This window comes from Cryptomeria japonica, chromosome 1 (assembly GCF_030272615.1).
Source record: "Cryptomeria japonica chromosome 1, Sugi_1.0, whole genome shotgun sequence".
Lineage (NCBI taxonomy): Eukaryota > Viridiplantae > Streptophyta > Pinopsida > Cupressales > Cupressaceae > Cryptomeria > Cryptomeria japonica.
The window spans coordinates 212,267,857-212,339,945 of NC_081405.1; the positions used below are offsets into that span (position 1 = coordinate 212,267,857).

The following is a 72,089-nucleotide window of genomic DNA, read 5'->3' on the forward strand; positions in this document are numbered from 1 at the left end:
CTCCATATGGGCTTAAAAAGTGAGTAGAGTGTACATTAGCACACTCCAATATTGTGCGTCTTCTCACAAGATTTTCAATGATGTATGATGATAAAAGATCTGACAGTTAGTTTGAAAGTTATAGCCTATTGAGCTTCACCTACTATAAATTCAATTAAATATTTTCTTAAGTCAAAAGTTGGTTGGTTATGGCTTTAACACTAAAAAATAGTAGATTTTACTTTCTAGAATATTCTATGGTGGTTATACATTCTAGATAAAGAAGCTAAACAAGGGGACAAAAGAACAACTCGAGTAGTGTGCATTGTGGCTCTGGTTTGCAAATTATTGCAATAAGAAAGCTCATGTGTTTGTAGCATGTTATTTTCTAAATGTTATAATTTTATTTCATTGAGATAATAGAAATCAAGTGTCTCCTTTCTTGTTTTTCTTGTTTATATGTGTATCGTTGTTGTGTGTTTGGGTTTGCGATGGGGGCACCTTCAATAATAGGTTCAAAGAGAATCATATAAGAGATATAAATAGTTATAATTGTATTCCTTTGTTGTAATAGGATTGAGATTGTGAACTGTGTGTAAAAGAAATAGGTTCAATGATAGGAAATAATAACTTTTACCATAAAAATTAAAATATAGAACATAAAATGAACACAGTAGCTCAAATTTGAAAATATGATAAAGAGAGGAGTTAATGTGGCTAAAGTCTAGAGCCAAAAGTGCCACACATGGTTGAAGAGTGCACTAGTATTAAGGATGTCCAAAATGATAGAAAGGAGTAGATTTATAGATAAGAGGTTCTCTAGGCCTATTTCATATAACTTCAACTAAAACATCTTAAATACAATTGAGCATGGCCTAGTCCAGGGGTTTTCACCTATTTAAAATCTAGAACTATTTGTCTCAATCTACTTTTCACACTTCTAACATCTTATGTTATTAGCTCTAAGCATGCACACATGAAAATATGAAAAATGGTTGTGATGTATATGGGATTTGCTAAGTCAAATCCCATGTTAGCCTTCCCACCTCCACAATAGCTATGATTTGATAAAAAGAGATTTTATGTGCAAGGAAAATAGAGGCTAAATAATAATTTATAAAATTTTAAAATTATTATACATCAATAATGAAAATAGTACTGATGAAATTGTCCTTAGACAAGTCATCCAAGTGTTAATTTAACACAATATGACAAACATACATCGCAAAAATGAAATCATAATTGAATGTAGCTTGTTGCTCAATATATTGAATGCTTAGATTTGAAATTATTGCTTGATGATGCTAGATCAATTGGATTTTAGCTTAGAATTTCTTAGAATATATGAATGATAACAAATTTATTTATATAAGGTTCACAAGTTATTTTTGAATATAGATCAATAACCAACGGTCAATTGATAAAATCAAGACCGGATCACGAATAATGAAGGTTGACTCTTAAATGCATTTGAAGTTGGCTCCTTTTAAGAGGGAATAGAAAATTGGATTCCCTAGTACAGGAAAATATAGATCATTAAAAAGGGTGGTGGTATATTGGGATCCAAAACATAGGACCTAGTATCAAAATTAACATATGATGTCAATTAAGTTATAGTTTTATTGATTAAATTAAAAATTAGGATAGGGCCCAAATAGGCTTAAAATGATATAGGATAAAGTTCACTAATGTAGGGATCCATATAGAGTGTGAAATTATAAACAGATAAAATTTACTATAGTACATTTCTCCCCCACTTTAGCAGAAGCATGAACATACACTCATACTCACTACTAAAGTATATAAAGTAGCTAAGAGAAAGACATATAAGTAAGGAGATTTCACTAAGTCAATAGAAGCAAGCCCCAAGATTTATCTTCTTATCAACTCACACAAGAACATAAAAAGTAGGATACACAACATACAAGACAAGACAAATAAAAATAAAGCAAAACAAAAGGCAAACAAAAGCACACAAAAGGGGTTTAGTATAAAAAATAAAGGTTCTGAGTAATCTTATTGAAGAGGCCTTGATGTCAAAATTATCTCAACTATGAAGTATCATTCTTTAAATTTTATTAGAAAATCAAAAGTGGACTTTCAAAAAGAGATAAGAGCATAGACAAATTTGTGATGAGATAAGGGGTCTATGGTCCCACAACTAGCAAGTTGTGTTATGTTAGTGGTCCATAGTAAAACAATGAATTTCATTGGCTAACGTGTTGTTTTTTGTTGGGTGATTCATGTTTATGTCATGGATTCTCTTGGGTAGCAAGTTATGTTATGTTTGATGATCCATGCAAGGTATGGATTCGAGTATAAAACAAGTTGCATGTAATGTTATGTGATCCATGCATTGAAAGAAAATGAATATAATAGAAAACCTCACTATACTAGGTAATGAATTCCTGAAGATGTGTAAATAAGAATAATGATCATGTTAGCAAGTTGCATTATGTTATATGACCAATGCTTCAGGGATCATAATAAAAAATGATCAAAAAAGAAAGCCTCACTATACTAGTTAACAAACACCTTAGGGTCCATAACAATGCTCAATAAAGAATGAAAATAGCTAGTTGTGTTATGCTAGATGATCAAGATGAGCTATATGGATGCCACTAGCTAGCAGGTTGTGTTATGATAGGTGATCCATAGATCATCAATACTTCAAGGAACTAAACTAGAAAGCCATGATATACTAGATGATCAAAATAAAGGCTATATATCATGCACATTACTAGAGATAGATTGATAATTGTTCCTGGGGGGTATTATACTACACAACACCACCAATTTGGGGGTACATCAATGAACATAACAAATAATAAGAAGGCCTTATATGGCCCCTTAATATTCCAACATGATTCTATGTTGTTATCTTTAGGAAGATAGAGATCTATATCAAGGATAAACACATTCATCACCAAGGAGATATGTTTTAACAAGAGTGCACACATCCAAACTAAGAAGAAGATACTTTAAAGAATACCAAATTTTAAAGAATGGAAGATATTATTATAAAGGAAACATCTTGTAACTAGGGTAAAGGGATCCTTGTCAAGGATACATTAATATCAAAGAGTGATTAGAGATATTTGTCTAAGGATGTCTACCTCCATAAAGAAAGGAGATCTTTGAACAAATAGAGCATCTTCATGGTGCAGGAGCACCTAGGAGGTTGATGAGGACCTTTTTGTTTTGATTTTTTATGTTTCCATATGTCTTCTATTGTAATAAGGTCCATTGGACCATCCCATGATGTAATAGTTTTGATTGAATCATTTCACACTTTTATCGGGATAGCTTGTACTGTCGGGATAGCCCAAATCTTTTTAGCTGACTATGTATAGTTGTTCCGATATGACATATTCATTATACTATGATGCTGAAGTTCAATGTTTTTGTCATTTATAAGCCATATGCAGCCTATTTGAGACCTTTTCATGTATCTAGGTGAGTGGGATCGGTTGAAGGTCAATATTGTAAAATTTTCTCCAAAAGTTGCATTGCAAAAGAAAAGTTGCATATGCAACTTTTGCCAAAGTTGTCACCCAATGGTCATATGGTTCAAAAAGTGGTTATGGCTGGTTTGTAACTTGTAATTGGTCTATATAAGCCTCTCTCCAACTGAGGCAATGGTTGTTGATGTATTCTTGAAGGATTGGCAATACAATATCTTTGTCTCCCTTGAATTTTAATGCAAATCAAGTGTTTCAAACCTCTGTACTTTCTAGTATAGATTGGTGAATGCTAAAGATGTATGTGAAATGTTAGATAATTGATCTATCTTTCATTTCCAATTGGGTTGAGGAGTTTCAGTGCATATTTGAGAGAGATCCAATCAATTTTGTCTTACTGGGTTAAGAAAACCCCTAAACCTAGGGTTTTGAATCAAAATGCTAACAACTTGACATTCCCCTGTCTAAGATTCACACCATTTGGGGGAATATTAGGCCTACATATTTACTATGGTATTATCAAGGTTTCAGGGATGGCCATGAAGGGAGAAATAAGGTCCAAACAGTTTTAACTTGGCATCTCTATGTGACAGGTTATCATCTGACTACAAATTTATGGCCTGGGCAGAAACCTGAAGGGGTGGACCCCAAATGTTGTGGAATTTGGTGTTTTGGAGGTGTTCCAAGTGGTTTTTTGATTCTTTTATTTAATTGGAGGGTAGTTCCTTTGTAAAAGTGACCTAATTGGGGATTTAGGCTTAATAGGTCAAACTTCATTTCAAGAATGCATTCACGGTATCAAATTATGAGTTTGTAATATGTTTAGGGCCATGTTGAACAATTAATTTCATGTATGTAAGTTGGGTTCATGCAGCTTGTGGTTGTGTGTGTTGGTGTTGTCCAATGGTGAAGGGATACTAGGCCAAATTGAGGGTTTCATTGTGTCTAACCCCAGATTGAAGGGGGTGATCAATCTAGTCTCCTTTTGGGGTCCACAAAGGTTATCAAAAACATGTTCAAGGGTTTCCTATTCACTACCCAATGTCCACCATGGCGTACTCAAGTTGGTCTTGTGATTGAGTATTGAAGCCTAGAGGGAATTAGGCTTGGTGTTGTATGATGAGTTGTCCACCATACTTTGTATGCAGTCACTAATGTTTTGAGCCTTGTAAGGGGTTTGTGGTCTATTGAGGGTCTAATCCAAGTGGACCCAATCAGGTTTGGGAAGTTTTGTCCAAAGGTTGTCCTGATTTACTCAACCCTCTCAGGGCTCTGCATCACTTCAATACTAAGAGGGGAAGAAGATCCTTAACAAGAATAAAAACCTTTCAAAGATCTAGGAGAGGGTAAGGATGCACACTTTCAACATTAAGAAGAGATAATTTATTAAATATCTACACTTTCAACATCAAGTATGGACACCTCCAAGAAAAGAGGAAATCTTGATGAAGAGCATACAATTCTATGGAAGGAAAAATATATTTTATAAAAGGTACATCTCAAAAAATCCAAAGTGGATCCTTATGAAGTGTAAATGTTTCTAATCTTCTCTTTACCCTTATGTATGGAGAAATATATTAAGGCTGCTATGTTGCTACACAATTTTGATTGCACATAAAATTGTATCACCATGAGTGACAATGAGGCCCCAAAAGGTAAGCTACTAATGTCAACTTCTGATGAGAAACATAATGGATCAAAGATGTTATCCAATTATATGAGAAACTAAAATAAAAATGTCAATGTCATATGAAACACTAATTGGAGGTTTGATGTACCTCATAGTCACAAAGCCAAATATCATGTATCGAACTCACTTTGGCAATTTACAATGATAATATTGATATATATAGAAGGAATAATACAACACTGAATATTTTATTCGATAACTAATATTCATCAATTGGGGTTATACTAAGAGTGATTTAGTATGTAGCCTAGATGGTAGGAAGTGGTTTTTAGATATGTTTTCATTTTCAATTAAATATTGCTCATGGGCATTAAAGAAACAATCTATAGTGACAATTTCATCAACTAAAGTACAATATATAAGCAACATCAACATGTCTATAGTTTGTGTGAGGAGAGTATTAAGATGTTTATTGTAAGGATAAGAAGATGAAACACCAATATTTTTTATAATAAAACAATAGTTACATTATCAAAGAATCATGTTTTTTATAATAGAGGAAAATCAATACCATTTCATTATAGAGCTAGTGAAAAATGGATAAATCTATATGGACTTCTGTAGATTTGAAGATCAATTGATAAATATATTTATAAAGATATTAGAAAATAAAAATTTGAGCACCTAGGAATATGAGTGTTGAAGATGTTGAAATATTTGGTATGAAATTTGAAAAAGAAAGAATAAAATAAAATAATAAATATTATTATATATGTATTATATTTAATGAAAAACTTTATAATTTAAAAAAAATTCTATGAATAATTTGATGTATCTTTCTCAAAAACTGAATAAAAGTTTGTTTTTTTAATCTTAGTTTGAATGTCTGCCTCTATTCCCACATATTATTTGTACTCTTGAAGGATAAAAAGCTTCATATTGCATGTACCTATGTTCCACATTTATGAGTCTGGTACAACTGCTGAAATCCTCAACTTCATAGAGGCTCTTAATTTAAAAAGAAAACTAAACAATGATGCTACATATTATCTATAAAGGAGAGTTTGGTAGCCACTTTATAGAACATGTCACATTCTTGAATTCACATGTATATGTGCCCTATTGACTCATCAGGGTCAAAGCTATTTTGGCTCCAAAACAGATCTTTCATACAGTCTGATAGCGACATGCTAGTCAATCGCAGCCGTTTATTACAAAATCGACGGTATAAAATGCGTGACTAACACACGTGTTAGTCAATGCATAGAGAATAGATGCGTCCACTCATCAATATGAGAACAATTTAGGGTGAGAGAGATGTATGAAAGAAAAAATATCTACTTAAAAATAAAAAATCAGTTACATAGATAAGGGTGTCACAAATTGCTCATCAGTACATATAATCTATTTGTTTAGTCAATCCCAATCGAAACTTGATATCCATCACAGTTTGGAATTAGAAACATTAATTATTAAAATCTAAAGTAGTTGTACTCAGAAATTTATTTGTTTTCCTTATTATGAGAGGATAATGAGGGCAGTCGGCTTTTCCTCTCCTCAAGTCTTCTATTCCTCTCCTCCCACAACAATTTGGCAAATCTGCTAATTAGGAAGAAGAAGAAGTTGTGAGCAACAATCATTATAACATATAATTTTAATTCAAATAAAGTTGTTATAATTCACAAATGAAGATAAGAATCTGTTATGAGCATCAACCATTATAACATAAATAATTTTCAGTTCAAAAAGTTAAATTAAAAAGGTTATACTTAATAAATGAAATCAAAGAATAATTATAGATAGAACCTTGTCAATGCATCTTTGTTGGTACCCTCGTTTTCAACTTCCTGAAACAGACCAGTTTCTAAATCCACTTTGCTCACAGATTTATCCAATAACATCCTCCCAATCTTCACTAAATTTTCAAGGTTTTCTTTGGAGGAACAATCTATACTTGCTGCAGCTCCGCTTAAATTTGTTTCCTGATTAGAAATCAGATAGTTCAAACTTCGAAAACAATTTTGTTAAAATTTTAATCCCATCAATAAGAGAAACAAAAAAAAATAAGCTCTTAATAGTTGTTAAACCTTTAATTGGATAAACACAAGTTCCCCATAGGCTTATTTGAACATGAATAGTTCGCCCCATTTTTAAATGGTTAAGTTCTTTTCCACATTTTCTTCTTCGTTTTCATTGGAGATGGGTTTCTTTTCAATTAGTTGGCTATTACGGATACAGTACCTGGTTATTGTATTTAATTGTTTTAAGATACATATTTTAAATGAAAAGGATTCTTTTAGTAGAATCGCATTGTCAGTAAACCTTAAAATTTTAATAAGAAAGAGGTTATAGACATCTTTCTTCTTCTGGATAGAATGATCCAAATTTTGAAGATTATTATTCATGATATTCTTATGAAGAGGATGAGTCTAAATTTGGTTTAGATGAATTTGAGTATCTTGAACCATTGAGAAAAGATTGCACCCGGTACCTTTGATGAGAACGTCCAAGACATCGCTTTGATCTTTCATAATCTAGTTTCTTCTATCTTCTGTCATCTGCATTGTATATTTGATGAGAACTTTTTTCTATATATTTCATTATGTAATGGATGGTCATAGCAAAATCTGGTTTAACCTCTGCCATCTAGTATTCAATTTTTTTTTTTAAATCATATTCAATTTTGAAGGGAAGAAAATGTACTTTATCTTTGAATGACAAGAAAGCATACTTTTAGTGTGCCAATCTGAAGATAATCTTAATGAGAGGTGAATAAACGTCAATAAACATATTTTAAAGTATACATGATTGTATATCTAGTCAAACATATTATTTAAATATATTTTAGAAATTTTTTTCTTTTGTTTTGGGTAAAAGTTTTTTTTCTAATAATTAGTTATTGTTTTGTTTATGTGGTTTATTTGTAGAATAAATGGATGAAATTTAGATGTATATATACGTATGTATATAATTTGATAGTTTTTTTGTTTGGGGTGTAAAATTCTAAATATAGTAAATATTTTTCCTTGTTAATTATAAGGTCTAATTATAATAATATATGGAGGAATTTTAAAACTTTAAGGTTTTCTGTAGGAAAAAATGAATATAATAAAGAAGATATACATTACCTGAATTCTAAGATATTTCCCTTTGTATAAACTAGATTGGAACATATTAGCTATATATATATCCACCATATCTGCACTAGCATTTGTGAAGACTTCTACTATTGGAGTCCTATTCTTATTCTTAATCCATTTGAAATAACCCCATCTAGCAACATCTTTTGCATCATAGCTTGCACTTGTTGAATCTTCTTGTCCAGTTCCAAGTGAAAGAACTAACATTTTCCCATATTCCTAAGCAAGAAAACATCACTTTAACAACTTTTGTTCAAACACAAATTATTTGAGAATCAAAACATTTTTTTTATCTCTCAATTTTAATTACCTTAGGTCTAAAGGTTTTGAAAATTGGATCCTCCTTGACACACATTTCAATAATTTGATTCATTGCCAGCAAGGTCTGCATTAATAATTTTTATTAGAAATTACGATAACTAATGATGATATTTCATAAAGTAAAATTGATCTATTTTAAAAATTAATTTAGTAAACATGATGAAAAACTACCAACCATAATAGGAAGCACCATGCCAATAGTTAAGTAGAATAATTTAACGTCATGCTGCCTAGATAATTTAAATTGATAATTAATGATAAATAAAATAATTTTATTTTATTGAAGATCCATCTAATAAAAATAAAGGTAAAAGGAATTTTCTAAAACAAATTTTAGTTTGGGGATGATTTTTTATATCTAATGACTAATCAAACAACTTGATAATATACAAGGTAATGGATATTCATAACATTAGTCTAATGTTCACTTATATCAAATATAATTATTTTAAAAAATGTGACATCTAAATATTAAAGAGTGAAAAAACATAACAAAATAAGTTAGTGTACTTATTTCCATGATAGTTTATTGAAGAGGAAACACTAAGATAACAAATTTTTTCATGATGGAATAATCCTAAATAGAACCAAATGAATATGTGACAATAAGTCTAATTAAAAAAAACTTGAACAATATTGATCATTGTGGATGAAATACTAATCTAACAAAAGTCAAAAGATGGATTGAAATTATGATAGCACATCACACATAAACCAACATTTATGAAACTAACTATAGTTAAAAAATATAACAAAATGAAAATAAAATGCATCTTTTATGTAGGTTATTACTCATAGAATGTCCTATCATCAACCCTAAATACACAAAAAAAACACATTATATTTTCTGAAGTATATTGAGTATGCAAAAAATGAAAAATATTGTGGTTGCTACAAGTAACATACCCAACAACTACAAGTATTACTATTTCTAAAATTATGTATACTATGATACAACCTTACTATTTCAAGTGAAGACAGTGAAAACATGATATAACTTATAGATGTTCTAAGTGAATCAAAATAACAAAATAAGCCCTCTCTATTAACATTGCAAATAGAGCCACACTAAAACCCTTTCTTCACACATGGTTTTAAGCCTACTAAACCAACTTTATTTCTATTCTATATCAGCACATGAATAAACATAAATAATGGATTTTGAAATATATAATATCAATCTTTTCTTCTATTTACGAAGTAGAAAATAAAAGGTTTAATTTTTTTTACTTTAATAATAGATAGACAATACTATAATGGGTTGACTTTTATTTATTGGCATGAAAATTTAAGAGCCCTTCTACTTTATTAATAATTGAAATCTACACTTAAAGTACTCTTTATTACTTTTCTTTATTCTTTGTCTAATGCCTCAGTGTGTATAGATAGATAATATTCTATGTAGTTATCCTCTTGCTTTTAAACTTTATCTCACATTGTCATACTCTTCCATAGAGTGTCTACCTCCTATTTCCTTTCACAATCTCTTTCCTCCTCTACATTATAACCTATTTCTCTAACTTATCTATAATGTAATCTCTACTACCCTACATCCATTCCCCATCCCATTCTTCTCTTTGTACATATATTATTTGCACCTCTATTTTTCTTCCTCCTTTTTTGTTATTACTTTTCTCTAGGTTTTTTTTCTATATGGATCTCCTCATATCCCTTGTGATCATTTTATTTTACATTTTTTTCATTCTAATTCTATTTAAATTTTGTACCCATTATTGTCTTTGAATTCTCTATTTGCTTAAATGACAAAATATGATCCTAAGCCAATGAAAGATCACGCATCAACCAAAAATTAATTCCTTTTAGTTATTTTTATTTTATTGTATTCAAATTTTTTTATTTTTTTATTAAATATCCATTCAATCATTTGGCCCAATAGAATGGATCACCAACAGAACATGAAATTTTATTTATTTTAACTTGTAGTTTGATCTAAGATATTAGCTGAGTGGCACATAGCACATATATGTTTCACATTCTTTTATGCTTTTCTATTTAGCATTCTAACTTATATTGAACATGTCTAAACATTGTGTGCCCATTCCTATGGCATCAAACTAAATATTAATCATTTTAAAATTATTTTTGGTCCTAAAATGGTTTATATTTAAAACTATATTAAGTGTATATTTGTCTTACTACAAGGTAATGAAACCATTCTCATGGTTAATGAAAGGGAAATGATTGAATTTGGATCCATTTATACCTATCACCTTTATCTATACTTTTATAATATATTTTAATATGCAGTGCACTTCATGTCAACATTTTTTTATATAAGGATATGATTGATATAATTTGAGTTTACTTTAGATCTACTAGAATCAAAAATTATTTTGAAGATATATAAGGGTAAGAGGGGATTTGAGGAACAAGTAATGTTTACATAAATTAGTGTTAGAAATGAAAAATAAAGAATAGTCTAAGGAATATTTTTGTTATAATCACATTCATGTGAAATTTACAATTCTATGTTATTAAAAAAAATAAGGCATGATATGGTGTAATCCTACCATGACTGATATGGGCAATGTTAACTATATTTACAAATAGATGGGATAAAATGATGACTTATGAAAGAAAAATTAATTATTTAATATTTTACCTATAAATTAACTTTTTTATGTATATTCACTTTATTCAGAGTTAGTAAATAATTGGGTTGGCATACCTTTTTTCTAGCATGAATCCTTTTCACCCTTTTTCCTTTGGTGTAACATGGGATCCAAGCATAAATTCCACTTTCTAAATTTTCATGTCGCCCTTTTGGTGTCTATGTATAGACCTAGAAAATTATTTACACTTATATTCTCTAAAATTTGGACTATTGGTGGATTTTCCATCATTTTCCTCTAGAGTTTCCATTTACTACACCGTCATGTTGTTTATTTTATCCTCTATCATCTTACCATTAATGTTTTCCTCTTTGCCAAATCTCTATTACAACTTGTACTTCCCTAAATCTTTTCCCTTTTCCACAATTATCTTCTTCCTCACATGCCCTTGTTGTTGGTAATTGACACTCATCTGGTGGATAATGATGCTTGATTACTGGTTTAAGGGTTGTCATTGATGGAAAATCTTCATGGAATTCTATCCACTAGCTCTAGATCTTGATAACCAAAAGTGGATGTGAACCGGTAACCAGTTAACTAGTATTTCAGGTTGGGTAGAGTAGCCTTTGGTCTGGAAGCCTTCTGGTGATTGTGATGTTAGGAATCGTGCATGGGATGATAGGGCCCACATAGAGAAATCATTTTATCATCTTTTTGGTGATTTGCTTTTGTTTTTGATGATCCGGTCAAGATGACTCATGATTACATGTTACACTACAGGCCAACTTGATAATTGCCTATTTTATGATTGTGAATATATAAGATCCACGAAAAAGATCATTTTGATGTGTGGTGTGAATTAATATGAGAGAAAATCCCTTTGGGCACAGTTTCACGTGCACATTCTTGATTCGGCAGCTGATTGAGATAGAAAATAGAGCAGAGCTGTAAAGCAGATATAGTCAAAGTTTTGGCACTTAATTGAAACTCTTCTATGCATTGTTAGATGCTATTTTGGAGTTCATTCATTGTAATTCATCATTGTAAATTTTTTGTAAGGAAGTAGGCCTTCTAGGGTTGTAGCCCCTATTATAATTAAGATGTAAGATCTAGGTAGTGTGCCTGAATGCTAGTGCATTCCCCTTCATGTAATATTGTTTTTCTACTGGCCATAGCTGAATAATATTGTGGGTTAAAATCCTACCTTGGCTTTACCATTTGGGTTTTCATGTAAAAATCCAGGTGTTATGATTTTGTGGTTGATTGTTTTGTGTTTCAGCATTTCAGTTTCATGCTTATGCTTCTTGTGGTTTAAGGTTAAGTCTGAAAATTTAATAGCCAATAGAGCATTGATTCACCCTCCCCCCTTCAGTGTTCCTTGATTCCGACAATTGGTATCAAAGCCTAGTTCCTCTAAGGAATCCTAACCGCTTGAGGAAGGTATGAGAGATTGAATCAATGGATTTTGGTTTGAAGAGATAGCTTTGTGTGGCACTTGAGGATCTTGATGCACCAAGCAATGAGATCAGTTCCTTGAAGAAGAAGTTTAATGCAGTTGAAGACTTCATTAATGACTTGAACAATCAAGTGAGCACTACAAGAGACAAGAGGAAGGAATTGATGGACAAGCTGAAGGAGAAAGAAGAACAAAGCATGGAAAATTAGGACAAAATTGATGAATGTGATAAGCTTGTGAGAGAGAATGCTTCCTTGGAGAATGAGATACAATCCATTGTGATTAAGCTAACTAAGGAGATTGAAGACCAAAATAAGAATGAATAATTTTTTTCTCAATAATTGAAGGATAGAGCAGATGAATACTTCAGGATTACCTATGAGAATGATAAGTTGAAGCTTGAGTTAACACAATCAATGAATAATGGTTAAGAACTTGAAGACAGATTGTTCCCCTAAGAGATGAACTTGCTATTGCAAATTAATACAAAGAAAAATTCAATGCTAGCTTAGAAAGGTTTGATGAGATGCTGGAAAGTTAGAGACATGGAAAGGACATGAGAGGGATTGGATTTGAGAATGGAGAATACTCTAGGTTTGGACAAAGAAATGCAAAACCTAATCATAAGAAGAGCAATAATCCTCTAGTAAGATAGCCTAATGCTTATAAATTCAATGGTAGATGTTTTACTTGCAATAAATTTCATCATATGGTAAATCAATGCAAAAGTAGGATAAATAATGGAATGAATAATATGAATAATGGTCCTACCTTTATCGGTCAGAGTTTCATATGCAATAATTTTGGTCACAAGTCAAATATGTGCAGAGCAGTAATGAATAATTTTCAAAACAAGAGATGATATGCTTGTGGGATGTTTGGATATATCTCTAACCACTACATGATGAGACCAAATCAGATGAACTTCAGACCTATACAAATAAATGTTGTTTCTCATGCATGCAATAAAACTAGTCACATTGCGAAATATTGCAGAAGTAAAAATGTGAACAAGAGTGATCCGGTAGACAAGAACAAAACTAATGATAAAGGCAAGGCAAGGCAAAGGTAGAGGAGATTAGACACAAGCATGAGATGATGTGGATCAAAAAGGATGAATCTAAAGGGGGTGGCATCTTCATGCAAAATCTTGCAGAACCTCGTTGGAGAGATCTGTGATCGATCATGGTAGATTGAAGATGGTTGGAGATGATTATCTAGATCTCTAGGTCATCCGATGAGATGACTGATGCTGGACAAGGCATCTTGTTGAACCTTATCAGTGCATTTATGTCAACTTTAAATTAGGGTTTGTGAGGTTAAAAAGAGGAAATGTGAATCATTTCTCACATTGTGAGTGAATAGTTGAAGTAGCAGATCTAGACGAACTAGTATCTAAGGAGATCAAACACTTTGAGGCAATCCAATAAAAGTTATTCTGCATCTGTTAGGAATAAGAGGTATTTTTAAAAGCTTATTTTGAACCCTAAATTTCTCAAAATGTCATCATCTTCTATTAATATTCCATTAGTAGTAGATTTTTTCAAGAGAGCAAGGCTGCAACTAAGGAAGGACACATTTAAGTTTGTAAAAGATGATGCAAACAATGCCTTTTCATCTGTGCCCTATAGTATTTTGTACGTGGACAATGTGAGAGCCTATATTGACTGTAATATTGATGAAACTGATAATGAGGTGATTCTAGCACTTTACAACAGTCACCTCCAAGATAGGGATGAAAACCTTAAACCAAAATATGTGTAATTACAGAGGAAGGGTTTCATGCAATTTTTTCACTTTCTATTGTTCGATGAAGATGAGTGGGTAAGATATATCCTAAGCCATGTGCACGGTGAATTTATCTTGCTAGACAAACCATACAAAATCACCAAGAAAGCCATTCATACAATTAGATGTCTGCATCAAACTGGTGACAAACCTAATCTGAGGAAGTTAACGAACCCTACTATGACAAAGGAAACCCGTGTGCAATTTGATAGCAGATCTATGACTATTGATGATATCCTAGAGCATCATGTGAGATTTGCATCCATGATTTTTGGCTACAAGTTCTACCATGATAACTCAATGATGAATGGATAGTACAAAACCGATACTCAGAGCGGGGGGTGAATCAGTACAGGCAAAAACACAATCTAAAACCGGTTGACACTTACCTTTTCAAACAATCTAATACTTCATATCCATTTCACCCTAGTGTAAGATTAGGTAATCTAATATCAAAGATATATATATATATATATATATATATATACATATATATATATATACATATATATATACATATATATATATATACATATATATATACATATATATATATATATATACATATATATATACATATATATATATATATACATATATATATATATATATATATATATATATATATATATATATAACTAGATCAACATAGAATCACCGCTTGACAGAAAACAACATAGAATCACATGAAAAAGACATCACATATGACACACATTTTTTTCATGTGGAAACCCAAGTGGCAAAAACCACGGTGGGGATGAATACCCATAAGATTGTTTTTGAACTCTTTAGAAGTCTGCTCTATTAGGAGTCTTGTCCGGTTAAAGACTGGTACAATAGGTTCTATTAGAAACTGATCCTGTTAGGGATCACCCTGTTAAGGGATGGCTAGAATACCGGGTTAAGGCTTAAAACCTATTAAAGGTTACCTTGTTAGAGGATTTCAAGAACTCAATGGTTTTGAGTCACCCTGTTAAAAGATTTACAGTAAGCCGGTTAAAGCGACCCTGTTAAGGGATTTCCCAACTATTGAAGTGGTTAGAGATCAACAGGTATTACAATGATCTAGTAACAACACTCAATGCCAATGCAGATCCGCTTTAGCTCCTCTTCACCTTCTACACTTATACTCTGCAGGTATCACTTCTCTGTTTTGGTCTGGCAAGAATCGTGTATCTCTTCTCTTGGATACTCACACACAACTTTTGCCAACAACCTCAGAAAGAAACACAACATCAACCTTATAGGAAACAGATAGGTCATTAGCATAAACCCTAAACCCTAAACCTGTTAGGTTAAGCAATTCAAACGGTTCAATCCTGACCGTTGAGCACATTGCATTAAATGCAACAGTCTTGAACCAATCTCAAGACGTTCTCCATCATTCATTTTTCACTGATTTCATGGCGGTTGATAACCCATCACGTGTTATCACCGTTTACAAACTTCGCACATTCCTGAGGTAGATAGGGACAATCTCCTTCTTGTAGGATCCTTCATGCACACAAGGCTGACATGTCAACATGATCTGTTCTTCATTACATTGCTAACTCATCACATAAAGTCACTAATTGAGTCACATAGGCTTGAGGCACTTCAACCGGAAACTCTGAAGTTGAGAGTACCAACTGGTAGTCATACAAAGCTTCCATGTACTGGTTCCACATGCCGGTTCACCTTAAACAAACACACCGCTTCACTTTGGCACAAATGCTAGTTCACAGTGCTATACTAGTTCTCACATATACCGGTTCTCTCCACTCCAGCATATTGACATCAATGACAACATACGATGTCATCATGTCTTCGTACCAGTTCACATAATGCCAACAATCTCCCCCTTTGGCATTGATGGCAATATACAAAGATATCTCTCCGCTTCACATCTTCTCCCCCAATTTTTGCAGATATCTTCTCCGCTTCTCTTCTTCTCCCCCTTTGACAACAATGCCAAAGTGGAGGCACAAGCTTACCTGTTCCATTATGCTACTCCCCCTAAGGAGTAGCATCCTTCAACACATCAATCCAAAAAGAATTTGACTATGCAGTACCTAACTGATATGGAGCATATACCTTTAGTTCACCTCCTGAAGGGGCACCACCCCTAATTCACCTCTTAAGTACATAAATGTAGCCTTTGGGAGAGGCTTGGTGAATATGTCTGCTATCTACTCCTTACTGGAAACATGTTCTAGTGTAATCTCTTTGTTCTGAACCTTTTTCCCTCAAGAAATGATACTTAAGCTCAAAGTGCTTGGTTCTAGAATGCAAAACCGGATCCTTGGAGATGTTAATTGCACTAGTATTGTCACAATATATACTTACCGGTTTAGATATAGGAACTTTGAAGCCATTTAATACATGTTTTATCCAAATTGTCTGAGTGCAGTTCATGAAAGCTGCAACATACTCTGCTTCCGCTATAGACTGAGAGATACAACTCTGCTTCTTACTCATCCACGAGACCTGTCTACCATCGAGAAAGAATGCACCACTAGTTGTGCTCTTCCGATCATCTACATTACCTGTCCAATCAACATCTATGAATACTTTCAAGTTGAAATCCTTGTTGTATGGATACCACAATCCATAATCAATAGTTCCCTTCAGATACCTAAGAATCTGCTTGACTGCAACCAAGTGGGATTCTCTTGGGCTTTTCTGGAACCTTGCAGTAATGCCAACTGTATGTGCAATATCTGGTCTACTATGCACTACATAATGCAACTTACCAATAATTGATCGGTATTCCTTCTCATCAACCAAAGCTGAGTCATCCTCTTTGGATAGTTTACAACCGGTCACCATCAGTGTACCAACCGGTTTGCTATCTTCCATGTCAAAGGTCTTCAACACCTCTTTGACATACTTGGACTGAGTGATAAAGATTCCATCTTTCATGTGCTGGATCTGCAGTTCAATGAAGAAATCAATCTCCCCTATGAGTGACATCTCAAACTCTTTCTTCATCTCATCTGCAAACTCATGACTCATCTTGTCATCTCCACCAAAGATAATGTCATCAACAAATACCTCATAGATCAAGATTTGATCTCCTTTAGACTTCAAGTAGATATTGCTATCTTCGCTTGTTCTCTCAAATCCGATCTTCACAAAATGGGAGTGCAGGCATTCATACCATGCTCTAGGTGCCTACTTTAAACCATATAAGGCTTTATGTAGCCTACACACCATGTCACTATCTTTAGATAGGGAAAACCCATCTGGTTGCTCTATATACACTTCCTTTTCAAGTACACCATTTAGGAATGCAGATTTTACATCCATTTGATATACTTTGAATCCTTTAAAAGTTGCATATGCAAGAAGTATACGTACTCCTTCCAATCTGGCTACTGGAGCAAAGGTTTCTCCATAGTCTTCTCCTTCTTCTTGGGCATATCCTTTGCACACCAGTTTGGATTTGTTTCTAATCACCGTGCCATCTTCATTTAGCTTATTTATGAAAACCCATTTGGTGCCAATGATATTTTTATGCTCCGGTCTGGGTACCAAAGACCATGTACCATTTCTCTCTATCTGATCAAGTTCCTCTTCCATTGGCTTGAACCAGTCTTCATCTTTATGTGCCTCTTTGAATGATTTAGGCTCAAATTCAGAGATCATACATGAGTTTTCTCTGACCTTTCTTCTTGTAAGGATTCCTGCATCCTTATCTCCTATGATCTGCTTAGGATCATGATTCAACTTGACATACCAAGGAATGGTCTTGATAGATTCCTCTTGCTTTTCTTCTTCATCCTCATCTCCATCAGTATCAGCATCTACATCTACCAGTGTAGGAACACTATTAGTGGTACTTGGTTGACTGACAACCAGTTCCCAAAAGGTTACAATCGGTTCATTTACCGCTTGCTCACTGTCGGTTACCTCAGTTTTCTCAGAGGTTTCATCAAAGCTTACATTGATGCTTTCCATAATTCTCTGAGTCCTATTATTGAAACACTTGAGAGCTTTGCTCTTGGTAGAATATCCTAGGAATACTCCCTCATCACATTTCGCACCAAATTTGCTCTGGTATTCGCTCCTCTTGATGTAACATTTGCTACCAAATGCTCTGAAGTAGCTAACCACAGGTGTCTTACCGGTCCAATACTCATAAGGAGTTTTATCCTTATCTTTCTTAATGATTACCTGATTCATTGTGTAGACTGCAGTGCTCACCGCTTCTCTCCAAAAGGTATGAGCTACCTTTCCTTGAATCAACATAGTTCTAGCTACTTCAACCACAGTCTGGTTATTTTTCTCTACTAGGCCATTCTGCTGTGGAGTTTGTGGGCTAGACAATTGCCTCTTGATGCCATGTTCTTCATAGTAATTATTGAATTCACTGGAAGTGAATTCTCCTCCTTGATCACTTCTCAGGCACTTGATCCTTTTACTGCTTTCCTTCTCCACTAATGCTCTGAAAGCTTTGAACTTTACAAAGGCTTTAGACTTATCTTTCAAGAATGTGACCCACATCATTCTTGAGCAGTCATCAGTGGGAATCATGAAGTACCTATCACCCTGCACACTCCTAGTTTTCATAGGACCACACAGATCAGTATGCACAAGATCAAGCAAATTGTCTGTAGTGAAAGGTTTACCTTTAAAGGTTGAGGAAGACATTTTCCGTAGTTGACACTCTCTACACAAGGTATTATCCGATTTTCTTAGCACCAGCAACCCTCTATCTGCCTTGATCTTACTAGCCTTCAAAATGTTATCAAAGTTTACATGGCAGAGTCTCCTATGCCATATCTAGCTATCATCAAATTTAGCCATAAGACATGTACTTATATTTGCATTCAGCTGAAATAGGTTACCTTTGGTTTGCATGCCGGTGGCCACCAATTCACCATTCTTTCCTTTGATTCTACACACTCCATTCTTAAATTCCAGAATGAGACCATTGTCATTCAGCTGGGCAACACTCAGAAGGTTGTGTCTTAGACCATCAACCCAATACACATTGTCAGCACCACTCTTTCCATTCAGAGAGATGGACCCTCTTCCTTTGACCATACATGGTGCATCATTACCAAAGCGAACCACACCACCATCATACTCTTCCAAGGATAGAAACTTGCTCTGATCACCAGTCATATGGTGAGAACAACCACTATCAATAATCCACTCATTGGAATTATCAAAGTGGGAGACAAGAGCCTTCTTGTCTGACACATCTTCCTTGACAACAACAAACACAATATCTTCATTTTCTTCATCCTCTGATTCCTCATGTGTGACACCTTCATCAACTGCCACAAAACAGTTTCTCTAGTTTCCTCCTTTGAATTTCGTGAACCTTTTCGGTTTGTCCTTGTTGTCACCATTAGGACAGTTTACAACAATATGTCCTATTCGGTTACAAGAAAAGCATTTCAAAGGGATCTTACCTCTGTATTTACTGGTTCCTTTAGAAAGTTTCTTGGCAAGAAGAGCTTCAAATGCCATCAGAATCTCCTCATCATCCATTTCTCTGCTCTGTCTTGGTTCACCACTAGTGCTAGCTTCTTTTCCTTTTCTGGATGGTACAATAGAAGCTTTAAAAGCGGATTCAGTCTTTTGAACACTGCCATCAAAACTATTTAGCTCATAGGTTGTCAACTTTGCAATTATGGAGTCTAGGGATACCTTAGTCTTGTCTATTGATCTCAACTCCTAAATAGTAGCAACCCTTATTGCATAGATCGGTAATGAGGATCTCACAACTTTGCTTACCATAGTGGAATCTTCCATTTTACCACCTACACTCTTGATATCTCCAACAACAATTTTGATTCCTATTCCATACTATTGAATGGTCTCACCTTCAACCATCTGCATGTCTTCAAACTTCCCTCTCAGGATTTCTTCCTTAGCTTGTTTTACATGCTCATCACCGCCATAGATATTTTCAAGAGTATCCCATACCTCTTTGGGATTTACCTTATCTTGGACATCAATAAACTCAATGTCAGATAAACTACTAATTAGGGCTTCCATGACTTGCCCATTTTCCTACATCTCTCTCTTTTGGTCATCAGTGAGAGTACCGGTAGGGGCAACATAGGAATTCTCAACATAGCTCCAGTGTTGAGCACCCATGCTTCTGATGTATATCTTCATTTTGTCTTTCCATATATTGAAATTTTCTTTGTTGAACTTTGGACCTTCCCTCTTCATCATTAGACTGGGATCTTTACCTCAAGCAGTTAAGCTTATATAATAGAGGACCTGGAGGACACTTTGATACCAATTGATAACTCAATGATGAACATATAGTACCAAACTAGTACTGAGAGGGGGGGGTGAATCAGTACAGGTAAAACCACAATCTAAAACCAGTTTGTCAGTAGACACTGTACTTTGACAGACAAACAATAACAGAGGTCTTAAACAGAGTACAACCGAAAAAACCCAGAATAATTGAGACAAGTATAAACCGGTTGACACTTACCTTTTCAAACAATCTAATACTTCATATCCATTTCACCCTAGTGTAAGAATAGGTAATCTACTATCAAAGATATATATAAACAACTAGATCAACATGATTCACTGCTTGACAGAAAACAACATAGCATCACATGAAAAAGACATCACATATGACACACATATTTTTCACATGGAAACCCAACTTGGAAAACCATGGTGGGGATGAATACTGACAAGCATGTTCTTGAACTCTTTAGAAGTCCGCTCTGTTAGGAGCCTTGTCCGGTTAAAGACTGATACAATAGGTTCTGTTAGGAACTGATCCTGTTAGGGATCACCTGGTTAAGGGATGGCTAGAATACCCGGTTAAGGGTTAAACCCTGTTAAAGGCTACCTTGTTAGAGGATTTCAAGAACTCAATGGTTTTGAGTCACCCTGTTAAAGGATTTACAGTAAGCCGGTTAAAGCTACCCTGTTAAGGTATTTCCCAACTGTTGAAGTTGTTAGAGATCAACAGGTATTACAATGATCTGGTAACATCACTCAATGCCAATGTAGATCCACTTTAGCTCCTCTTCACCTTCTGCACTTACACTCTGCAGGTATCACTTCTCTCTTTTGGTCTGGCATGAATCACGTATCTCTTCTCTTGGATACTCACGCACAAATTTTTCCAACAACCTCAGAAAGAAACACAACATTGACCTTATAGGAAATAGATAGGTCATTAGCATAAACCCTAAACCCTAAACTTGTTAGGTTAAGCAATTCAAATGGTTCAATCCTGACCATTGAGCACATTGCATTAAATGCAATAGTCTTGAACCAATCTCAAGACGTTCTCCATCATTTGTTTTCCACCGATTTCATGGTGGTTGATAACCCATTACGCCTTATCACTGTTTATAGACTTCACACATTCCTGAGGTAGATAGGGACAATCTCTTTCATGTAGGATCCTTCATGCGCACAAGGCTGACATAGCAATATGATCTGTTCTTCGTTACATTGCTAACTCATCACAGAAAGTCATCGATTGAGTCACATAGGCTTGAGGCACTTCAACTAGAAACTCTAAAGTTGAGATTACCAACCGGTAGTCATACAAAGCTTCCATGTGCTAGTTCCACATGTCGGTTCACCTTAAACAAACACACCACTTCACTTTGGCACAAATGTTGGTTCACGGTGCTATACTGGTTCTCACATATACTGGTTCTCTCCTCTTCAGCATATCGACATCAATGACAATATACAATGTCATCGTGTCCTCATACCGGTTCACATAATGCCAACATACCAGTCTAGTAGACTAAACTCAGTTTCCAGAACAACCATTTATGTAGCATACCAAATGGTGAAGGAAGACATGTAGTATGATCTTTGTTCAGTCCTTCTTGGGAAGCTCCTGAGCAATCTAAAGAAAATTAAATGAGATAAGAAGAATGTATTTAAATTTGATTCTCTAGTCATCTGTATTGCACTATATTTCATGAATGAGATTCTCAGAATAGGGAGAGTTAAATTGGCATTTGATTTATGAGTGTCCAATCAAATTAAGAAAGGCATGCAGAGATTGGGAAATAAGGAGAATTAGACTTCCCTGTGGATCTTTTTCAAAATTTTCCAAAGAAAAATGAAGGATGGAGAAAGGATTCCCAAAGAGATTGTTGAGAAATATGAGAACACTATCTACTTCATGGTTGACAAAGACCAATGTCACATGGAAGTTGTGGAGGTTAGGATAGTCTAGATCTTACCAATGGGTTATGAGGTGGATGACCAAACACTTGAAGTTCATGTTCAACAATTTCTAAGAAAACCGGTGGACCCCAAAGAACCCAAGTTTAGCAGCTTCAAGGAGAAAGATATGGAGTTGCACAAGAAGTTCTTCGAGCCTACAAGAAAGAGAAAAGTATCTAAAATGGATGAAGAAGTGTCTATAAATATAGGATTCACCAGAGAGGAAGTGAAGCAAGCAAGGGAGAAGCATGCTCAGATGGATGCTAAGGATGAATCCAAGAAGCCTAAGGCTAAACCGGTTCCCTCCAAAGAAATTCCAAAGGAGAGAAAGTGTGCTCCTTCTTTGGTAATACCATCAATAGGACAAAGCTTGTCTAAAAAGGGAGTTTTGAAGAAAAAGGAGAAATCCAAATGAACCTATGTTGTTGTATTTGTGCTGGCATCTAAGACTGAATCAGATGAAGAAGCAAGAAAGGCCAAGAAGAAAGGAGAGTTTGTCAGAGTTGTAAGGAAATCATAGTCCAGAGGCTAGATATGAACCTACCCTTACCGGAAGACCCAAGAGGGGAAGGAAGATTAGAACACAACTTGATGATCATCTTGACACTGAAAATTTGCAAGGTAAATATACATTTCTTTCTACAATGAAAACAGATCAATTGATTGACGAGATAATTTTTGATGGAAATTTGAAGAACATTGGAGCATACTATAAAAATCTAGTTAAGGTAGATCAAAGAAAATTTGAGGAAGTTTTTGTTTTGTATTTACACAACTTTTGTAAAACTTTGATTGAATTGGAGCATTGCATACCTAAGAATTTGTATAATATTACTGATGCGAGGTGGTTGAAAGCTAGTAAAATTGATAAAGAAATTAAAGAGAGAGAATTTATCAATGTTTGCACCTGTATCTCTTAAGATGAAGCCAAAAGGCTCATTGAGGAAGAAACTAAGAAGGAACTCAGAAGTAGGAACAGGGTAAACAAATTAATGAATTCATGGTTGAAGAAGTAAGAAAAGAAACTGAAGAAATATAGAGAAGGATCATAAAGAACAACACTTTATATAGTGATGCAGCTCAAACTTCCCATTGGGAAGTAAAGGAAGGTGTCTCTGGTGATTAGAAGGATGAAACTCAAATAGAGGGACATCTGAAAGATCAAGGCCATGTAACCCTTGATGTTGAGATCCGTTTGAATGCTCCAGTGGTAGAAAAAATTGAAGAAAGCCCTAAGATTCCAAAGAATGACACTGCACCAAGTGGTAACACTGGTGCATAGGATAAAGGGAATGATGTTGAGGGAAAGGAACCAGAGAAGACAGTGGTGCCGTTTGTTGAGGTAGATAAAGGGAAGAGAGTTGTTGATACTCCAATAATTAACACTCCTCCAGTCAAAGGGACAATGACCCTACCTCAAATCTCAATCAATCTTGATGGCCTCCTTAATATTAGACAAATGTCACTATTTGAGAAGTTGATGCTTGCAACAGAAGTACAAGCTTAGGCCAGTCAAGATCTGCTCAAATCAAAAAATGAAGACAAAAAGCTTATTCAAATGTCTATTGATGTTTTGCAGAAAAGAGTGCTAGATACAACACTAGATCCTAACTCTAACCCCTCTGAAAAACTATTTCAGTTGATAAGTAATATAAAAACCAATTTTAAATCCTTGGAGAAGACCACCACCTAGTGGGTACTAGACAGATTAAAAGAGGTCCGTATGCAAACATTCCAGAAAATGATAGAGGATTACAGAGTAAGATTGAATAAAGGTTTGGAGACAATCTTCGAAGCACTAATAGAAGGTGGTAATATATATAAGTCTTGTCTAATTCTGCCAAAGTTCACAGCTGACATAGACAAGCAAATAAATATTTTGCAGGATAAGCTAGCTGGTATTTCACAGTCTTTTGATTCTAACGTAGCCCTTACCAACAATATAGAAGGGTAGGTAATGGCTCTCAATGATCAGATCTCGATCCTAAATGCAGAGAAAGACAAAATTTTGAGGAGAGTTGGTGAACTCTGAAATATGATTACCCCTAGGGTGGACACCATGTTTAGTAATAAAGTAGATTGTATGAAGGCTATGACACAACCTGTTCCATCTGAATTGAAGGATGTGGAGATTCATGCCTATGTTTTTAGTGCATTCATTATAGTTTTCAACAACTTGACTACAGGGTGGGATAACCACTTAGGATTTTTGAAGACCATTTTTGTTGATATCTTCAAGTATATGTAAAGTTTCTGGTAGATATCCTTGTATATAAGCTTTGGACAACACCCCATCTTTGGCATTACTGTCAAAAGGGGAGAGTAAATGTGAAAAATTTACAATGAATAAATAGAAGAGTGCAATGTATAGAGCATGATACAGGTTTCAAAATTCTTTATCTAATGGGTAGCCTTAGAAATTTTGATAGCAATTTTGATTTGGTATCCAGGTTGTTTCAACACTTAGTCATTTTTCACGAGTGTTGCCATCAATGCAAAAGGGGGAGATTGTTGGCAATTAACACTCATCTAGTGGATACTTATACTTTATTATTGGTTTAAGGGTTGTCATTGATGGAAAATCTTCATGGAATTCTATCTAATAGCTATAGATCTTGATAACCGGAAGTGGATGTGAACCGGTAACCAGTTAACCAGTATTTCAGGTTAGGAAGAGAAGCTTTTAGTCTAGAAGTCTTCCAATGATTCCGATGTTATAAATTATGCATGGGTTAATAAGGCCGACATAAAAACATAATTTTATCATATTTTTGGTGATCCACTTTTGATTTTGGTGATCCGATAAAGTTGACTCATGATTACATGTTACACTACAAACCAACTTGATAATTATCTATTTTGTGATTGTAGATATATAAGACTAGCACAAAAGATCTTTTTGATGTGGTGTGAATTGATATGAGAGAGTACTGATCAAGAATCCATTTTGGCACAGTTTCACAAGCGCATTCTTGATCCACTAGCTGATTGAGACATAAAATAGAGCAGAGTTGCAAAGCAAATACAATCTGAGTTTTGGCACTTAACCGAAACTCTTCTAGGCATTTTTGGATGCTATTTTGGAGTTCATTCATTTTAATTCATCATTGTAAATTATTTGTAAGGCAGTGATCCTTCCGAGGTTGTAGCCCTTATTGTAATTGACTTGTAAGCTCTAGGTAGCATACCTGAATGCTAGTGCAGTCCCCTTCACATAATATTGTTTTTATATTGGCCATAGTGGAATAATATTGTGGGTTCAAATCCCACCATGGTTTTCCCATTTGGGTTTCCACATAAAAATCTAGGTGTAATGATTTTGTGGTTGATTGTTCTGTTTTTCTACATTTTAGGTTCATGATTATGCTTCTGGTGATTTAATAAGGTTAAGTTAAAAAATTTAATAACTGATAGAACATTTATTCACCCCCCGGCCCCCTCTCAGTGTTCCTTGATTCCAACACTTGCTATCTCTTTTATCTTTCCTTTTTAGGGATATCTTATTTTTCCTCATGATATTATTTTTCTTCTTTCCCAAGTTCTAATTTTCTCAATTTCGCATGACTTTCCCTATCTTTGAAGTATTTATTTAATTCCATATATGTGCATTTTTTTCCTCTTTCAATATTTCTTCTTTTCATTTTGCCATCTATTTTCCACTTCCAAAAATATTTTTTTATCATTCCTTTTTATGCCTTCACTTTACTACATTCCTTCAAATTGAAATGAAAAATTCAACAAATAAATAGTTAACATCCCACCTACACTATTTATAAACTATTACACAGGTGACTTGGTGCTAAGGGGATTAGGTGAATATTAAAATTTTAAAATGAGGTTTCATACTTATTTATCATGATTTCATGAGCCACCAAGAATCACATTATTTTTTACATAAAGCATATGCATCTACTTATAGTTCGTGTAGTTAAAGTGTATTTAATTATTCCATACATCATGTTGTTGAGCTAATTAAACACATTGATTTCTATAAACCACATAAACTTAAATCAATGAAAAACATTACCTATAAGAAAATCACCTAAAACTAGAAATGACTTCAATATTTACAACATATTTTAGTATGTACATCCTTGAGTGTTTTATTTTTTCAAAGGACTACACTCCCTCAGTTGTAAATATGGATGATTATTTTGACTCATTCTAGATCAAGGCTTACTTTGTCCTTTAATATGATGTGTTCTAGACCCTTTCTTTCTTTTAGGGTAAATATATATTTTTTGGTATTCAAAGAAATCCCATATTCAAGGCATCATTTATAAATTTTCTCTAAATGCTTGTAGTGATCTTTCCTACTCTTAAAATAAGATACAAGTCCGTCTTGATAGACTAGCATGATTGCATCAACGAGGTCTAAAATGCTAGATTTGTGTCTTTATAAAACATTGACCATACATTCTTTAGCTCAAATGAGATTCTCACATATACCCAAGTTCTCTAAGGAGTCATAAATGTTTCATAATGTTTTTTCAATTCCTTGACCATTATTTGGTTATACTCTTTGAATATTTCAATCATGAACATTAGTTCAGATCTAGAGACCTCTTTAGTTGGTGACACATGTTAGGGATATGGTAGTTGTCCTTAAGGGACTTGACATATATTGTTTCTGAGTCCACTCGTTATATTTTCTTCCCATTATTCTTTCTTATTAGAATATGATTAAATATCCACTCAATTCTAATTATTTTTATAATACTACCCTCTTAAAGCTTCATTTAATATTTTTACATATTAGGTCTAAGGGTGAGATTGATTTGCCTTTACTTCTAAAAGAAAAAATTTGTAACAAGTTTAAGAGGAATGATATGCTAAAAAAATATTGTACATACTTTGATCTTATCATTTGATCAAGTAGACCAGTTCTATTTTATTATTTTAGTTTGATTAGGTAAAACAAGTTTTGATGGGACTTGAAACACCTTAAATAAGGACTTTGTATGGATCCTAAAGTTGCAAAAAAAATGTTGCAACTAGATAATACTTAGATTAACATCATCCATCTAACAACCAAAGGCAAGACTTAAGGCATCAGAGATCTAGCTGAAACACCCAAAAGGCCAAATCCATGAAATAGGCATCCTTAGAGAAACATAGACAGAGTTTTACAAGGCTCCCTAAACCTAGACCATGTGGGTTTTGACATGGCTCCCATAACCATAGGACCTAAAAAAATAGATACATATCTTGATGGAACTTCCTAAGCAACTAGGTTTTGAAAAGGTTCCCAAAATCTTTGGAATAACAACAAAAAGGGGTTTTAATAAGTTCCCCAAAGCTTCATAAATGGGTTTTGAAAATACTCCCATAACTTTACGCTGAATATTATCAACCTTGAAGTCCAAAATGCAAGCATCAAGCACAAACACCCTGAACATCAACCTCAATAGAAAAGGGAGAATGTTGTCAAAATAAGGGCAACCACAACCTCCTTACATCAACTGCCACCATCTCCTATACACCAAGTCTCCACCTCAATAGAAGACAACTCCACCTTTGTAGGAAAGGCCTGTAATAAATAGAACATATACATCCTCCAAGTCCACCTCGAAAGGAAACAGAAAGTTTCAAAGATAGGAAGAGCAACCAAAACCCTCAAACAACAACCCCCACCATCTCTTGCAAACCAAATTTCCACTTCAATAGGATAGATCTACAATAGAAGGGAAAGAATGACATAAACACCCAACACCTCCAACTCCACTTCAATAAGAGAAGCAAAGGTATGGGAGAAAGGTACAAAAATAAGATCCTCTAGAGAGTAGAACAAGAATAGAGTAGAAGAAAGGCCCCAAACAATAGAAAACCTCAACCAAGACAAGTAGCTAGAGGGGAGGACAACACTGAAGACAAGAAAAGCACAAGCCAAAAGAGAAAAATGGGCCAAGTCCCCAAGACAAAGACTAGGGAGAAAATTGAGTCTTGCACAAATAGAACATAGGAGAAAACAATACAAACCCTCCTAACAGAAAAACTTCTCAACCAGAAGAAAGCACCTAAAGCCAAAAATATGGCACTTGAAAGGGAAACCTAAAGTAAAAGACCCACCACTAAAGAGGCCAACAACATAGAAGGAATGGACAATAGAGGATATGGAGGCCCTTTAAAGAAAAAACCAACCCATTTGCAGCCCAAACACACCCAGCCATAACCCCTGAGAGAACAAAGAAAAAGGCACACAAAACAAGAAAAAAATCACCAGAGACTCCTCCACAAGCATGGCACTAGCACCAAACCCTAGAGGCAAAGGAGCCAAGACCCACACAGTTATGTAGAACAAAACGACCCAAGAGCCAATGCTCCCCACATACTACACTACAACAAACTCTACCAAGGATGGTTGCGAAACACCCCTAAAAATCTTGATAAAACTAAAGAATGCTAGACATGAGAACAGAGTGCCAAACCCACCAAGTGTAGTAGGAACAAAGGCAAAAGATCACCAAAAATCAAACATAAAAAATACCACAAAAAATAGCTAGGGAGAGAACCAAATAGGGCAAGAGAAGGCCCCAAACAACATCATATACTTCATCAAAATCACTCTCTGAGTTATCTTGAACAACTCCACCCTTTCGAGAAGCTCTAGCTCCACTCCTACCTCTCTCTCCCATCTGATGGTTGAATGTTTATTTCTATTATATTATTAGTATTTTAATTAATATTGTTTCTCATCATTCTTTAGCTTTTACTAATGTAAACTATTTTAATTTTAGCCTTAGTACAAATGTTTCGATCTCTAGTGTTGATTTCATCAATCAACTAGACTCTGATTTTGTAATTTAATCAAAATTATTGAACAAATATTGTTTCTCATCATGCTTTGACTTTTTACTAATGTAAACTAATTTGTATTCAGCCTTAGTACAAATTTTTAGATCTTTAGTGTTGAGTTCATCAATCAATCTGATTCTACTTTTATAATTTAATTAGAATCATCAAACGTTCTCTCTAATTGTACAAGCCTAATGAGAATTTTGATATTTTTTAACTATACTAGTTTATTTACTAGTAACTTAATTTATTAGCCCTTCATTTTTGTTCTTTCCTATGCTATTGGTTTTTTGTTATTTAGTTATTATGTACTCTTTGTAGCAGCAATTTATCTTGTACTTTTGACTGTTCATGTTGATATCTTTATACGAGTTCTCCTCCTTTGATTTAGACCCTTAGTGGTATTTTATTATGGGTTTTAGGGACCCATCAAAACCTATATTATCTCTAATATAAAGTGTAATTTCTTACCTATATTCAACTTCAAGCATGGGCTCCCAACCATTAAAATATTTCTCAAATTCATCCATACTATTAAAAAATGTATAATTTTATCTACTTTCATTTAACACCTTCTAGTTGCAAATGTTATCAAGGACACTAGATCGTGTGATGATAGTAATGTTAGATTTATACATGGAAGGAACCAACTTCAACACTAATGTTTTAATAGCCAAGGAATCAATGTAAACATTTTATAACCTATCAATGTAGTGTAAACTGAATACAATAAACATTTCTATACAAGTTAAAATGTTCTTTTGATGTTGCCTAAATAAGATTCAACTATTGATAAATTAGTTCTGAATATCTAAGTATTCTTGTTAACTTAATATCATTCTTGTGAGAAACATTCAATTCCAAAACAAGGGATTCATACACTATAATTATATTATTACATTTTATTATTACATCTCAATTACATATTCAAAGGTTTGTTTATTTAACAAAATAAGAATCACTCCATCCCTTGAATTTTTTTAACACACCAAATGACATAGAGGGGTGGGGTGAATCAGTCTAGACCCTAAAGAATTTTATGTTCAAGATCTTAAACTTAAAACCATAATTTTCTTATCTCTGTAATAATGAAACATGAAACCACAAAACACAATATACAAGAGAATTCCAAATTTATATGGAAAAACCTAAGTAGGGAAAAACCTTGGTGAGAATCACACTCACAATATAAATAAATGATTATAATATTTTAGGATCAAAGCAAATGGAACTCATTACTCCCAATTTGTACTTGCAAGACTAGGGAACACAACCTTAGGGCAAGATAAAATTGAATTGCATTATTGAGATACTTAGTCCCAAAGCAAGATACAATGGAGTTACATTACTAAAGCTCACTGATCCAGGGAAAGATATAGATTTATGAAAGCTTCTATAAGGACATACTATCTTCTATTATGTATAAGTAAATGATTATTTAAAATGAACAAGATATCCTAGTCATGAAAATACACTTGAAAAACTATTTCAAACAAACAATGTCATGGAAAACATACATTCACTATCTCAAAACTCTATCACGCTGAAGGATATGATCATCGAGGCTTATCACAAAAAAACAGTCACACTTCTACTTCTCTACATATTATTTCTTATAATTCATGAAAAATCTATTTAATTCCATCCATCAATTCAAGCAATGGCACATTTTTATATACTAGCTTACTCACTTAAACCCTCAACTAGGTCGGCCACAAGGCAAGCCACAAAGAGAAACTACACCAAGTACGGTCAACCCCTGGAGATAAAGGGAACCCAAATACATAATAATAATTATTCCAAAGTTGATTCCAATGAACTACACACACAAGTACATCTTCTAAAGTCGACATCAAATGTAATTTTTAGATAACTAATAAAGCATGCCAACTAGTTAGCCCAAAAAACATCACCTAATACAAATTACTTAATGGGGATCTTCACATTCCATGGTAAGAATTAGTTAAAAACTTTAAATCAACCTCCAGTTTATATTTGGAGAACTAAGATATGAATAAGATAAACCAGTTGAGGTGGCCAGAGACTAAAACAATTGACCACACCGTACAATAAAACAACAAAAAAACACTTGTCGAGAAAACCAACACATGAAATCTAAATTAGAACACTACACAAAATATATGAAAATATCCTCCATGACTCAACACAATAACAAACACTATGGAGCAATGCATTGGATTCTCTCAGCTAGTCATAGTAGACAACCTCATTGTCAACAAACAACAATAACCAAATTCAACATTTGAGCAATTGAGGACCTAAAAATATTACAATGTAACATTCATAGAACATGGACATTAATTCTAGAAATGCAAGCCATTATCTTCAAACACAAAGAGAAATGTATCGGTACTGATACCATTCTCTTGTTGCAAAATGTCCTTATGGGTTGGAGGAATTTTAGGAGAGGGATATCTAGTGTTATAAGAATAGATAAGAAACTTTCACATCCATGAAATGTCTTCATTGTAAAACTATTTATAAACTAATTAATTGAAAATAGAACATGAGCTATTCAATGAAATAAGTTTTCTTTATAAACTATATCATATTCAAATAATTAACCAATTATGTAGATGATACTAGATAACACTAATGAGATTAGTTAAGAAATATTAAATATCAATATTCAATGTTGTGATTTATTAAACAATTTTATATACCATTTTTGTGATTAATTTACTAATGAATGTTTCCCTTGAAGAATCTAGAAAATTAGGTACAATGCTTGAAAATTTTAATGTCACTCATATTGCAATTATACCTAAAATTCAAAATCCTAGTTCTTTCATTGATTTCAAAGATATTTCACTATGCAATTTGGTATACAAAATATTCTCAAAAGTAATATACATGAGATTATGCCCACTTAATCTAATTTTTTTTTGAGGAACAAGGTGGATTTATTCTAGGCCCTGAAACATCTAAGGGAGCACTAGCTTCTCATGAAATATTCTATTTATCTTAAACAAACAAAAACCCAACTTTCATCATTAAACTAGACATGTTGAAAGCAGTGATAAAGTGGATTGGATTTCCTAATGCAAGTTTTATCCAAATTTAGTTTTTCACCAAAATTTTGTAAGTGGATTGATTCTTGTATATCTAGACCTAAATTTTTAATACTAGTGAATGAATGTTCAACTAGTTTTTAAACTCCTCTCAAGGTGTGAGATAGGGTGATCCTTTGTCACCGTTCCTTTTCATTATACTTGTTGAGGATTTGAGTAGATCTATCAGTTCTCTTCATGCTCAAAATAAGTCGAAAGGAATCACTATTCCCAGCATTAATCTTTCCCTAATCATTTATTGTTTGCAAATGACACTCTCTTATTTTTCAGTGCTTCAATTAATAAGGCAAAATGTGTTAAGCCCTCGCTAGATAAATATTCTTCAGTTTTTGGTCAGATAATTAATCCATCGAAATCCAAGGTATGCATCCTTAACTAACCACCTTAGGTTAAAGCCAGTATTACTAGGGTCTTGGGATTCCAAATGGTAGAGCTACCTTGCCAATACCTTGACATCCCTTTCTTCATGAGTAAAAATAAACCCATATATTCGAAAAAATTCATCAAATGCTTACAAACCAATATTTCTAACTGGAAAGGAAAATGATTATTAGTGGCAAGTAGAATACAAATGGTTAAATCAGTCCTTGTTGCCATTCCAAATTATTACATGGTAGTTTTGGAAGCTCCAAAATCAATAGTCTCAGAAATTGAAAAAATTATAAGAAATTTTCTTTGAAAAGGAAATTTGGAGATTAAATAAAAAATTACTTTATAATAATTAGAAAACATGAGTTTAAAAAAGAACAAAGGTGGAGCAAGTATTCTAATATATCAACAAGAAATTTATCCCTAGGTTCAAAATCGGTTTCCCATATGTACACGAAACCTCAAGCCAAATGGTGTAAGCTTCTGCAAAGTAAATACTTTGATTCTCCTAATCCAAGTTTTTTTTTTATAAATTCTAATCCTTCCATATGATCAACCATGTGGAATTTCTTAGTTGCTTGCAGAATTGTGGTTTGTCCTTATATTTCCTGGAAAGTGTTTATTAACTTAGATACTCATTTTTGGGAGGACTCTTGGAATGGTCATCCTACTCTCTCCTATGATCTAAATATCTCACAAGAAAGGGCCATCCTTGCTTCCATATGTGGTGCAGGAGCACCTAACCTCATTTTTCAGCACAGGTTTGATAGCAAGTTTGGTTTTTATTATTTTTAAGTTGGAAAGTTGTCTAAAATGTTTTTGAAGTTGTTCTAGGTTGTTTAGATGAGTTTTAAACTCATTGTGTGGTCTTGGTTTCCTGTTTTCATCTTTTTGCTCAAAATTGCTAGTTTGGAGTTGCCTGGCAAAATGTTGGGAAAAGTGAGTTTTTAATGTGTTTTTGTTTTGAAAAGTGTTTAGGCATGTTTTGTTCTTGGTTTTTAGGTGTGAGTAGTGTTCTAAGATGATTGGTGGTTTTTGAGATCAACCTTGCATCATCTAGGCATCAATAGTTGTCATTTTAGACATGAAAATGTCAAATTTGTGTGCTCTTGGTCATGTACCTATCCATAGAAGAGGATAAATAACTTGGAGAAGTATTTATTCTACTGTTTGAACCATTTTAAGGGTTGATCATTCGGATTTATCAATCATTTTGCAAGTTTGCACTACTTTTTACCTTGTTTTCCCTATGTTTCGACTCCATGTGAGCAGCAGTCTGTACACCTGCTATACGTGGCCATACTAATTTTGCATTTTATATTTCTCTTATATTTCCCAAATCTTTTCCCTTTGGTGGCATTGAATTTCATTAAGTTTTGAGTTTTGTGCAAAATTATCTAGTTTTGACAGTTTCATTGCCTTGTCTAGGAAAATTGGCAAGGATGCTTGACCAACTTGGCTTCTTGAAGCCCTAAATGTTCATGGCTTCTCAAGAACCAGTTGGTCAACTTGTAAGATATGTATATCCATGCTTTTATTTCCAAAATGCAGTTCCAAGAAGTTTTGTGGCCATAGAGCCCTAGGCAAGTGTGCCATTTGGCTAGGGTCTTGAAGAAATTTGATGCTTTTCTCTTCTATACAAAATGCATTCATTAGATAATAAGACCTGTTTTGATCTTTAAGGTTGAATGTAAAGATGAAGAGGCTTTCTAAGCCATAATGAGGTTGATTACATTTTCAGTTTGTGAAAATGATGTAAAAAACAGTGAGTCACTGTTTTGGAGTTGATTTCCATTCATTTGCTCACTCTCCACCATATGTTGGTGCTTGTAAAACCTTGTATCTTATTCTATTGGCTTGCAAACAAGAACAAGGAGTGGTTTATGACCCTACCCATGGGTTTTGAGTTTTCCAAGATCAATTAATGATCCTTGAGGCAAAGTTGTAATGATAAGCTGGATATCACAGTCAGTTATGACTGATTTTTGCATTTTTGTTGAAGATGTTTATGTATTCTTCCTTTTTCCAAATAGTAGGTATGAAGGACAAAAAATATCCAAAGGTAGAGCAATGAATAAAAGCACCAATTAGAACTTTAAAAAAAAAAATTTGACAGTGGAAAGTGCAGGTCCAACGTGAAAAAGTAGTGAAAGGGCAAATTGTAGTGATACTTAGTTTGACAATGCATGTTTCATTGTTTGTAATTGCCTAATGCCTTTTGTGCAGGGCTAATATGATTCCTTCTTGTCTCTAATGTTATTCATGTTTACATGCTTCAAATTTTAATTGGTTCTCATGCAAAAATTGTGTTTGTAGAAAGAAAGATTGAAAAGTTGTCAATGTTGCATACTCCTTATGAGCAACTTTTTGTAAAACCATTATTCTCTTACCCTTGGAGGTGTAAATTGATTTATTGTGGCCTAAATAGCATGTGACATGATAGAACCAAGTTTGTATGGTTCATATTGAAGGTCTCTAACTTGTAAGACAAATTTTGCCATTAAAACCCTTGCAAACCCTTCCTTTTGCACCCATTTTTGGGACAGTCATGGAGAAGGCCTAATGAGCCCTAAAACTTAGAAAATATTCAAGAACTCTCAAAAGGGTATCCAAATATGAAGTCATTTTTGTTTGGAAGTCCATCGTTGGAGGAGGGTGAGCATAAAACCCCAAAAGGAGGGCAAATTCCTTGTAGCCCATTTTAGGCCTAAAACTTGGATTTTTGTCAAATCGGGTACACAAAGGGAGGTTGCAAAGATTAAAACCCATCAAGTCCAGTTGAAAAAAGTTAATCTTGCATGAATTTAACACTTTGGGTGAGATAGACTCCAAAACTTAGGTTGTATCACTTGTGAAGGACTTCTACACCTCAAAACGTAGAAGACCAAAGACATCCATTGGGGTAAAACTTGACACAACTTGTAGATCAGAAAATGGAGACCTTGTGCAGTCAGAGAATAGATCAAGATAGAGGAATGAATACCAGTTGAGTGAGTAAGGTGTTAGATTGCCAAGCCAGAGAAACTATGGAGTTGAAGCCCTTGAGCAACCAAGAAGTGTTTGACTTAGGGAGTTGGATCAAATAGGGTTGCTAGGTTGTCTATAAACCTTTTGCACTCTTATTTAAGTAACAAAACCTTGAAACTAGCAAGAACCTATTACTTAGTGAACATACAAGCCACTTGGGCAACCTTCTTGCATCCTCCCTATCATAGTGGTATCAGAGCTTAGTTACACTTGAGAAGAGGAAGCAATTTGGCAACCATGGTGACAAATGCAGAGCTAGAAAAGAAAATGGAAGACCAGGAAGAAGAAAATAGTTTACTCAGAGTGAAGCTAGACCTCTTAGAGCAGAAGTTGGATGAAGTAGAAGTGAAGGCAAATGAAGTCAACAATAAGATAGAAGGAATAGAAGACAGGGGTGAACTATTAACTATAGAGGATGAAATCCCTCTACCAGACCCTTTGATAGAGAATGAACCCTTTTCGAAAGCCTTGAAGGCTATGAGTGGGAGAACACTAGAAGGAGTCCCACTATTCAGTGGTAAAATGGACCCAAAAGTGGTCATGGAGTGGATTGAGGGGCTTGAGAACCATTTTGAATGTGATGGTGTGATAGAGGCCCAAAAAGTGAAGGTGGTTAAATCCAGGTTGAGAGGAGCTGCGGTAACATGGTGGAAGTTCATTCAGGATGAACGTGAGAAAGAGAGCAAAAAGCCCATAGCAACTTGGAAGGGAATGTTGTCCAAGATCAAAGAGACTTACATTCCAGAGGATTAAGAAATACAGCTCCATAGGAAAAGGCAAAACCTTAGGCAAAAGGAGTTAGATGTCAGTAGTTACACTGAGGAATTCCAGAAGCTATGCCTTAGGTCAAAGATCCAAGAGGATGAAAATGTCAAGGTTGCTAGGTATCTCAATGGTTTGAGATGGAACATACAGGAAGAGTTAAGTTTGTTGTGTCCTACAATAGTTCAGAAGTGCTACCAACTTGCACTCAAGGTAGAGGAAAGGAGTAGGAAGAAGCAAGAGTAGCATAACAGAGGTAGAGGAAGAGGCAGAGATGGTAGAGGCCATCGAGGCAGTTTTGGGGGAAGACACCTAGATCAAAGGTTCCAAGGAGAATCTAAGCTTACAGAGAAAAGTGGGGATTCTTAGAGCAAGCCCAATTATAGGGGTAGGGGATCAAGCAACCCAGAAAGGGGTAGATCTAGTGGCCCAGATAGAGGGTCTTACTTCTCCACAATGAAATGCTATAACTGTCAGAAATTGGGTCATCCTGCTTATAGGTGTCCATAAAAGCCTAGTTCTTCCTATGGAGGTGAAAAGAGAGTGAACTATGTTCAGGAGGAAGGAAGTAGTACAAGATCTCTAGTAATGCACCTAGCACCCAAAGATGGTGAAAGTCTAATGATGAGGTGAGTATTGATACAAGAACCTCACAAGTGTGAAGTGTCTCAGAGAAGAGCATTGTTCAGGATAAAGTGCAAAATCTTGGGCAAGGTATGTATGGTGGTTATAGATTCGGGTTCCATAGATAACATTATCTCAGAGGAGGCAGTTAGCAAATTGAACCTACCTAGAATGAGGCTCAATGAACCCTACAAGGTAACCTGGTTAAACAAGGGGCAACATGTCCTAGTTAATGAACCAGCATGGGAAGACTTCAACATAGGTGAATACAAGGATAGGATACTATGTGACATCCTTCCTATGGATGCTTGCCATCTACTATTGGGTAGACCTTGGCAATTTGATAGAAGGCCGCACCATGATGGTGAAAAAAACACATATTCCTTTCAAAAGAATGGTATTGTCTACAAAATTCAGTCCCTTAGTGAAGAGACAGAGAACAAAAAACCACAGGCACCTAAAGTGTTATTAGTCAATGAAAAAGAGTTCATCCAAACCATGAAAGAGGGAGATGGGATTGGTTATGCACTTGTAGTGAAACCTAAGGAGGAGAAGAAAGAAAAACAAGTAGAGATCCCACAAGAAGTGCAGCAAATTCTTGATAACTTTAAGGACATCATCAGTGATGGACAACCAGCAACATTACCTCCTTCTAGAGCCATTAGTCATCAGATTGACTTTATACTAGGAGCTTCTTTGCCAAGCAAAGCAGCTTATAAGATGGCTCCTGAACAGAACAAAGAGGTAACTAGGTAGATTCAAGAGTTGTTGGATCAAGGATTAATAAGAAAGAGTATAAGTCTCTGTGTCATACCCACTATGTTAGAACCTAAGAAAGGGGGCACATGGAGACTATGCACAGACTCCAGAGCCATCAACAAAATCACAATAAGGTATAGATTCCCTATTCCTAGGATAGAAGATTTGATGGATTGTTTAGGGGGTGCAAGGTATTTCTCCAAAATAGACTTAAAAAGTGGTTACCATCAGATAAGAATAAAAGAGGGTGATGAGTGGAAAACTTCTTTCAAAACAAATGAGGGTCTTTATGAATGGTTGGTTATGCCTTTTGGACTCTCTAATGCTCCCAGTACCTTTATGAGGTTAATGAATGAAGTATTGCAGGATTTTCTTGGTAAGTTTGTGGTAGTCTACTTAGATGACATTCTCATTTTTAGTAAGACTAAAGAGGAGTATTTGAAAAACTTAGCTATTGTTTTGCAAAGATTATCTGATGAGTAGTTAACCATAAATCTTGAGAAATGTGATTTTATGAAACAAGAGCTAGTCTATCTTGGTTTTGTTGTGTCCAGTGGAGATTTTAAGATGGATCAATCAAAAGTTGCAGCCATAACAAGTTGGCCGACCCCACAATTAGTCAGTGCAGTTAGAATTTTTCATGGTATAGCCCAGTTTTATAGAAAGTTTATCAGAGGGTTCAGTGAAATTTGTGCACCCATGTTAGATACAATAAAGGGTGGTCATAAGGTCAAGTTTCAATGGATAGAAGCAGCCAATAAGGGGTTTGAGTTACTCAAAACTAGAGTTGTTACACAACCAGTGTTAATCCTTCCTAGTTTTGATAAACTCTTTACTATAGAATGTGATGCCAGTCATCTTGCAGTAGGTGCAGCCTTGAGTTAGGATAATAGACTAGTTGCTTTCTTTAGTGAAAAATTGAATAATGCAAAGAAAAAATATTCATCTTATGATTTAAAGTTATATGCATTGGTGCAGACACTCAAGAAGTGGAGGCATTACTTGCTTCCTAAAGAGTTTGTTGTGTATACAGACAACCAGGCAGTCAGTTTCTTGAATTCTTAGGATAAACTCAACCATAGGCATGTGAAATGGGTAGAATACCTACAAGCATACACCTTTAGTGTTAAGCACAAGAAAGGCCAATGTAACAAAGTAGCTGATGCTTTGAGTAGGAGATTGTTGACTATTCAGGAGATCCAAGTTAAGAGTATTGGTATTGATTGCTTTCAAGATTTGTATCCTAATGATGATGATTTTGCTGCTGCTTATAAGGTTTGTCTTGCTTTTGAGAATCATTTCCATAGTGAGTATGCTGACTATACATTGTAGAATGGTTTGTTATTCAAGGGAGGATAGTTGTGTGTTCCCAAAGGTTCCATGAGAGAAAACCTTATCCAAGAGAAACACAATGGGTGTTTGAGTGGCCATTTTGGTCTCAATAAGACCTTAGAGTTGGTTCAACGCTTCTATTACTGGCCTAAGATGCAGAGAGATGTCAAAAGGTATGTTGAGGAGTGTATGATATGTCAGAAGGCCAAAGGTAATAGCACTAATGCTGGTTTATATCAGCCACTTCCCATTCCTTCTAGGCCATGGGAGTGCATCAGTATGGATTTTGTTGTAGGTTTACCAAAGACAAAAGCAGGGTATGACAGTATCTTTGTGGTTGTTGACAGATTTAGCAAAATGGCTCACTTTATAACTTGCAAAACTACTAATGATGCTAGTCATATTGCTTTCCTTTTCTTTAAAGAAGTTGTCAGAATACATGGTTTGTCATCTAGCATTGTCTCAGATAGAGATGTTAAGTTTCTGGGTCATTTTTGGAAGACTTTGTGGAAGAAATTAGCTACTAACTTGTCTTTTGGCTTAGCTTACCATCCAAAGATAGATGGCCAAATAGAAGTGGTGAATAGAACATTGGGTAATCTACTCAGATGTCTCACCAAGGAGTATGGACAAAGCTGGGATCAGCTCCTCCCATAGGCAGAATTTGCCTATAACAACAGTGTAAACAGATCCACTAGTAAGAGTCCATTTCAGATTGTTTATGGTATGCATCCAAAATGTGTTTTTGAGTTACATGATGTGACTAACTTGCAACATGTTAGTGGGACAACAGAGGATATGGCACAATCTCTAAAAGAGATCCATGAACAGGTTAAGCAGTCTTTGCAGGACACCACAACAAGAGTCAAGGCAAGGGTGGATGCTTCAAAGAGGGATGTCCAATTTTCAGTTGGAGATTTTGTGATGGTGCATCTCAACAGGTCTAGATTTCAAAAGGGAGTTCCTACCAAGTTATAGATGAGAAGAATAGGGCCTTGCAGGATTTTGGCTAAGTATGGTCCAAATGCTTACAAGATTGATTTACCTGCTGATGTTTCCTTGTCTCCTATCTTTAATGTTGCAAATTTGGTACCTTTCAAGAGGAATCCTCTAGAAGAGACTCAAAGAGCTTCAGACATTTCACATTCCCTTGCTGATCTATCTCTCCCCTCTTCTTCTTCTCCCATTCCTGAACAGGTACTTGATTCCAGAATCATCAAAAAGACTAGAAAGAATGACTACTTTGAACATTTGATCAAGTGGAAAGATCAACTAGCCTCTAAAGAAACTTGGACACCTCAAAGTGACTTCCACAAGGCTGGTATTCCTCTCTCTTTTCTGCCCAAAGGAGTCACATGACTTCTTTGTCACCGAGGGAGTATGATGCAGGAGCACCTAGCCTCATTTTTCACCACAGGTTTGATAGCATGTTTGGTTTTTATTAGTTTTAAGTTGGAAACTTGTCTAAGATGTTTTTGAAGTTTTTCTAGGTTGTTTAGATGAGTTTTGAACTCATTGTGTGGTCTTGGTTTCCTGTTTTAATCTTTTTGCTCAAAATTGCCAGTTTGGAGTTGCCTGGCAAAATGTTGGGAAAAGTGAGTTTTTAATGTGTTTTTGTTTTGAAAAGTTTTTAGTCATGTTTTGTGCTTGGTTTTTAGGTTTGAGTAGTGTTCTAAGATGATTGGTCATTTTTGAGATCAACCTTGCATCATTTAGGCATCAATAGTTGTCATTTTAGGCATGAAAATGTCAAATTTGTGTGCTCTTGGACATGTAACTATCCATACAGGAGGATAACTAACTTAAAGGGGTATTTATTCTACTATTTGAACCATTGTAATGGTTGATCATTTAGATTTATCTAGAATTTTGCAAGTTTGCACTACTTTTTACCTTGTTTTCCCTATGTTTCGACTCCATGTGAGCAGCAGTCCATACACCTGTTGTACGTGGCCGTAGTGTTTTTGCATTTTCTAGTTCTCTTATGTTTCTTGAAGCTTTTCCCTTTGGTGGCATTGAATTTTATTAAGTTTTGAGTTTTTTGCAAAATTATCTAGTTTTGATAGTTTCACTGCCTTGTTTAGGAAAATTGGCAAGGATGCTTGACCAACTTGGCTTCTTGAAGCCCTAAATGTTCATGGCTTCTCAAGAATGAGTTGTTCAACTTGTAAGATATGTATATACATTCTTTTATTTCCAAAATGCAGGTGCAAGAAGTTTTGTGGCAATAGAGCCCTAGGCAAGTGTGCCATTTGGCTAGGGTCTTGAAGAAATTTGATGCTTTTCTCTTCTATAGAAAATGAATTCATTAGATAATAAGACCTATTTTGATCTTTAAGGTTGAATGTAAAGGAAAAGAGGCTTTCTAAGCCATAATGAGGTTGATTGCATTTTCAGTTTGTGAAAATGATGTAAAAAATAGTGAGTCACTATTTTGGAGTTGATTTCCACTCATTTGCTCACTCTCCACCATATGTTGGTGCTTGTAAAACCTTGTATCTTATCCTATTGGCTTGAAAACAAGAACAAGGAGTGGTTTATGACCCTACCCATCAGTTTTGAGTTTTCCAAGATCAATTAATGATCCTTGAGGCAAATTTGTAATGCCCAGCTGGCTATCACAGTCAGTTATGACTGATTTTTGCATTTTTGTTGAAGATGTTTATGCATTCTCCCTTTTTCCAAACAGCAGGTATGAAGGACAACAAATATCCAAAGGTAGAGAAATGAATAAAAGCACCGATTAGACCTTTAAAAAAAAAGTTTTGACAGTGGAAAGTGCAGGTCCAAAGTGAAAAAGCAGTGATACTTAGTTTGATAGTGCATGTTTCATTGTTTGTAATTTCCTAATGCCTTTTCTGTAGGGATAATATGATTCCTTCTTGTCTCTAATGTTATTCATGTTTACATGCTTCAAATTGTAACTGGTTCTCATGCAGAAATTGTGTTTGTAGAAAGCAAGTTCGAAAAGTTATCAATGTTGCATACTCCTTATGAGCAACTTTTTGTAAAACCATTATTTTGTTACCCTTGGAGATGTAAATTTCTTTATTGTGGCGTAAATAGCATGCGACATAATAGAACCAAGTTTTTATGGTTCATATTGAAGGTCTCTAACTTGTAAGACAAATTTTGCCATTAAAACCCTTGCAAACCCTTCCTTTTGCACCCATTTTTGGGACAATCATGGAGAAGGCCTAATGAGCCCTAAAACTTAGAAAATCTTCAAGAACTCTCAAAAGGGTATTCGAATATGAAGTCCTTTTTTTCTGGAAGTCCATCATTGGAGCAGGGTGAGCATAAAACCGCAAAAGGAGGGCTAATTCCTTGTAGCCCATTTTAGGCCTAAAACTTGGATTTTTGTCAAATTGGGTACACAAAGGGAGGTTGTAAAGATTTAAACCCATCAAGTCCAGTTGAAAAAAGTTAATCTTGCATGCCTTTAACACTTTGGGTGAGATAGACTCCAAAACTTAGGTTGTAGCACTTGTGAAGGACTTCTACACCTCAAAATGTAGAAGACCAAAGACACGCATTGGGGTAAAAATTGACACAAGTTTTAGATCAACAAATGGAGATCTTGTGTAGTCAAAGAACAAATCAAGATAGAGGAATGAATACCAGTTGAGTGAGTAAGGTGTTAGATTACCAAGCCAGAGAAACTATGGAGTTGAAGCCCTTGAGCAACCAACAAGTGTTTGACTTAGGGAGTTGGATCAAAGAGGGTTGCTAGGTTGTCTATAAACCTTTTGCACTTTGATTTAAGTAACAAAACCTTGAAACTAGCAAGGACCTTTTACTTAGTGAACATAGAAGCCACTTGGGCAACCTTCTTGCATCCTCCCTATCAATATGGGATAGAAAGTGAAAGGCTATTTTCAACCTCCAAGTTATAACTCTCCAAAAAGGCCTTGGAAGAAGGTAGATTCCTCTCAAATCTCTCTAGATTAGCAAATGTCTCTTAACAAAATCCTTAGTTGTAGAATTATCTTCAAGTCAAATCTTTGAGATTCATTGTTTCGGGCCCCTTGAAAGACATTAATTTATTTAATAAAAACAAGTTACAACTCCCTTATTAGTCAAGAGTAGAAAGTAGAAACTCAAAGGTCAGTTTCATCTTGCTGGAAAGAAGTTTTCCTTCTTAAAGATAGATGTTTTTTCTTAGTTTTCTCTTAAGAAGAGGATTCTAACAAGAATTAGATTATTCAAACTTGGGATTGTTCATCCTTTCTAGTGTGTTCTTTGTGGATTGGATAAAGAGGATGTGGATTACCTTCTATTATAATGTCCCTTTGCCCATCCTGCTTAGGTCACATCCTTAACAAAATGAATATGTATTATTCCTTATCAAAGAATCTCTGGGATATATTCACAAATAGACCTTCACTCTATCATCAATCATTTTTTTCATACATTTGGAAAGCCATCCCTCCTATGATCATCTAGTGCATCTGGTGGGCAAGAAACAAAAAGATATTCGGAAAGGAACCTTCAAGTTTATCTAAGGTCTTGTAGAAAATTGGAACTTCTATTTCAGAAGTACTTAATGCATATGTAGAAAAATCCAAACCAATCAACTCTTCATTTTCAGATTGGGATTCAAAAATCCTTCAATCTTGGGAACACATTAAGCCTAGTTTTATAGGAAGCTCATTCCAACCCCCAAAAAGAAAAATAGATAGATAAAAAATCTATTGGATTCTTCCTGTGAAAGGGAAGTTAAAGTTAAACATTGACGGGGTAGCCAAACATAATCGAGGAAAAGTGGGTGGCAAGAGTGTAATTAGGGATCATAAAGGAAATATTTTGCTAGCATCAACATTTTATTTCCTGGATGGTCCCAATAATATGGCAGAAGCACATGCCCTTCTCCAAGGTCTCTTGTTGACTAAATCCCTTCAAGTTTTGAACATATTAATTGAGGGTGACTCTTTTCTTATTATCAATGCATGTATAAATATAATCTTGCACAATTGGAGCATTTGGTATGTGTTTCAACAAGTTTGGCTACTTCTTGAATCATTGGAAAATTATGAGGTTCCTCACTAGCACAGAGAGGGAAATATACTAGTAGATTGTTTGGTGAATAGGGAGTGTTCTCAATCTAATTCCTATCGCCAAATTCTCCATGAAATCTCTCCCTTAATTTGATGAGGCCTCTTCTATCATCCATAGAGAGGCCCTTGACTCCTAAATCATTTATTATGCTCTAAATATTTTAGATCCATGTTTTTGCATTGTCTTCAGTTTAGGAAGGTGTATATTAACTAATCATCCTCAGTTTAATAGATTCTTCCTTTTCCAGAATTGTCATAGTACATGTACATGCATGCTTCAATGACTCTCAAGTGTTAAGAGCATTATGGGATACTTGAAAGAGTTGGACTAAAGAATTGTATAATGGATGTGAAGAATGGTTGAGATAGTGATAGTTGCAATGATTTTAAGATGATAAAGAAAATGGGCTGCCCTTGGAGGGATCTGATTATTGTCCATTCTTGGGTTGAGGATTCTACAAACTTTGAGGGTATCTCTGACATTATCAATACGACTAGCAGAATAATTATTTTGCAAACCATAAAATTGTTTCTCCTACATCAGTATGATTGATCGACGGGCATGCAAACTCAATTGCATGTATAACTGTAATAATTGAGGTAGTAGTAAACAAGGTGTTGAAGACAACAGTTCCTACATTGTTGGAGTTGAATATGCTCAATAATTTGAATGGATCTACAAAGGACATTTCCATGGAAGGATTCATTAGATAGGTTCACACTCAAAAATATTGTTTTTGATCAGAGCAATCTTCTTCTCCTAACTACATGGATGAGAAAATTTTATTGTAATCTATAGTAACGATATACTATGGGTGTTGTAGCTATTATGTTGTGGTTTCTTTTTTCTTTAATTGGTTTCGAGATCCCTTTTAGCTCAACATTATGTTTTGTATGTAAATATTTGTAATATATATTAGTCTATATACCAATATATGGGGTTTGCCTCTTTACCAAAAAGAAAATGTTTTAAAAATTATTCCATCTAAATTTGAAATATATATGCTACTAAATCAGATCTATGCTTTAAAATTAAAATATATGCAAGCACAAGATATGTCAAGTTCACCAAAATGAAATATAGGAAAAATGATTGTAGACTAAAACATACATTAACCTAGGATCAATTTGTTTTACAATACAACACTTGAGAGGAATGGATGGACTTAACTACAATTACAAGTAAGAGTCATGCTTTCATAGATTCACCTTCTTTTCCATAGGTTGTAATGTGATTAGAAATAATATATGTATTTGTAATGAATTAGGCTAAAGAAAGATAAACTAAAAGCATTGACATTATAGAAAAATATATAGAATAGAAATGCATCACAAAGGTACAAATCTAAAAATAAGACATAGAGAGGAATCTAGATCGACAAATTGGAGTTGATAGTGTAGGACTAGTGTGTTGGGTGACCTATTATTTGGTGCCTATGATAGCTAAAAGGGAGTAGAAATGTAGTCAAGAGGTTTTGGAATTCTATCTCCCAAAAATATAGCCAAAAGGTGTTGTGCATGTGTGCTAAGACCCTTAGTTCAAGCATTTTCATCCATTCAAAATATAGGAATATATATTGTTGTCTAATTTGCACTATTGTACTAGTTTTATTGTCAAATATAAACCTACACACATGAAAAACATTAAATGATTTTTGTGCAGTTTTAGGGGTTTTGTAATTTAAACCCTATGTTAGTGTTCCCACCTCCACATCAGCTATGATAATGAAAAAGAGTGAATGAACAAGGGAGGATAGATGCAAATGAATAAGGGAAATGATGTGATGTAATTATTATACCTTAGATATAAAAACCTCTCATAGAGTTTCACATAAGGGTTGTGATGCAATGCTCTTTATGGAAGTCTTGGTAATGTTAATACAATAACATTATAATAAAACATGACAAATATGAATTCATACTTCAATGTTGAATGTTGTAGTCTATTGATTCTTGAATACACTTGATTAAATTGAATTGGAGAATGCTTTCTTTTAGAATCTTAGACATTTTGAATTATAGGAGTGTTTTATATAGGGGTCATCACTAGGTATTTTTGATAAAAAAAATGCTCAAGTATAAAAGTCAACACCGGATTTCAAATTATGAAGGCCAAAATTTACAAGGGAACTTTTTTTAGATATTTTGATGGGACTATAGATTTGGACACCCTGGTCCCACCCAAATAGGCTTTATATAAGGGACACATGATTGTCAAGATTTTTGATATTAGATTTGGTCATAATTTTGGCAATTGATGACGATTAAGTTGTTGGATTAATGATGAATTTTTTTTAGTAGAATAGGGCCCAAATATGCTTAAAATGATATAGGAGAAACCACACTAAAGTAGATGCCAAAATAGAGTGTAAATTTGTGAAGGGATATAATTTGCAACACTATAGTCTACTATTTCCATGACAATTTTCGTGAAAGAACTTTTCTCTCTTTCTTGTGAGTTGGTGTTGTTGTAGAGAAATATGTTTTTTAAAATATTTCTCAACCTATGCTTGCATGGGGTTTTGAATTCCTTTCTCTAGGTGTTAAAGGTGGAGGGAAGAATTGTTTGTAAAATTGATATTTTTTTGTATGCAAGGTGTTATACTCTTTCAAAATGGCCATGTGATAGGTCAATGTATAGAATCATTGTTTGAAGAAAGGTCTATTGGAATAAATACCTTTTCTTTGTGCAATTCCATTTTCTTTTGTAGGCTACTATCGCTATTGAAGGTGTGGAACTATCACAAATATTTCAGAGGCCATTTAAGATTAATTTTGCATCTATTACAATCTATCCATAATTTTCATATAAAAAGAAAGATATTTGTCTCGTGAAGGTCACTTAATTGTCATTTCTTCTTTTGGCCAAATGCTGATTTATTCCATGCAAATTTATTTGGATTATTTTCATGTAACTCTTTTAATCTCTTTTTTTTTAAAAACTTACAAAATAGTAAAATTTTAATTAGGCATCACTAACCTAGGAAGTGAAAGCAATTAAAGATAACAAATTAAGGGGCTTGGATTTACTTCGTGCATTAAATTTACAAAGTGCCAATTTAAGGGTGTTTATTTTTATGTTTTGAGACACTTGTAAAATTACTCCATGGCATCATTGTCAACATTAGAGAAATCTTAGTGGATTGTATAGTATAGTATCTCCAACCATAAGTTTCTATTCACATTTGGTGACATTTTAGTTATTGATTCTTCATGGCTTTTAGATGCTTCTCTGAGAGACTTCGTTGATTTTATGTAGTAAGATCCTTAATGTGAGTATCATTGAAACTAATTATTTTTTTATTTCTTTATTTTTTAATTTTATAGATGATAATTCCTCTTTCCTATTGCTTCTTCAAAGTTTGGAGTAATTTCTGTGAGAGTTTCATGTAATTTTCCTCAATATTTTATTAAATTTCTAATATTCTTCTATTATGAATTCCTCAGTACATGAGATTCCAACATTATGACTTCATCTACTTCTAAAGATTATTTCTAGTAGGAAAATATTTGAGCATTGGATAAGCATTTTAGGAATTTTTCATAAGAGGAGTCTTCTAGTTTTGATTTTCTCTCTTTTTGGAGGAATTTTTTCACACTAGATTTTATTACTTTCCCCACTTCTTTTCTTTTTATACCCACATAATCTATTTTTAAGGGGTTATTAGTGTTAGAATATTCCTATTCTAGGTAGATGATCTTTCCTAGTGTGGTTTCATTTGTTACTATATAGTAGTGCTAGGTGTTGCATGTCCTCAATCTTAGTTAAGTGGAGTTCATTCCTATTCTTGGGTCACTTCACCTTGATTGTAGGGGATAATTTTTATTAGTTTCACTTTAAATTAGTTCACCCTTTGTAATTTTATTCATCCAAGTTATTGTTAGTGCTAATACATCTGCAATTACTTTTATATTATTTTCAAGTTCGTGACTTATGCATACTGACATTTCACTAAGAGGTTATAGTCAATATAACATTTAATATGAGTACAAATTTAGATTCAAGAGCCTCAAATTAAGTGGGTGCCCCTTTTTTTATGAAATGAGTACTCATTCCTACTGTGATTATTTCCTTTATGCATTCCTTAAAAGTGGACTCAACTTATGTTTCCACCCTTATGTGTTGTGTCATTTGGACTTGGTTTCATCTTTGTAGATGATAATATTAAATCCTTAAGTCATTATCCGCTAAGAATCTCATTAGGACTACCCTTTTGAGTTATGCATGGCTCAAGATATGTAAGAAATGGTTTAGTATTTTCTTGTTCAATTTATCTTGTCCTCAATTAAGTCATAGTGTTGTAGCCTTAACTAATTCAATTTGATCTCTTGTTCTTGGGGTTGTGTCATCTCTTTGAGATAATGGATGAATCATGTGCTTCTAAGGGTAATAATTTGGATTCAACTTAGAACCACACACAAAACACTATTCATGTTGCAACTATGAGGCCAAACTAAGCTACCTTTATAAAGTACGAGGTAGAGGCTTGATAACTTGAAGGTTAGAAATGAATGCATGATTATATTATCACTTCTTATATATAATGCATCGTCCCTCCTAATGATATACAAACTAAAACAACACTCATAAATTATATGACCATGAAAAAGTATTGAATTGGTTACAAACCTAAGCCTAGGCTATAATCCCTTAAGATTTGAAATGTTAAAATATCTTTAAGGATGATAAAAATCTCTCTGCATGATGGGTCTAATAATTTTTTAGATCACTTTGGGTACAAAGAAGCTAACAAATGGCTATCCCTTACACTAATGATAAAAGATAAAGTGGTCAATTTTCCACATTGCATTTAGAGGGTACTCCACATAATTTGTTGTACCTTGGTCTAATCACTCAAGTTCATGGACCCATCATAGCATATAATGATTTTTCTATAATTTTTGTATTAGGATATTTGATTAAAGGATCAAAAGATTTATTTCAAATATTTTACCTAGCTCTAATATAATAGCTAAATGGAGAATGATATAGTGGAGTTTTAGAAGTTGCCAATGATGGTGCAAGACATCATATAGTGAAGATTGATTATGTATTCTAAGGATGTCACATTTAGGAGGTTATTTTTAAATGTTTAATAATGAATAAAGTTCACAGAGGTGATAAATAAATTTGATGCTATCACATGTCCATTGAGGCCTTAGTTGCACATGCAACATAGTTATATTACACATACTTGCCAATAGCCTCATGTATTCCAAGATAAAAGAAAAAGAAAAAAATTACTATTTGATCTTCCACACCAATGCACAATTTCTAATTATTTGACTAAACCACAGAAGCCCAACAAACAAAAAAATAAAAGATATTACTTTTAAATTCAAGGTTTATGCTAGTAACTCCTAGATTACTTAAATCATAAAGTGCTTCCCTTTAGAGAATAGGAAACTAGGATATTGAATTTAACGCAAACATAGAGTAGAACACACAAGTAGAATTTAAGAGGATAGAACAAAGAAGCCAACCACGCCACATCTAGTCAAACATCTATTAACCAATCATATTAAACATGTGAAAATGTAGTGGGGTTGTTTGAAACCCTAAAGTAGTTGTGTAAGCTAACTTTGCAAGAACCTAGCGGTTGCTTGGAATATCATAGGACCTCCATTTCTTTAGAATTATGAGCTAGCTTCTTATCTAGCTATAACTAAGGTTTGGAGGTTTTAGTCATCATCTAACTTACCACATCAATGTGTCTAGTGAGATGAGTCTTAGAATTGACTTTTTTAAGATTCGAACAAAACTTAATAATGCTATACCTAGTAATTGGCCAAAAAAATTATATCATTTGTTGTTAGAATATAATTTAGTAACCATAAATCTTGTTATCTCTAACCTTTATATCCATCACAAATGAACAAATAATTGAATATAAAAAACCTATTTGTTATTACATAAAAAATACATTATTATTTAAAATACAACTTATATTCAATTTTAAATGATCATAAGACTTTTTCCATAATCTTGAGATTTAATGGGAAGATACACTATATTTATTATAAACACCACCTACAGAGAAGATACATTGTTTTTATTATAAACACCACCTATTTTTTATGACAGTGAGTTGTGATAATGACATGACGTTTGAATAATTGTAAGCTATTGGGTCTAACGTGAATAGCGTGGTGCACTAAAAATTTGTTACGTGAAAAGACATGACGACTAAACTTAGTCTAAGCTTACAATATGTGAGATAGGCCGTGTCGAATATCTACAGAATGAACATCTCCATAGGTAAATCATTAGGGATTTTCCATTCTAATTCCTCTGTTTACTGATATTGCAAACAAAGGTTCTTTCAGATCGAGAGAGGGTTTTGCCAACGATATCCCAAATTCTATAGCTATAATTGGTGACAGCCATAAGAGCTGAATCACGAGGAGACAATCTCAGGCAAACCAAAATCCTCAAAACCCAGATCTCACACTCATCAACCATAGAAGAAGCCGCAAAAGAAAAAGCGGCTCTAGCAAGGAAATTGGAAGGATTTGCTAAAAGTCCCAGCCGAGTTAGGCTGCCACATCTCTACACACTTAGAAAGTACGGTGGTCAGCTTTTCCAGGAAATTGCAAAGGTTTCTTTATTATAGGCCTTTAAAATAAGAAGTTATCGCTAGTTTCCAGTAAAAATAGTGAAGAAAATTGTTCACTACTTCAAGAAAGGTGATTTGGGCCTAGGGATTAGCAAGCCGTTATTGATTTTTTTTTTCGTTGATTTGATATTTCTTGCCTCTTATAAACTGTAACCTGCAGTTATAGATGGTGATGGCTAGTGAAATAGTAGATTGAAATACCCAAAAGAGAATAAACAAGATAAACTATTTACTTACTTTGTTATGAATTTCAAATTTTCCAAAATGGGTGAAAATATATATTCTACAACAAAATGGGTCAAAGGATATATATAATTTGTAGTCTAATTGATTTCAATTTAGAAGGGATATTTGGTTCTCCTGTCTTAGTAAAATTTCAATGGATTTCATTTTGATCGTGTTTACTTACAGGATTGTTGGCAGCAATTCCTCCGTCTATCAAGTGAAAACTTCTAGGACTTGCAGAAGATTGATCATGTATTGTGAAGTAGTGGGGTGGAAGAAAAGTAGGAGCTGCAGATGTAGCAATACATACATCTTTCAGAAATGGGTTCTTGAGAGGATTTTCTTTAGCCTGCAAATAAAATATAAGACATTCAGTCAGATCCAGACCTGTAAACTGAATTACCCTAACCACACTTAAAATACATTTCTATTTTGAAGCACTGAATTGAAGTGGTAAAATAAATTAACTTTAATCAGAGACTTCACCTGAAATGTTGAGAAAATGGCTGGCTGCTGCAGCTTCACATCAAAAGTGGGTATGAGCACATTAGTGATCGTCTCGCTTAGACGTAGAGATGGAATGTTTTCATTTAGGATCATCTGGAGGCACTGCCCCGAGTATTTGCACCCACAGAAGAAACTCTTGACTTGTCGGAAACGACTCGAAGTCCTATGAAAATTGTAATATGCATCAGACGAACACAGTAATAATATTACATGAATTGTATCAACTTTCCACAGTTTTTGAATTCTATTATTGTGTGAACTATCACTAGAATGTGACCGAGATCCATCATTAGGACATCATTAGGATTTCAGCGAGCTGAAGTAAATTTTTTATTCTAATAGATAGATAGATCACAGAATATGATTAAAAAACAATCGAATCCAGAAACAACAATACAGATTAGAAAGATTAGAATATAAATACTAACGTTCGTTGTGGAAAAATGTGAGGAAGCCATTTCATGTAGAAGTTTGTAAGATCTTTAGAAGCAAACAGGGGGCGGTTGTGGCCATTTGGAGAAGTTATCATGGCAGCCATCAGTCCTCCAGTGCTAGTACCAGCTATAATATCGAAATAATCTGCCAATCTGGCACCTGGTCCATCTAATTCCTAGAGAACAAAAACACAGTGAACGTTAAATGGACCATTGAAAACTGAGAAACCAGTCTTATCGATAACAGAAGAAATTGCTTTAATACTGAGCTGCTTTTATCCTTCCTCCTGATGAAAGATAAAACTTAATCAATCTGAGAAGAACAGTGCAATTCAGAGAACTAGAAAATGATATCCTTTAACTTCTCAACTTCTGATTAATTTTAATTTCTGGATTGATATTTGGATATTTGTTGTTGGGTACCTGAAGTTTCGTCTCTAAGAATTCAAGAGCTTGGGCAGGAATAAGTCCCCTAACTCCTCCTCCATCAATACTCAAGATTGTTCTCATCTTTTCTCGTGTTCGATCCATTGCTTGGCTTATGCTTCACTTAGGAATACCTGGATAGATATAACGCATAGATTCTAGAAAATTTGTACATTTTCTGTGAATTATTGACCTCCCAATTTAAATTATGAGTAGGATCAAAGATTATATTCTGAGCTAAATCTTTTGAAAAGTTGCTTCCATAAAAGTTGAATGTGATATAATGGGGATTCTAGACCACCTATTTTACTTTACAGAGATTCTTGATAAGCTATTTTACTTTATAGGCATACCCCACGTGCATTTCTTCTATAGTATGAAGAAGAATCTTGACCAAAAAATGGGAAAGTTAGTGTGAAACGGCCCCTGGAGGTGTTACAGCCAGGGACGGGGCTCCATTTATAATCTGCCTTTTAGTATGGGAAGATAAATCTTGACAAAGAGACGGGGGAAAAAATTAAGACAGATTCAGAGCAAATTACATGAAAACTGTCTTATGATAAATAAATAAGATCGAATATTCTGGTTTCTTAAAGTATAGAGTAAAATTAAATAATATTTTCAGTTTCAGTTTCAATTAATATGACGTTAAGTATTTATAAAACCATGATGTATTAAAATTATTAGAATTTTAATTATTGTTTATTTTCATATGTGTAAAGTCGGCAGCCTGTTGCTTTATAGCAGCAAATTGTATCATTGGTGGGATTTGAAGATTGTAGTTAATTTTTTGTGTGCATAATTGATTGGCCAACAACTTGTGCAGATAAATTATATTACTATTATAAAACTCAAAAACTCAATTATCTTGTTATTTTAGACACCATTTTATAAGTGACAATTCTATTGGTGGTGAAGCAATCGCAATCAATTCCTTTTCATAAGAAGGTTGGAGATCTTCACAATTTTGTCCTCAATTTTATGTGTGGGGACTCTACAAATTAGGTTTCTTTTATTTATTATTATTTTTGTCAAGTGTTATATATAAGTTTCATTGCACTCTTCAAACACAATTATAATTCTTTGAAAGAAAATTATTTTATCTTTCCTTTCTATGGATAAATATATATTTGTATATGAAATTTTAATTTGTATAGATTTATGAATATTTTATGCTGGATAGTTATAAATTTGATTTATGAATGTGTTATTTATGAAATCAATTTTGGAAAATTTATTTATGCAAGCTAATATTTGATACGTTTAATAATCAAGTGTATTCTAATGTGGATGTTCCTTCTCGTGCTTAAAGTTATTAATACTTCACTTATTCTTATTTAGAACAATAGTAACTTAGTAGGATACTATTCTTTCCACTCAAATATTCAATATAATTCAGTATTAACTTTTATAGTCAGAAGGTTTCATGGCTTTCTATTTCATATGCTTAATCATTTTTATTACCAGATGAATCTCAAAATTCCTAACTGGTTATTTACTTCATTCAAAAACCTATGTTAAAGATTGCGGGTTCTAAGAAACCTCCTCTTCACTAAGGATTAATTTTATGTATGTTTCAATATAATTTGGCTCTCACTCCTTGGGTTAATCATAAAACCAAACTCATAAACCCCTCAATTCTTGCACAACACATCAGTCCTAAACTCCCAACTCCTAGCAATGCTTCTTTTTCAACATCTGCAACCCCTGAGTCCAAGTTGAATTCTTTTCTCAAAGCTTCCAACTCTGCACCATCTATTATGGTTGATCTTACCCTTGAGCCCTCTAAAGACAAAATGAAAGATAAAATAGTGAGTTTTTCTAAACCCTTGGGATGTTTTTCAAAGCCTCTAGAGATTTCCTTTGTGCCTGACAAAAAATATAGTGATGATTATTCAAGCTATGAAAAACAATTTTACAAAGTGTTTCATTTGTCCTAACCCTAATGTCCGACAACAATATGATCCTACTTTTCATCTTAAAGAGGACTCCATGGAGCTAGAGGAAGTGCCTGGCTATAAACCCACCTAAAAGAAATACATCTTATGCATCAAGCTTCAATAAAAATGGAAAAGATATGCAAGGCCTTCAACACACATATGGAACTTTTGAAGTGACAAATGACAAATATTAATCATGCCAAATTGAAAATTCAGATCTAAGAGAAGATGGTTTTTTAAAAATCCCACGAATGACCTCAAGAAGACCTTGACAATAGGGTATGGGAATAAATGAATATTATGGTAGAGATCTTCAAAAGTTGGAGGGAAATTGAAAAGTAAATTTATATTGTCAAATAAGAGACTAAGAATCCCCAAATAGAAGTTGAGGTTGCAAAAATAAAAGAGAATCAAGAGGTCCTAATGAATAAAATTATGGAGCTATTGGATTAATAGATGGAATTTGTTAAGAAAAATACTCTAAAGATTCAAGCTATTTAACAATAGCTAGAGAATTAAAAAAAATAAAAAAATGAGGAGATGCAAAGTGGTGTCTATGGTTTAGAGTAGCCCCCCACATTAGGGCAAAAAAAGACCCAAGTATCTAATTGAGTTTCTATATTATCCCTCTCATGTTAAAGAGGGCATAAAAAACCAAGGTTTTTAGGTGTCTTCCCTGAAGAGAAGATATAATTAGTTTGAAAAGAATGGCAAGCAACAAAGGGACTAAAGACCTAAGCACTAACAGCTAGTTATTTTTGGTTCTCTGCTAGTTCTCTATTTTTGTTTGTTTCATGTTAGAGAGACTATTTTTTACTTTTTTATCAATCTCACTCCTTATGGGATTAGTTTTATTTTCCTTAATGGTAGATATGTAATGGTTTTGGATCCTTTCCTTTTCTAACCAAATCAGAAAATTTATAGTCAAAATTATAATCTATTTAATGATATGATCAAAATGCTTAAGTTCAATAATTTCTTTTGTTATTGATAGGAAAAAATTATATTCTCATATTATCCCAAATTTTTTGAACTCCATAACTTGTGAAATCAAAATTCATTTATCCCATTTGTTTGGTAGTGAGTTGGAATCAAGTAGTATGAATATGTAGGATTTTTTAATTGAAGTTAATTTCATGGTCAAAGCTAAAGATCTATTGCCTAAATATATAATTTACGAGATAGTTTAATGATTTTCCAAAAAAATCATTTATATCATTTTAGAGTGACAAATGTGGACTAATGCAAAAGGTGGTCAAATCTCTTGAGAAATCACTAACCTCATCTCCATTTTGAGTTAATCTATGGGGTTCCCAAACCTCTAATTTCACTCAATATAAAAGGAACCATGCTATAAACATTTTGGTATTAAAATATAGTTATACCTTAACTACATAGCCCAAAAGTACTAGTCATATAGACCTTCTGATAAGCTCTGTATTTTCTTTGTTTAGGATGTGTGTAGGTCCAGGGTGATAGTGTGTCACACAAGCATCCTGTACAAATGAGATACAAAAAAATGTAAAAAAAAATTTCAGTTTGACCAAAAATTAAGGAGCCTGATAAATAAACTATTACAAAAATACAAAATAATCACACTAAAAGAGATAAGAAATGTAAGAAGAAAAACTTTTAATAGAGGCTCTAGTCAACGTAGCTTCTTCTTACACCAAACCTACATTCAGAAAAATGGAGAAAAAATGATGGGGCTTCTTTTTAGATTAAGTGTTATATATAGGTTTCATTTCACTCTTTAAACACAATTATAATTATTTAAAGGAAAATTCTTCTTTGTTTTACCTCAATGGATAAATATATATATCTTTATATAATTTTTTAATTTTTATGGATGTATATATATATATATATATATATATATATATATATATCTCGTAGATACTTATAAATTTTATTTATGAATGTGTTCTTGGTGAGAACAATTCTAGAAAATTTATTTTTTGAAAGCTAATACTTGACAACTTTTATAGTCAAGTGTATTCTAATGTGGTTGTTCCTTCTTGTGCTAAAAGTTATGAATAGTTCACTTATTCTTATTTAGAACAACAGTTACCTTGTAGGATCTGTTATTTCCATTCAAATATTCAAAATAATTGAGAATTAATTGTTATAGTCAAAAGGTTACATGCCTTCTTTTTCTATCCTTAATCATTTTTGTTACCAAATGAAGCTCAAATTTCCTTACTAGTTATTTACTATGTTAAAGACTACTAGTTTTGATAAACCTCCTCTCCATCTTAATCATTTATTCAATATAATTGAGCATTAATTGTTATAGTCAAAAGGTTTCATGCATTCTTTTCCTATCCTTAAGCATTTTTGTTACCAGATGAAGCTCAAATTTTTGTTATCTATGTTAAAGACTACAAGTTTTGAGAAACCTCCTCTTCACCAAGAGTTAATTTTATGTATGTTTAATATAATTTGGCTCTATCTCCTATGGTTAATCCCCAACACAAACTCATAAACCCCTCAATTTGTGTGTGGAACACTAGTCCAAAACTCCCATCTCCTAGCAATGTGTCTTTCTTAGCACCTACAACTCTTGAATCTAAGTTGAATCCCTCCCTTAGAGCTTCCAAACAAATCCCAACTATTATTATTTATATTATCTTAAATCCCTCTAAAGACAAAATGAAAGACAAAATAGTGATATTTTCTAAACCCTTGGGATATTTTTCAAAGTCTTTGGAGAACTATTTTATGCCTAAGACAAAATATGGAGATTATTCTTCAAGATATGAAACCAATTCTACAAAGTATTATAGTTCACTTGACCCTAATGTCCTAAAACAAGCTCCTCCTCTTTGCCTTTTCAAAGAGTACTCCACTGAGCCAAAGAATATTCCCATCTTTAAATAGACCAAGATGCAACGTATCTTATGCATGAAGCTTAAAGAAAAAACTAACAAATATACAGGGCCTTCAACACACCTATGGAACTTTTGAAGTGGAAAATAGACAATTTTCCCAATACAAAATTCAGGTTTTAGAGAATCTATGGCTTCTTGTTTGACAATGCATATTTTTTATACAAAATGCTCCTTTTAGGTGTACACTAAAAGATAAAACCCCTCACTCTTTAAAATAATCTTTATATAAATAAACCTCTCCTCCATTCTCTTTGACACCTTCAACATCTCCTCTACTATAAACCCCAACATAACACATTACTCCAATAGTTTTTTTTCTTTTGAAATAATTACTTTTGATACATTTAAATAGTAGTTTTAATTTAAGTTATCAAAGATTTGAGTGAATTTTAGGGCTGATAAATTACTATTGGAAGAGTAAGTATTTATATAAGGTTAAGAATAATATTTACATTAAAATTTTGGTGTAGAACATCATAATGTTGTTAGAGCTAGTAATCTTGCTAGGCTATGTTTGTAGAATTTTTTTTTTTAATCATTTATTTTTATGTATTATAGTGATAGAGATAATGCATAACACTAGAGAAAAATATATAAATTAGGGTGGTCTATATAGAGTGAATAGGCTCAATAATATATTACAAAACTTATCAGATAACATAACAAAATAATTACATGAGAAAGCATAATGAATGTAGCTGACAACCTAGATAGTCAAGCTAAGAGAAAATCTGATTTGATGACTGATATGATGGCATAGTTTCTTCACATTATTGATAGTAATATGAAAGTTCCTAGATATGAGATTTTTAGCTTTTTATGCTTCCTTTTTTATACAAATTGACCCTCATTGAACCTCATCTTAAATCCATTCTCAAAAGCTAGAGGGTAATTGCAAAAGAAAGTACATTGTCAAACAGGAGACAAAGAATCGCTAAAAGGAAGTTGAGGTCACGAAAATAAAAGAAAATCAAGATGTTTAATGAATTAAATAAAGGGGCTAATGGATCACTATAGGGACTTTGTTAATAAAAATGCCCTAACCATTTAGGTTGTGTAACAACAATTGAACTATCAAAAAAATAAGAAAATGAGGAGATGTAAAGTGGAATTTTGGCTTAGAGTAGCCCCCACATCGGGGCCAAAAAAGACCCAAGTATATAATTGAGTTTCTAAAATCTCCCACTTAGGCTAAAAAGGGTATTGAAATGTATGGTTTAAAGGTATTTCCCTTGAAGAGAAGCTAGAATTAGTGCAAAAAAAATGGCAAGTAGCAAATGGACTAAAGGCCCTCACTAATAGTTAGTTATTTTTGGTTCTTTGTTTTTGTCTATTTCTTTTTCAAGACTCCCTATTTTTTTTTTATCATAGTGATATTAGTGTTATTTACCTTAATGGAAGATATGTAATGGTTTTGGTCCATTCCCCATGCTAATCTAATGAAAAAAATTATAGTAAAAAGTACAATCTATTTATTGACAACATCGAAATTCTCAAGCTCAATAATTTTCTTTTGTTATTGATACAAATAACTTATATCCTCATATTGTATGGTAGTGAGTTAAAATCAAGTAGTATGAATATATAGAATTTATTTAATTTAATGTTTGATTTCATGGTTAAAGCTCAAGCTCTATTGACTATATTGATAATGTATGAGTTAGTTTAATAATTTTCCTAAAGGATCTTTTATATTATTAATCAAATTGAAACAAGATTTATTGAGATGTTTGAAGATGAATTTGTTGCCAACAACAATGAAAGAAAACTGAGAGAGGGGGTGGGTGAATCAGTTTTCAACAGATCAACAAACTTAACCACAAATACAGATCTGATAAACTATAGCAATAACAAAGATAAGCAAATTGATAGAACAACACACAACACCAATATTTTAACGTGGAAAACCCAGTTAAGGGAAGAACACAGTGGGAACCTACCCATAATAAGATGATACTCTATAGTAGTATGTGTAAATATTACAATGGGGAATGCACATGCATTCAGGCACACTTCCTAGAGCTTACTACTCAAATATGATAACCCAGAAGGCTACAACCCTCAAGGAAGTCTTACTGACTCACAACAAGATTAAAACTACAATCCGGAAGGAATGAACTAGAATAATAGCATCTCCAAATTCTTGATGATAGTTTTTGTTAAGCACAATTGTTTTCTCTGTAACACCAATCTCTTCTCAATACATCACACTAAAAGATGAATCCTTATTCACAAATACACCACTCTCTGATAATCCAGACATACCCTTGATACCTAAGTTGCATGACAATATCACCTATTTATACAATTCATCAACCTTGACAACAAGGTTGGCTAAACCCTCAACTCACAATTACAAAATTACAACACACGATAAAAAGATCAACCACCAGACCGATATAATGATATACACGACATAACATGGACCAAATTCAAATCTCCAAACACACAACACCACTAGAAATCACGCCAAGATCAACCACAAAATGCTACACCACTAGAAATACCATATAACACAAAGAACATCACTGAATTAGCAAAATCACCAATAACTCACATAACGATCAATGCAGATCATCAGAACAAATAGGACATACTAGTAAACACCAACAAGCATGTTAGAATTATCAAACAACTACACCAACATAACTTATCAAATATTCATCGATCTACATCTGAACCTCAAGAACACTCAAATAGCAACAATTGTCAAGAGGAAAGATAACTTGCTAAGCACCAAATAATGAACCATTGAAAGTGAAGATACACAAGACCATCCCAAAAAATATCCCAAAATCTCAACTCAAGATCTAATCACACAAAAATATATTGGAGGAAATACTAACCACTGTAATCACTAATCAGAAAAACAAATTGCAAACCGGATCATATGGTATGATCAATTAAGCTTCCTGGATCACCAAAACCAATACAAAAGAATATAATGATACTATAAATATTCCATACACCAAACCAAAATCCTAATTAACCAATTTGTAATCATGAGAGCAGGAATATGTTGACATCAATGACAACAACATATCCTAGCAGCAACAATGTCCAACAATCTCCCCCTTTGGCATTAATCTCAACATATGAATGTGAAAAATAGTCAATGTAAAGAAAGAAAACATCTCCAATAGACTCCCCCTAAGATCAAGTAGATAAAATAGTTTTTCACATGCTTCTCTCCCCCTTTGATAGTAATGCCAAAGATTTCAAAATAGAAAACCAAACTCTCCCCCTAAGATAAACAAATCATGATTGTCACACCCTTAAAAAGATAATCAATCCAATAGACTACTCCACCACTAGAGAAACACCAACTCATCAATCCTGATAAAAGGAATAAGACTATAAAGTCCACCAGATACAACTCAGTGCATCTAGTTGACATTAGGAGGGGTGGATACCCCTAACTTGTCTCTCAAATAGACAAATGTATCTGTAGGCAAAGGCTTAGTGAAAATATCAACAATTTGTTCCTTTGTAGACACATATTCGAGCTTCACTTCCTCTTCACCAAATTTTTCTTTCAAGTAATGATATTTGATTGACACATGTTTAATTTTGAATATTGTACCAAATTCTTTGATATATTAATAGCACTAGAATTATCACAATATATGATAATAGACTCATCATAGATAACTTCGATATCTTTCAACATTTGCTTCATCCAAACTACCTGAGTATAGCTACCAATAGCAACAATGTACTTAGCTTTAGAAGTAGATAAGGACATTGAATCCTATTTCTTACTATCCCATGAAACCAATTTCTTACCTAAAAAGAAAGCACCATCAGAGGTACTCTTCATGTCTTCAACATCACCAACCCAATCAACATCAGTGTAAGCACACAATATGAAATCATCATAACTCGGATACCACAAACCATAATCCATAGTCCTCTTCAAGTATCTGAATATTCTCTTTACAACAGTGACATGACTCTCTTTCAGATCAACTTGATATGTAGCAACCATGCACAAAACATGCATAATGTTCGGTCTAGTCTAAGTAAGATATAGGAGTCAACCAACCATAGATCTGTACAAACTTTGATAAGCTTGCAGAGATTCATCATATTTAGACAATTTGCAGCTAGTCACCATAGGAGTTCCAACTAGTTTGGAGTCATCTAACCCAAACTTCTTCAGCAATTCCTTCACATATTTATTTTGAAATATAAAAATACCTTTTCTAGTCTATGAAATTTACAAACATAAGAAAAATTCTATCTCTCCTATCATAGTCATCTCAAATTATTTTTGCATATCATCGACAAACCTCATACTCAATTCCTCATCCCCTCCAAAGATAATATCATAAACAAACACTTCAACAAAAAAGATGTTATCATTCTCAATCTCAAAATACAGATTACTGTCAGCAATCCCTTTATTAAATCATAATTTCAATAAATACGTATCCAATCTAGCATACCAGGCTCTAGGGGCTTGTTTCAATCCATAAAGAGATTTATTCAGTTTACATATCATGTCTCCATTAATTGATAATGAAAATCCATTAGGTTTCTCAATATAAACTTCTTCCTCAAGATCACTATTCAAAAAAGTTGACTTGACATCCATCTGATACACCTTGAAATCTTTATAGGAAGCATATGCAAGCAACATTCTAATAGCTTCAAGTCTGGATACCAAAGTAAAAGTCTTCTCATAACCAATTGCTTATTTCTGTGAATATCCTTTGCATACCAATCTTGCTTTATTTCTGACAACTTCACTGAACTAATTCAATTTGTTCCTGAATACCCATTTAGTATCAATCACATTCTTATCTTTAGGTCTAGGCTCAAGTTCCCATGCGTTATTCTTTTCAATCTGATCTAATTCTTCTTCCACAGCTCTCATCCAATTTTCATCTTTGCAAGCCTCAACAACATTATTGGGTTCAAGTTTAGAAATCAAACATACCTCTTCAGCAACTAGCCTTCTTCTAGTCATCACACCTTTATTTTTATCTCCAATAATTTGATTTTTAGAATGATTCAATCTTACATACCTCAGAGTCTTCTAATTGTTTTAATTTTCAAGTTCCTACACCTCTCCACCAGCAATATCAACATTCGGATTAACTGTCTCTACCGAACCATTCTCCTTCAACACTTCTAACATTTCTAGGTCTGATGGTCGCACCCACAAAAGGATATGAAAATCATAGTAAAACCATTCCTAGGAATTGGGCATTCCAACAGGTGATCAATATCTCTCTTCTGTAGATGTTCATTTACTTGTCAAACCAGGGGATGTATACTTTAAATGGCGTAGCAAAATATATGCACTAGGAACTTATTTTGGTCAAATCCTAGCAGCAATACATACTGAAAAGAAATCCTACCTACGCTACAGGAAGGTAATGCAAAGCTTTTTAACTCAACTATGCTTTGATTACGACAGAAACCATAATAACTACAACTGAAACACAAACTATTAACTGGCTTTATGCTGCAGGAACAGACACAGTGATGGATTCCTTGTGCTGCAGGAGCAATGTAAAGCTGAGTTTGTATAAAAACTTTAAAGATGAAAGCAAACTGAAGCTTAATAGGAAAGAACAACTAACTAACTAGCTACAGATACCTACTAAGTGGGCCCCCTTAGCAAGCATCTCCTGATTACGCAAATATAAAACTCAGAACTTCATTGAACTTTATTCATAGAAACAAAATGATATACATTGCTTTGTTGATATGGAAACTAACAACAAACTTTGCTTCTGGTTAAACAGATTCTGTCTTTCATTATCATCTTGATTCTTACATGACATCTACTATTCTTATTCTACCCTCCTCTCTCTCGCAGGAGGAGAAGCTTTATTTAAAAATAGGGGAGCAACTAACTAACTAACTCCATAAAAGAAAGACGTGGAGGTAAAAACATATCCTCGAATCAAGGAACAAACTTCATAAATGAGTTTATGCGTTCAACCCGATCAGAGAGAATCTAGCACTCCACTCTTTGTCATTAAAATTCTTTTCCATGATTCAGTCAAAGAGTCTTTGCCGGAGCTTCCTCGAAATCATGCAGGAAATGGACTTTACTACAAGGCCGAGATTGGTTGCGCTTGACTCGATCATTCTTCAACAACTTGCGAGACAAAAGGTAACAGGCAACAGAAAAGGCGTATGGCACATACACAATATCCATTCATTAATCACACATTTTAGATTTACTTCATCATTCAAAAACTGTATGCGATATACCAGTCATTTTAGGGAGTCAACGGGGCAATAAATGCAATCAAGTTAATCACAAAGAGTTGCAGGAATATAAAAGTTTCTTGCTACAGGATATCCCAAAAAGGTTTCACAAAGTCTGAACATCCATGAAATAACAAAAGTAAAGGCATTTAAAAGTTTTATCAAAACATCCAAATTATGAGCATTTTTTAAGCTCATCACTACCCCCTACTTAGCCCAATGTTGGTCCTCCAGCATTAACTTTCCTGGTGGTTTCTCTGAAGTCGGTGGCTGCTACATGACTCTGAAACGGATTTTTAAACTTGTAATAAAATCCTCTGAAATCCCGACATTTTTCATACCTTTGCTCTTCTAATTCATTGTTGAGTTTTGTAGCCTGGTGAGGATAAAGTGGCCACATTAGCACAGGAGGTCTGAATGTCAGCAGTAACCATAGTTCAAATCTTGTTTGAAGTCCCAATTGAATATATCTGCTGGTTCGTTTGAGAGTTGCTGTGAAATTTAAGGGACTATGCGATTCTGACTTTCTTAACCCAACAGTTAACTTTTCCCATCTTTTCTCACTTCTGGAGAAGGCCAATTTCCAAAAGGAATATTGTTGTGCCTGGAATTCATCATATACCTGTTTTCTGATATCAAATATTTTCCCTCTTGCTGAAACATTATTAACTCCATATGTCAGAGCAAACCAATCTTTCAACATTGCATAAGGATTTGAACTGTGAGATCGTAATGGAACAGGCTCTGTTTTCTCAACTTCCTCATATGTTTCCCATTGCCTGCCATAATTTGCCTCATTTGCTGCCCATGACATAAATGCTCTTAAATGAACATCACCAATATAAAGAAGAGGATTCCATTCTGTTTCAAATGGTATTAGAAAGCCATGCAAATAGAATTCACAGAGAGAATTTTTAACCAGTTAGGGGCTGCCTGGTATGCTTCGTAGAAGTCTTTGGCATTATGAATTATAGGATCTTGGTTTCTGAAAATTCTCATTAATTGGAACCATAAAAACTGTTCTTTAAGGCACAGAGCATAAACTCTGGGTGGGGGTCTACATTCCATAATCTGGCCAGTTACTTTCAACATTTTGTTTGTTGTTGCTTTCAGCTCAGTAATTTCTTGCTTCTGACTTTCAATTTTCTTATTTAATTTCTTCTTTTCTATTTCCCATAGACTTTGCTGCATGACAGTCTGGGCTATGTATCGGAAAGTCAGGGTTTGCAATGTAACTATTTCCCAATTAGTTTTAACATATTCTCGAAATTCCATTAAAAATATTTTTCTTATACACAACAATGGCTTTGCAAACTTCAGGTTGAGATACAACTTCACTAGGCACATTAGATTGTTCAACCTGTTCTTCCTCTTGCTGTAAGATAAATTCTTCTTGTTCTTGTGGTGGAGAAGCCTGTGCTGCCTCCGAAAATTGCATAGCAGCAGTAGCCAAATCATCAAGATTTGGTAACCTTTGCTCATTATGTCCTATTTCCTTTGTCTCAACTTGTTCCATTCAGGAACGATTGAACTCTAGGCAGCATTTTCAGACACATTCTGAGAAACATTAAATTCAGACTCAATAGATTCTTCTGAAATTACAATCACCTCTAGTTGTGATGAAGCAGGGGAGGTCTTAGATTGTTTCCTTGCGGAAACCCTTCTTGGCACTGATGCGGCCGCAGGAGGTGTTTCGGTGGTTTTCCTCTTCTTTGTTTGCTTAGAGGGCTTTGCCCTACCAGAAGATGACGGCGAACTAGAAATAGCAACAGGCGTTGCTGTAGGAGAAACAGCTGCAGGGGAAGGTGCTGCAGGAGAAGGGCATTGCCTTTTCCGAGAACGAGGGTCAGATTCAGGGGACCCTTCTGCCTTTGCTTTTCCTTTCTCACTCCTAGTGGCAGACCTAGTTTGAATCCTAGCAGAGGATTCGGGTACGAAAGCTGTAGGACTAGGTGCTATAGGAGTAGATGACCCTTGCCCTGTTTTACTAGTAGATGGACTTTCTTCTTCTTTTTCTGAGGCCATGGGGTAAGTACCCTAGGAGGTTGTGGAATTTGCAAACTCTTTTGGGCAACAAATTGTTACCAGGAGAGAGATGAGATATCCCTTAAAGAGCGCTCAATCAGTAATTTAATGAGGCCATGATGAGTGACAGAATTATCTTTCCCTTGTTGAGTTCCATGGGCATCGTGTTCTAAAAATTTTAACAAGAAGTTCGGAACATTTATAGCTAACCCATGCCTCATATGGCTCAATAATTTGAAATGATGAGAATGCAAATAGGAAAAACAGCCTTCACAGGTCAAATACCTGATTATATAAATAGCATACTCTGAATAAGGAGGAGGCAACGATACGCGCTTGCATCTCTGCTTGGAGACTTCTAGAGGTCCATCAATAGGCATTGAAAACTCAGCCCTTACTACTGCAGCGTCTGAAGAAAAGTTTTTTCCAACGGTTGGAAGCCCAGTTACTTCTGCAATTTTGCTTTCGGTTGCAACAACCGTTAGACCCCATATGGTGGCTTCCCCTTCAGAAAGGGTTCTCAGAAATTCTGCAGCAACCTCCTCATTAAAATCATTTAAGCTCAAAAAATAATTTAACCATCCACAGAGGCTGAAATGGACTATTTGTGGATTTTGCAATAATGTTTCATGAGCTGTAGGTTCATGTCGTACCAACTGACCACCCATGTTTGCAGTTTTCCTATAGCTGAACTCAATTCTTTGGTGAAGATTCAAATTCACTGCTTCCCTTCTGTTCTGATTTTTTTGTGCCGTCACATTACTTTCTTTCTTTTCCAAAAATGAACTTTTTTGAACAAGCAGTCTTAATCATGATTATGCAATAAAGAAAGACATGCGATCATAGTTGGAAAGTACTAAAAAAAGTATTAAAGAAGATTATTTTGCAGTTATGGCAGCGGTGAAAAGACAGGTTTTAAAAGATGGATTACCCCGCCCCCTACTTAAAATATGACATGTGTCCTCACATGTCACAAAGAACAGGCAGAAGTTCAGGCAATAATGACCGGTACATGCATATCAGAAAATGAAGTGAATGAAGTAAATCAAATATGCGATAAGAAAAGATATGGCGTACCTTTGATAATTGCACGTATGTGTGAAGAAATATGACGACAGCTGCATGGATTGACAAATGGGAAAGATATTTTAATTAAGCTTGATGCGGATGGATGACGTGGATGGGTGAAATGGATGGATGAAATGAACAAATGAATTGAATGGACGGAAGTGAAAGAAGTGAAATGGAGGCGATAAATGAGAATGGAGAAAAGGGGTTTCCTTTTTGTAAAAAGAAAACCTTTATTATGGGCATGCTTTTTGAAAATTACGGTGACGCTGCAGGAGAAAGGCAAAAGCCTTCGGTTGCAAGAAGAGTAGCGGGAAGAACCTGAACAAACTACTGCATGAATTCTTCCTTGGAGACTGGTTTGTGGTATAACCAGAGTCGGTGGCCATTCACTAACAATTTGAAGTGGACTGGGTCTATTGTTACCAGCTGCACAGCTCCATTATCGAACAAATTTTCAACTTCATAGGGGCCAAGCCAATGTGTGGTGAGCTTACCTTGGTTTTTTTGATATCTAGAATCATATAACAGAGCCCAATCTCCAGTAGAAAATTTCTTGGTTTTGATGTGCTGATCATGCCATTTTTTCCTTTGCTGTTGGATTGCTTCTGTATGCTACAGGGCGGCTTTTCTTATTTCGTCCAAAGCATTTAGCTGTAGGAGACGGTCCTTCTGTGCTTCAGATATGTCTATATTGAGTTCAAGAGCTATCCTCAAAGTTTTGTGTTCAAATTCTATAGGTAACATGGTTGTTTTCCCATAAAGGAGCTCAAAAGGTGTAAACCCAGTTGTTGTTTTCCATGTAGTTCTGTAAGCCCAAACTGCTTCAGGAAGTCTATTGCTCCAATCTTTTCTATGTATCTGTACTGTCTTTGTGAAGATCACCTCAATTTCTCTGTTTGTTACCTCTGCCTGACCATTGGCTTGAGGGTGATAAGGGCTGGACTTCCTATGTTTGATTTTATATTCATTCATTAGTGCTGTGATCAGATTAGATGTAAACTGAGCTCCTTAATCGATTACAAGCTCTCTAGGAACCCCAAATCTTGTGAAAATTTGTTCATATAGAAACTCAGCAACTTTTTTATCTCGAGCATGAGCCATAGCTGTTACCTCAACCCATTTTGTTACATAGTCCGTGTAAACTAGAATGTATGATTTTCCATTGAATGGTGGATCAATTGGTCCTACAAAATCCATCCCCCATTTATCGAAAGGGGTGACTATGATCTGTGGATGTAGTGGCATTTCATCGGACTTAGTTGGTCTTCCCATACGCTGGCATTTGTCACATTTTTTTGTATAGGCCATAGCATCCTTATGTAATGTTGGCCAGTAGTATCCTGTTGTAAGAACTTTCATTGATGTTCTTTTTGCTGCAAAATGTCCTCCACATAGTTCATCATGGCAAGCATGCAATATGTCATAAGTTTCGTCTTCTCTTACATATTTTTGCATTACCTGATCAGCTCCAGTATAAAACAAACTATTTGCAATCTAGGAAAAGTTAAAACTTTTCTCTATTAATAACTTCTTTTCTTTTGGAGAAAAGTAGTCTCGTATTCTGTTTGCTGCTAGATAATTGGCAATGTCTGCATACCAGGGTATATGTGCAGTGATGGAAAACAAGTATTCATCTGGGAACCTATTATCAATGATCTCATGTTCAACAGGTGTAGCTAATTGGAGTCTTGATAAAAAGTCAGCTACAACATTAGCTCTCCCTAGTTTGTCAATTATAGAAATGTCAAATTCTTGTAACAACAGGAGCCATTGTGCCAACCTACCAGAAATGGCAGGTTTGTTCATCAGATATTTGATTGCTGCATGGTCAGTATGGATGAATATCTGATAACCTGTGACATAATATCTAAATTTATTCAAAGCATATACTACTGCAAGCAACTCCTTCTCTGTGACAGTATAATTGAGCTCAGGACTTTGAAGGTTCTTGCTGATAAAGTAAATAGCATGTTCAACTGAATTTTCTTTTTGATTCAGAATTGCTCCTATGCCAAAGTCAGAAGCATCAGCATTTATGTGAAAAGACAAATTCCATTTTGGACCTTGAAGAACAGGGGCTTTAGTAAGCAAGTCTTTTAATTGTAGGAAGGATTTTTCATAGGCCTCTGTCCACTCAAATTGGGAATCTTTTGTTAACAAAGCATAAAGTGGATTGGCAATTTTGCTGAAGTCTTTTATAAACCTTCTATAATACCCTGCATGACCAAGAAAACTTCTGACATCTTTCTATTTTGCAGGAGTTTGTAAATTCTGAATTACTTCAATTTTAGCAGAGTCAACCTGAATTCCATTTTTTGAAACATGATGACCTAGAACAATACCTTCTTCCATCATTAGAAAACACTTCTCACTGTTTAGAGACAGATTTTACTCTCTACATCTTCTCAATACTTTTTCTAAATTTACCAGTGCTTCTTCAAATGTGACTCCATAGGCAGTGAAATCATCCATATAAATCTCCATACATTCATGAGATATATCAGCAAAGATACTAATTACTGCTCTTTGAAATGTTGCTGGCGCATTGCATAAGCCAAAAGGCAAGATCGAATAAGCAAATGTTCCCCATGGACAAGTAAAAGTGGTCTTATCTTGATCTTCAGGGGCTATTTTTATCTGATTCTATCCACTGTAACCATTCAAAAAAGAAAAATATTTTTTGCCAGACAGTGAGTCTAGTACTTGATCTACAAAAGGTAGTGGAAAGTGATCTTTTTTAGTGGCACTGTTCAATTCTCTGTAATCTACATATACTCTCCATTTCCCACCTTTCTTGGGAACAATAACTAAGGGAGAAACACATTTACTGTCAGAGATTGGATAAATAAAGCCAGCATCAAGCAATATTTGAAGTTCACTTTTAACTATTTCCCTAAGTGCTGGATTTACTCTTCTTTGAGGTTGTCTAATTGGTGAACAATCTTCTTTGATATATATCCTATGAGTACAAACTCGAGGATCTATTCCCTGCATGTCCCCATATTCTCATGCAAAAGCTTTATGCTGTTCTTGTAGCATTTTTAATAGATCAGCCTGTTGAGACTGTGACAGCTTATTCTTGATATTCAAACAATGACCTTGAGACAATTCTATCTGCTCCATGAGATCACTCATAGAGTCTACAGGTAATTTTTGTATCTCCTATGGAAGCAAATTATGAAAAATCGCTGGAAGTTTAGGTAGTGAATTTTCAGAATCTGGTTGCTGCAGGAAATATTGTAAATGAATATCATTTGGATCAGGTGAACCTTCTTTATCAGAGTTGTTTTGTAGAATTTGAAACAATAAGGCATCTTCACTCTGAAGTTGTGAGAATGGGTCGTTTTGAATCATCATCAATTTAGCCAAGGAATTGGTTTCTTCAATTTCCTCCCCCACATCTGGCCAAACAGGTTGGGACAAATCTGGCTGAGGTCTAGCAGGAGGATACAAAGCCAATTTCTTTGTGGACTGCCCATCAGAAATAGTCATATCTCCAAAATGACATCCTATAAAAGCATCGGCAGTTGCTAACCATGGTCTACCAAGAATAACTGGATACCCTCCTAAAGTTGCCTTAACTGATAATATTGTGAAATCAGCAGGGTACTCCAAAGATTCAAGAGTGACAATTACATCTTTTTCAATCCCATCAGGCTTAACTGTGGAACTGTCTGCAAGCTGTAGGACTGTGGGTGTAGACCTAATGTTTGAAATGTTCAGGGAGTCCATAGTATGCTTTGTCATGACATTAATGGCAGCACCTAAATCAATTAAAACATTTTTTACAACTTGGCCATTTACATTTATCTGTACTACAGGACTTCCAGGGTCAATATACTTCGGCATAACTACATTTCCCAACATTATATCAGCCAATTTTCCTAAGACATGAATTGTTTGAGGGTCCTTTTTCTTTCGTCTAGGCTTCTTTAATAGCTTTTCCAAAAATAGGAATATCTTTAATAGCCTGAAATAAAAGAATTTGAATCTGCACATTTTTGAGCTGATCCATAATGTCAAAAGTGGGTTGTTCCATGATTTTATATGTAGTACTTTGCAACCTCTGAGGAAAAGGTGGGTTATCTTGATTTTGCAGAATAGGCTCCTTAGTTACGGTATCTGTTATTAGCATGTGCTCAGTAGGAACAACAGGTGTAGTAGGTTCTTCATGGGGAGGATCTGATATTTCAGTAATCCGAGGCGGTTTTGGAGTAGGTAAAGTAGTGCCAGACCTCAAATGGATATCATTAATGTTTAAGACATAAGCTTGATATTGGTTGGCTTCGGCAAGATATGCAAGCTACTGAGGTTTATTATTGGGGTTGGGCATTGGCTGGGCAGGCATAGGCGTTTATTTTGGAGGTCCAGGATTTGTGGCAGTTACTGCAGGTTGTGGAAGCTGTAGGAATCCAGAGGATTGGTTTTGCCATTGTTGAGGGCCTCGCCATTGAGAATTTTGCTGCCAATTTCCTGAAGGTGGGGTCCATTGCCCCTGTGGCTGCTGCTATCCCCCTTGAGGGGGTTGCCATTGCTGGTTCTAATAATTAGGCCAATTTGGTTGAGGTGGGTTCCAGGATGGTGGTGGTCCATATGCATGTTGCCATTGATTATTATATCCAGAATAAGAATTACCAAAAGTTAAAGGGTCTTGAGGCATACCTTGTCTCTGGGCCTATGGTCTCCTTTGTGCAACAAAGAACACATGATCATCATCTCCTTCTACTGGCTTAAAGTTAGTAGGTAGTTGTTTAGCTTCCAAATTAGCCACCATCTTGCATCTGCAGTCATGCTTTTTTTGTTTGCAGTATGGACAAAACTCGGCTAAAACTATGTCAGCCTCCTCATGTTTCTTCCAAGCTTGCATAGTGTCCAGTTGCGTAGCCATATTATTAATGATGTCTTGCTTAAAGTCAGATAGCAAATTTGTTATCTCTATTTGAGAAACTCCGCTAGAAGAAGACTTCCCTATTGTAGCATGATGACCTCTACCTTTCTTAACTATTGCTCGAGAGTAGTTAAGACATATTTTCTTTATATCATCCCAAGGCACCTGGGCTATATCACATCCTCCTATCAGGTCCAGGGCATCTATACAAGCATCACTGATTCCCTTTAGAAATAGTAGTTTCTGAGAGTCCTCGTTGAGAGTATGGTTTGAGTTCCTCTGTAGTGCAAACAAGAATATAGAAATGTAATCTTCTAGACTCTCATCCTCCTTCTGCTGAATTCGAAATATATCATCACCCTTACTGGTGCTCTTACAATATTCCTTATATTTTTCAAGGAATTTTGTCTGCATGACCTCCCAACTATCAACTACACCTCTTCCCAGACTCATGAACCATCTGAGAGCTCCTTCCTTCAAGGTGGAAGGGAATAGCTTCAATTTAT

The 72,089-nt window shown here is 34.4% G+C and overlaps 1 protein-coding gene across 2 annotated transcripts; it reads right to left on the reverse strand.

Moving 5' to 3' along the window:
- Positions 1 to 6,232: 6,232 nt before the first annotated feature.
- On the reverse strand, positions 6,233 to 52,685 carry LOC131030351 (patatin-like protein 2). 2 transcript variants are annotated; one of them, XM_057961119.2, is made up of 8 exons: positions 52,538 to 52,685; positions 52,109 to 52,290; positions 51,660 to 51,843; positions 51,358 to 51,522; positions 8,521 to 8,595; positions 8,199 to 8,429; positions 6,877 to 7,052; positions 6,233 to 6,669 (listed from the first exon to the last, which is right to left on the reverse strand). In XM_057961119.2, exons 1-8 carry the CDS (start codon positions 52,643 to 52,645, stop codon positions 6,573 to 6,575), a joined length of 1,218 nt encoding a protein of 405 aa, XP_057817102.2. In that variant the 5' UTR covers positions 52,646 to 52,685; the 3' UTR covers positions 6,233 to 6,572. The 2 variants fall into 2 exon arrangements, with proteins under 2 accessions (XP_057817102.2, XP_057817103.2); XM_057961120.2 differs by lacking the exons at positions 8,199 to 8,429; positions 8,521 to 8,595.
- Between the last annotated feature and the right edge of the window lie 19,404 nt (positions 52,686 to 72,089).

Coding starts and splice junctions, on each gene's coding strand:
- LOC131030351 (XM_057961119.2), bottom strand. CDS start 52,645: ATGGATCGAACACGAGAAAAGATGAGAACAATCTTGAGTATTGATGGA. Junction 51,523..51,659: donor CCATTTTCTCAACATTTCAG/GTGAAGTCTCTG, acceptor TTTTATTTGCAG/GCTAAAGAAAATCCTCTCAA. Junction 7,053..8,198: donor GGAAATATCTTAGAATTCAG/GTAATGTATATC, acceptor ATTTCTAATCAG/GAAACAAATTTAAGCGGAGC.